General features: G+C 40.4%; 2 protein-coding genes across 2 annotated transcripts; one reads left to right on the top strand and one right to left on the bottom strand.

Annotated features, from left to right (window-relative positions):
• Window positions 1–7516: 7516 nt before the first annotated feature.
• asb13b (ankyrin repeat and SOCS box containing 13b) lies at window positions 7517–13946 on the top strand. The gene is made up of 6 exons (XM_012880326.3): window positions 7517–7769; window positions 9687–9886; window positions 9971–10121; window positions 10940–11074; window positions 12732–12923; window positions 13016–13946. Exons 1-6 carry the CDS (start codon window positions 7727–7729, stop codon window positions 13162–13164), a joined length of 870 nt encoding a protein of 289 aa, XP_012735780.1. The 5' UTR covers window positions 7517–7726; the 3' UTR covers window positions 13165–13946.
• Window positions 13947–17940: 3994 nt separating this feature from the next.
• LOC105938624 (neuroepithelial cell-transforming gene 1 protein) lies at window positions 17941–28987 on the bottom strand. Its single transcript, XM_012880437.3, has 12 exons — window positions 28688–28987; window positions 26909–26975; window positions 25563–25622; window positions 24131–24238; window positions 23876–24043; window positions 23734–23796; window positions 23549–23645; window positions 23385–23461; window positions 23029–23286; window positions 21100–21270; window positions 20827–21013; window positions 17941–18826 (listed from the first exon to the last, which is right to left on the bottom strand). Exons 1-12 carry the CDS (start codon window positions 28831–28833, stop codon window positions 18504–18506), a joined length of 1725 nt encoding a protein of 574 aa, XP_012735891.2. The 5' UTR covers window positions 28834–28987; the 3' UTR covers window positions 17941–18503.
• Between the last annotated feature and the right edge of the window lie 24343 nt (window positions 28988–53330).

Genomic DNA, 53330 nt, shown 5'->3' with positions numbered 1-53330 from the left:
ACTGCTCCAGAGCAAAAACAACCAATCAGAGTTGGCTCTGATTGGTTAATTAGTAGTAATCTCAAATACCTCTTGTTCCGCTAAACTTTCTTTTGCTCCATCATGATACACTGAAATCGGGGACAGCTTCTGCTGGGGACAGGTCATCCAAAACGAGGACTGTCCCCGGAAAAACAGGGAGGTCTGGTCACCCTAATTTGAGCTCAATATCACTTTTTTGTGAAATTGTGGAGACTCTTCTTTATAGAACAAGGACGAGGGACTTGTAAGGTGTGCTTGTTCAAATTTTCTGGCTAAATCCACGGTTTTCTTAAAGCTCCCTACTGCAGCTTTAACTGGTGCCATTCTGTGTGTTATTTACAATGCCTTGTAAGTGAAAACATTACGTTGGGGGGTCACGCCTATGGGTGTACTCTGCATTAGCCTGTTTGCCTTTACCATGGACACTCATCTATATTGAAGAGGACGAGGATTTCACCAGACCGGGAACTGTGCAGGGATCAGTTGGCCATCGTGTTGCCGTCAAGCCAAAGGCAGAGCCATCCACTGGAAATCCAGGCTTATAGCCAAGAGTTGCGATATGCCCCCCATCCCCAAAGTGACGGGTTAGTGGAGCTCAGTTATCAGGCTTTTGCAGAGCAATCACACCAAACCTCCAGAGCAACTGGGATTCACTGGTACATGTAACGTCGGGTTATAACCAGTGGTGTTGCACTAGATGGGTCATAACCTGTAAAGACGACAGAAGAAGAATAAAAGTTGTCTTGTAGTATCCTGATCACTGTATCCTTTAATACAGAGTATAGAGGAAAATTACATGGTGTCAGAAGTTGAGAATCCATGACAGACAGACAGAGTTTAGTGGCACAGACAATTAGTCGGATTGAGGACAGGTGACCTATGGAGAAGAGGAAGCAGCGAGTCGGTGAATGCTAACAGGTGAGCGGCAAGCTAAACACATTCAACATGGACCACATATTCACCATCACACCACCAGGACCGTTCGACTTTGAGCCAAGTTCATCGCCCGCATGGATAAAGAGGTTTGAACGCTTCCGACTCACGTCTGGACTAAAAGACAAAGACCAGGTGAACTCTCTCATCTACACAGTGGGGGATAGGGCTGAAGACTTCCTCTCGTCACTGCGGTTGGCAGAAGATAAACAAAATATTTATGATGAAGTAAAACAGGCTTTTGATCAACACTTTGTGGGAGGGCACAGTATAATTTTTGAATGAGCCAAGTTTAATAAAAGATGTCAGGAAGTTGTGAATCTGCAGAGAATTTCATCACCTCAGTACATAAGTCAGCCTTCTAGGTGAAGAGATGATCCGAGATAGGATTGTGGTCGGGGTACGTGATTGCAAAACTGTCTGAAAGACTACAGCTCAATCCAAATCTGGATTTAGCTATAGCCATGTTTCAAGTGAGGCAGTATGAGCAGGTGAAAAAGCAACAAGCGGTCACCAACAGGCAGTTCACCGAGGAACTTGGATGCAGTGTCCCATTACGGTAGAAGACCAGCTAATGGGAAGAAGTCTACTCAACATGTAAGTCATTTTCAGTCTTAGTCTAAATCAACCAAGTCAAGTCAAGTGCAGCAAAACATTCATGGACTGAATGCCCAGCAAATGATGTTGAATGTAGAAAAAGTCAAACGAAAGGACACTTTGGGGCTGTATGCAGATCAGCTCAAAAATTAGAATCCATTGAAGAAGATGAGGCGGCAGCTTACCTGGGCACTGTTGATCATCACCAGTCATCTACATGGACTGAAATACTTACCATAAATGGTGGTCAGGTGTGTTTTAAAGTGGACTCTGGTGCGTCTGTGACTGCAATTCCAGAATCAGTGTACACAATGGACAGGTAGTTCAGTCACAGCTACACACAGGCCAATGCTGGGCACAGCCAACCAACCCTTGGCTGTTAAAGGGCAAGTGCATGCTGTCATTCAGAGAGGGGATTGGAACCTTGAGGAAGAGGTGTTCATAGTGAAGGACCTGACCACACCTTTAATAGTAATAGTAATATAGTAATAGTAATAGTAATATCATCTTTATTGTCATTGAAACATACATTACAACAAAATTTGTTCTCTGCTTTTAACCCATCACCCTTGGGGAGCAGTGGGCTGCCATGTGTGGCGCCCGGGAAGCGTTCTGGGGTTAAGGGTCTTGCTCAGGGACTCAGAGTGCTGGCACTGGGGATCAAACCGGGTACTTGCATCCTTCTCTGAGTGCAAGCGCGCTGCTCTAACCACTAGGCCACCACTCCCCTTTATTGGGCCTCCCTGCCATTCGCAGACAGCATATGAGCCCCCAGCTCCACAGCATTGACAACACAGAGTTACTATTCCAATCCACCTACCCAAATGTTTTTAAAGGGTTAGGTCAGGGGCCTGCAACCTTTACAGTCTAAAGAACCATTTTGCCTACAGTCCACTTGAATTAAACTCGTTCAGAGCCATAAACGTTGCCTGGCCTTTTGAAAAAAGACAAGTTATAACTTTTGATAAAGATCTACTGTAGGAAATATGTTGTCATCATTAAAGAAACTCCCTTTTATGTCTATTTTGTGGTTTAAAAAAAGTGGATGGATGGGATGTTGATATTAATGGAAAATGATTTGAAAAAATCATAGTTTCCAACATAATGAAAAAATATTAATTTAAAATTAAATTTTACTGGCTCTTTTAGAATCATTCTGTTGTGAGAATTAAAAGCAATTATTCCAAGAAAAAAATGATAAAACCTGCATTTATTATCATTATTACATTTAAAAACCATAATAAAAATATAATTATAATTTTACATTATAATTATATACTATAAAATATAACTTTGGCCCAAAGTTATTAAGAGCCACTGTGGAAGGTCCAAAGAGCCACAGGTTGCAGACCCCTGGGTTAGGTAAACTAAAAGGGGGATATAAAATTAAACTGGAAGAAGATGCAGCCCTCTCTGTCCCCAGATGGCCGGGGAGGAAGAGGGAAGTCTGGGCCTCCCTACTGAAGCACTAACCCCGCACCCTAACTAAGTGCTATTCCATCCAGCACCTATGTGTAACTGTATTTGATGGTAAAAACTAAAACTGTGAAGGGGGCTTTAAAGAACAAATACTGACATTTCATTAAACAAACATTGTTTTGATTATGCTATGTCTCTTGAACAATTTTGTGTAGACTTAGAGAAAAAACATGACTGTACTCTTGGTTTTAACTTAGTTACATTTACATATTGAAGAAGACACCAGAACTTGGACAAAGAATGAAAAGCTGGGTCTGGTTTCCGTAAAGGGAAAGTTTCGTTTCAAAATAATTCTACTTGAAACTGAAAGCCGAACGTCTTTGCGGTGAAAAACTGCTGAAGGTGGATTCCACAGAAGAGGATCACAACTTTTTTCAAAGGAAACGTTAAAAAAAGGGTTTTCTCACATATTTGACGTTTGCTCACACATTTGACATGCTCACATATATCACATTGTTGAAATTAGATTTTAGAGCTGTTGCAAGAATTAAAAAAAAATCTTGTGAAAAACAACATCCTCTTCACTGTATGTAAAGGAATATGCCCAAAAACTGTGCTTTGTTTTTATCTTTAGGCTTGAATTGCCGAAGGACACAATGAAACCATAACAATATTAACACCAATGTCACAGAGTTATCTAACATTAGCTTTTAGGATGATTATCTGCAAATACATGACAAGGGATGGACAAGTTTTGTAAACAAGACCCACAACTAAGAATTACATCATTCTCAAGATATTCTAACAAAAAATGGACTGATTTCTGTCGTTTTACAAAGTGTAAATATAAATCCAAGTCCTTTTGTATTGAACTGACATGTCCAGTTTTGGGTAAAAAAGTCATTGAAAAATGGAACAAAAATATGTTGCTGAACTGTCTATTTAATCAAATAATTAAAAAATGTTGACAAACACATTAACGTCCTAAATAAATGAGCGTGCACATGCATGATTTCCCCATGACTGTAACATTACGGAAAATGAATGATTATACATGAATAAGAACTGCGTAAAAGGTACCAAGGTCATTTATTTTGTCATTAAAACCCTGCCTTATCTGCACACTTGATCTCAGAGCATCTTTTGATACTGCCAACCACAAATTGTACCAAACAAGTCGAATGTTCTGGCGGATTTTCCGTTAGCCTCGCATTAGATATGTTTTCTCATTCTCTGACTGACTGGAAATTCTCCATTTGGACAGGTGTGTTCTTGTTTGACCGGTCTGCATTAACATGACCAAGGCCCAGATGGCCAGGCTACTCTGTCAGCTTTTAACAAAACGAACATATCATCATAGCACTCGAACCCAAGCTCAGAATCTGTTGGTTGCAATCTGTGGCTAAAAGACAAAGGGAGCGATCCAAAGCTTGTTAGCCTCCAAACGCAACATCATAATGTATTCATATTGACCTGTGGAGATCTCAGCTAAGCTTTTAATTTTCCAACTGCTTTTCTTTGCAAATATTGGTGATGGATTCAGGTCCTGTGCCCATAAGCCATCAGCAATGGAGAACATTGACTTCTCATGTTTGCCCATTGTTCCTGACCAGCATGTAACAAGTAAAACTGCCTTCAACAATGGAAGGCATGGGATATTTTGCAGAGAAAATATCAACAAACTCTTTGATCTTCATTATTTTCATCGCCATTCCAGTTCTTTTTGGTACATCTACTTATTCGCGGACCAGCAATAATAAATCCTCAAGATGCCCCTGGTTGAGAAGAAGAGAAGCTTCAGGGAAGAAGGTATAAAACTAATGAGAGACTAAGCAAAAAACAAGTATACCTCATTACAGAGGAATGAAAGAGATCACAAAGTCTGAAGTGTAGAAGAGCAGGAGAATCAGAAGCCTGGACAGAGACAGCAAGCTGAATGGTTCATCTCAAGAGGAGATTCAGCATTCTCACACCACAACACTAAACCTCACAGTAGTAACCCAACCCATGGCCTTTCCACTTCCCCTGTCACATATCTATATACTTTCTCTGCATTTTTGTCACAAGCTGTTGTTCAGCCAACCACACCACAATAGTACACATTTACCTCCTTTGGACCAATGGGATTCCCTCTATTTTTTTTAAAGAAGGAAGTAATATTCTGTGGACTTGACCAATTAAAAACGCATTTCCTTATTTACATTTACTTTTAAATACTGCTGCACGAAAGTCAGTATTTTATGTTGTGTTGTCTCAGAAAGAAGGTAGATTTATATTCCATATCCTCATCGGGTCTTTAGAAAAGAGGACTAATAAAAAAAAACAAAAATATCTTGATGTCAACATTCAAACTATTTAAGACCTCTACCTAAAATTTTGTCTCAATACTCGATTTAACACCTAAATTTTGATTAAATTTTTTCCTTTTTTTTAGCATTAAGAACTGCTGTCTTAATGCCAAAGAGAACCCAACAGATTTTACTTTCACAAGTGGAGCATTTCTGCTTTTGCCATAGTGCTCCGCTTGATTTATATATACAAAAAGCTGTATTGGATTTTATTCTGGGACTATTTCATGTTCAATGGACACAAAAACGGGAAAGTAGAGATCATCTAAGAATCCCAGAAATCCTACTTATTGCTGGCCCAGTGTTGGGTCGATGGTTCTGGTACTTCTGAAAAAGGTGTTTGTTAAATGCAAGAAGTCATCAGCTGTTTTCTTTGTTGAGCCTTCACTGGGTCAGTCCATTGTAAGCAACTGACAAAATCCTGCTCAGTTGAGCAAGAAACTGTAACCCAAAGACTTGCATCATCTTGAAATAGAAGAAGCCCACCTCCATGGATTTTTATAGAACAATTATCATTTTGGAGCAGGTTGGAGGTATGGTTTAACTACAAGTCAGATGTTGTATATGTTTGTAATGGTTTTAGAGCTGCTGGCGACAAATGTATTGAGATTATGTTGGTTGTGTAGCTGTTAGAGGAAGTGAGCTCAAGTGCCTTGTGTAAATATGGGCTGGGGTTTACCAGTCCCAAAATACCAAAACCTCTGCTTCCTGTATACACTGCAAAAACTATACTAAAAATAAGTCAAATTTTCTTAAACTGATTGTAGTTGTCCTCGATTTGAGCACACAAATAAGATGATTTGCCAATGGAATAAGAATAAGTGTCTGTTTGGAAATGTGGGTTGATCCCACTTGATATTGTCACAATATCAATCAGAAATCTTGCAGTTACATGTCTGGGTTATATTGTACAAACCTACACAATAGAAAATGAACACAAACTACTATCAGTCATGGATTTGCCTCCCTAGAACCTGGAACTCCACATTTTCATGCAGTTGTGTGGAATCATCTTCACAGCTTTGGAGTGTCCCCCAAGAATCTTACTTCTAGCACTTAGCTGCTCCCACAAATGCATTTTCTTTACAAAAGTGGTACCACCTCGAAGGAAATTAACAGGCTTTAATTGGTAATGCCAAGAAGCATCATTGAAACAGAGAAAATCGACTAGACAAAAACGTCCTTTCTTTATTCCGTGAGTTTATACACTCCTAAAAACCTGGGAGTAGTGATGGACTCAGACCTGAACCTCCAAAAGCATCTAAAGACAGTTACAAGGTCGGCTTTCTATCACCTGAAAAACATTTCTAGGATTAAAGGACTAATGTCTCAGCAGGATCTGGAAAAACTAATCCATGTGTTTATTTTTAGTTGAATTGATTACTGCAACGGTGTTTTCACAGGTCTGCCTAAAAAGTGGATCAGACAGCTGCAGCTGATCCAGAACGCTGCTGCCCGCGTCCTCACTAAGACTAAGAAAGTGGAGCACATAACCCCAGTTCTAAAGTCCTTACACTGGCTCCCTGTATCTCAGAGAATAGATTTTAAAATACTTCTGTTAGTCTATAAATCCCTAAATGGCTTAGCACCTAAATACATCACAGACTTGTTATCAGTGTATCAACTTTCCAGACCATTAAGGTCTTCTGGCTCCTGCCTACTCTGCATACCTAGAACCAGAACCAAACACGGAGAAGCAGCATTTAGTTCCTATGCTCCACTTATCTGGAACAAACTTCCAGAAAATTGTAAAGGTGCGGAAAGCCTGAGTTCCTTTAAATCAACATTAAAAACACATTTGTTTAAGATTGCCTTCAACTGTTCTAGTTAACTGAATCACCACTTTTTTTGTTATTTTTTCTATCTACATTTTATTCCTACTTGCTTTTATTCTGTTTTATTTTGCTATATTTTAATCATGTAAAGCACTTTGCATTGTCTTTGTACTGAATTGTGCTATACAAATAAATTTGCCTTGCCTTGCCTTGCCTAAAAAAAATCAAAAAAAAAACAAAGTGGATCCCATAATTGTTGCATAACTATTTCCATTTCCATTACCTCGTTTGATTCAGTTGTTTTAACTACTTCACATATTCTAAGCCAATTAATAAACCCTCAGATGATACATATCAGTCCACAGGACTGTCTGTTTATGTAAGGGCTCAATCGCTGGGTCCTCCGCGCCTACAAATCCCAGAATCCCCGGGCACTGTTTTCTAACCTGCGCCGTGGCTGCACTCTCTCTCTCTCTCTCTCTCTCTCTGCTGGGCTGCTAGCTGTAATTTATAATAATGCATCGCTTTATCCAGGGTCCTTTTAATGCCTCTCTTCAAAATGAAGAAGACGCTCGGCTGAACCTACGCTGAGGCCAGGTCGGGTCGGCAGGAGGACTACAGCGGGAACATGAAATGGAGATAACCCGGGCCAGACCGTCGTTGTATGGAGAAATCGGTAAGGAGCTTACAGCGTGTGTGACTAACCCGAGATACCAGTTTATAAAAAGATTCGCCTAATGATTTGGCGAGATTGGCGGTAACCGTTTTAATGTGGCTTTCACTTAATTGGCCTGAGTGAGCCTTTGAAATATAGCCGTAGTAGGGGAACCTTGATTCTTCAAAGTGTTGACAAATGGACAGCATGGCAGCCAGTTGAGGCTGGTTAGGTATGGCCAATGTTATAAAACAAGTAGATCATAATACAGGTTTATGAATCCTATTAAGAATATAAGAATATTACATTAGATTGATCAGCAATGCCGGATTGCTATTAGGATCTCCATTAGATGTGTAATATAATGGTGTAATTTATTATGGTGGTTATTGCGACACAGTGGGTGCATACAGAAATGTTCAGCTGCATGTGTGCTTCAAACTTACATCTGATCCTCATAAATTCAGCATTCGGAGAAAAAAAAGTCTCTAAAATGTGACGTTTGTAAAGATGTAAGGTAAAGATGCTCAAGTACTTCAGTGAGTCGTAGCCTGTGGCAGTGACTGAAATGGGGTGGCAGTTGCCCAGGGTGGCATTAGAAAGGCCCGGGGGACGAGCGGCATAGTTACACGTGTCTTAAACAATTTGTCCGTAGCTTTTAAGCATTTGCCGTCATGGAGGAGCCTGTGTGCTGAATATAGGAGGACTAGGTTATGGGAGTTGTACGGAAATACACTGAACTCTATATCCTGCACTGCAAAAACAGAACTTACAAATAAGTAAAAAATGTCTTGAAATGAGTGTATTTGTCTTTGATTGGAGCAGGTAAATAAGATTATCTGCCAATGGAAAGAGTCATTTTACCCCTCAAATAAGATAATTAGATTTATTGCACTTGAAATAAGTTGATGGAGATGAGTTCTTCCTATTTTAAGTGCAAAAATCTTACGCCATTGGCAGATTATCTTATTTACCTACTCAAATAAAGTACAACTGTACTCATTTCAAGAAAATGTTAACTTATTTTTAGTTAAGTTTAGTCTGTTTTTGCAGAATCACAGATGAGTTCCTGCATTTTGGTGGGTTGGGGGTTGCAGCAGAAGAAGGAGCTGGTCCAGGGCACCATTCATGCATGATCTTCCACTGTTCTTAAGGTGTGATAGTTCCCTCTGCCCAGCCAACTTGACTAAATGGGCTCTTGATGGGCTGTGCTCAGGCCAGGGCTCACGGTAGGCTTCTTGTATCGAATCCGTTTTGGTTGGACTAAATACAACCCATGCTTGGCTAAACCAATTTGACTCCCTAATGTAAGTCTAATAGGTATGGGAAGAATCTGATCAATTTACCAATTTCTAGGACACCTCTATGGCCCCACTTTTTACACTGAGATGCCCTGCATTATAACAATGGAGATTGTTGCATTCAGGTCAGTCCCAGAAAGGGCCAATTTTTCAGTCCATTTCCTACCAAAAGTGCAAATTAATGAGCCAGGAGAGGGGTCCTGCAGTGTTGCAAGCAATTTTGTTTAGAAAATAAAACGAGCTACTTGGGTAAAAGTTGCACATTATATAATAAGAGAGTTATTTGAAGTTTTGTTAGTCGGAAAAGTGACTAACAAGGCCATGATGGAAGCTTGTCTTTGCACTACGCATCGGATTTAGATGCATAAAATAATCATCCAGAGCTTGATGTGGTGCATGCGTGCATGGCAATGTGGTGCTTTATCTAAACATATCAGTATACCCTCAGCAAAAGATAGATTTATCCTAAATATTGTTGAATTTCATCCTCAAGGGTACCAATAGGTGTGGAGGACAATATACACGTGTACCTGACCGATCAACAAACACAGCTGAAGACTGATCGCGGCCCCGCTCCTCCCAGACGGCATAATCTCGAGGTGGTCAGACTTGTTCTGCTTTTTTTTTGTGCCGGCAGCTCATGGCCTTGGATTCTGGACAGACCGGTCAGCGGTGCATGAGGCCGCTGCGCAGGGCCGAGCCCTGCAGCTGCAGCAGCTGATCGAGGCGGGGGCAGCCGTGAACGTGGTGGCCGTGGACTCAATAACCCCGCTGCACGAGGCGTGCATACAGGGTCAGACCCAGTGCGTCAGGCTGCTGCTGGACGCCGGCGCACAGGTGAGGTGGTCTCAGTGTATTGATGTAGTCCTGAAAGTAGCTTTTCTAACATGTTTACCTGGCTTTTTTGGCGGCGCCCTGCAGGTGGACGCACGGAACATTGATGGGAGCACCCCACTGTGTGACGCCTGTGCGGCCGGTAGCCTGGATTGTGTCAAGCTGCTGCTGGAGTATGGAGCCACCGTCAATCCCCCACTGTTCACCTTCTCTCCCCTTCATGAGGCGTGCATGGGAGGTACGGGGTTATGCAAACATCTTTGCATGTCAGCAGGATATGCAATCTCGAGATAGATTATCAGGCTCGCAGATCCCTCGGGGGCTTCTTTTGAAAATGCTCTTTGACTTTTCAGAGTGTGGTTTCCAGATAGTGTTCTTTACAGAAGAAGAAACGGAAGATGATGAATGGTTAAAACCGTCTTAAACTAAAAAAGAAAAAAATAATAAGATGAAAAGGACTCAGGCCTTCTAGACATTTTCTCTGGTAGTTTCTGTAAAAAAAAAAAAAAAAAAGTTAATTTTCTCCTGTACAGCTGATATATATGTAAGAAAAAAAGCTGTAAAACAAATAATTTCTTACAGAAGCATTTTCGTATGCTAAAAAATATAGCGAAAAATCCTTTAATTTGTAAATATCTGCTTTACTTAATCGCTTAAGTTTTTTTTTTTTTTTTTTTATACATTGTACTTTTTCCTTTCTAGTAAATCAGACTGTCCAGGATTTGTTACATTTAGAAATGTTGTATATATTTACAACTTCCAGTGTCTCTGAGGTGTAGAGATGAGGCATGTTGTCGTTCGCCACTCAAAATCGGAAAGACCAGAGAACATGCTCTTTAAGTAAGGCCTGATCTTTGGCTGTTGGTCAAAACAACTAGAGCTGTGATGAAGTCTGAACAAGAACCTAAGTTTATATTTCCACTATTATCAGCACAAATAACTCAGGAACACGAGCGAGCTCTTTAGCCGTCTTAAGCTAGCGGGAATCAACTGTTAAAGTCATAAAGTGTTCCACAGCATATCCATGTCATAATGGCACCTTGTCTTTCGTATCAGGTAACTCAGACTGTGTTCAGCTGATGATTGACCGAGGAGCCTTCATGGAGGCTCACGACTGCCACTATGGAACGCCGCTTCACGTAGCCTGCGCCAGGCAACACTTCGACTGCGCCAAAGTGCTCCTCATTGCAGGTGAGCCAGCCTCCTCCCCCAACCCTCTGCAATTACCTAATTGTCGCAATAACTGGACTTTTTCCCCGTTTTGCGACATCACAGCGACGAACGTCCGCAGCTCGTGATTGTGCAAGGCAAAGAAAAGGATGGGTTGTGCAATTATTAACATGTAAAACGTGGGATGAATTCTTTCTCCGTGCGTCAGGACTTTGTTGAATCACATTCTGCGAGTCTTTACGGGTACATCTCTGTACTTTGACTCAGCCATCCTAGCAAATCAATACGCTTTCATCTAAGCCCTTCTGCTGTGTCTCCCATGGCAGGTTTAGGGTTGTTGTCTAGCTAGAAAGTGGACCGCCGCCTCTGTTTTTAGGTCTGTTTGTTTTCAGGATGGCCCCGTGTTGACCTCCATCCATCTTCCCACCAGCTTTGACCAACTTTCCTGTCCCTGCCGAAGGAAAGGACCCGCGCGGCGTTGCGTTGCCTTCACAGTGTTTCAGTATGGAGGCGGTGTGCTCAGGATGATGTGCAGTGGTAGTGTTTCCACAACGCAGAGTTGTAACTCTAGGTCAGCAAGTTCAGTTTGTGTCTTATTTGAACAGAGCACCTTCTTCCACTTGTTTCTACTTGAGTGGTGGCTGACTGCATGAAACAGACTTCAGGGCGTCCTTTCAGCAGTGGCTTTCTTTTTTTGTTTGATAAAGGCCCAATGTGTGGGACTAATAGTTGTCCCATTGTCAGAAGCTTGGAATATGAGCTGCTTTAAGCGTCTCCACAACTTCAGTCCTGACCGGTCCGCTGTGATCCATGGTTTTACGATGCCGTTTGTTCACTAATGTGCGCGAAAAACACCTTAAGGCAATTGGTTGTATTTGATTTTATTTCGGGATATCAAAGTAACAGGGGCTCAATACAAATGTCCGCCACACTTTTCAGATTTGTGTTTGTGAAACGAGTTGTAAACCATCTATCGTTTTCCTTTTTAGTTTACAACCATGTGACTATTGCATGAAATCCCTGTAAAATCCATTGAAGTTTGTGGGTATAACGACTTGGTGGGACTTCTCCTGCCAAGCTCTGTGTGACCGGCATACAAACATAAACGCCTTAAGGCCCATTCATACCCTACGTTTGGCCTACACGTCCGTATTTCTGTCCGTACGTTCTATCCGTTGACTCCTTCATACCTCCGTCCGTTGAGGTGCGCAATAACCAATATTTCCTGTAGTTTGCAGTGCTGGGCGCTCCCTAATTGCGGGCCACTTGGACTTTACGACATCCCCTGTCATGTCCCGATTTCCTGAAATCTATTCATAAATTTTTGTTTGTCCCTGTGCCCCGGACACGACACATCATCAAGATTAGTTGCGGACAATCTCCGAAAGTCGTTCCTCAAATCCCGCCATTGTTTAAAGCCCAGAATTCTAACCTCCTTCGTGATTTTGTTGACATTTTGTACTACAAACTCAATAGCGCCCCCACCTCTTCCGGTGGTATTGATCCGTTTCGTCCGTAATCGTAAGCTCCCAATTTTCGTGTCAAAATACGGACGAAATCGACGGTTAGAACGTATGAAACACTCCACACGTATCCGTCTTTTACGTGAGGTATGAATGGGCCTTTAGACAAAAACAACATAATTTGATGAAATCTCCCTGTTTTTTTTTTTTCTAAGGGGCAAACGTGAACGCTTCCAAGCTCCACGAGACGGCTCTTCATCACGCGGCTAAAACCAAGAACGCCGATCTGATAGAGCTGCTGGTCGAGTTCGGGGGGAACGTTTTTGCTCGAGACAACCTCAGCAAGAAGCCCATCCACTACGCCAGCGTGGGATCTCCCTCCTACCTCTGCCTCGACTTCTATGAAAGTACGAGTTCTCACACGAACCGGTCCTTCCTCTAACCGGGGCCAGGGCTTCGGCAAATATCAAACATCTGGTGTTTGTGTTTCTTTCCTCAGAGACTCCCCTCAGCCTGCAGCAGCTCAGCAGAGTGGCTTTGAGGAGGGCGCTCGGCACAAGAGCGCGCAGAGTCATTTCGGAGCTGCGCTTGCCCAAGAGCATCATAAGGTTCCTCTCGTACCTGAAGCCTCTTGTCGTTCAACTCTGACCAAGTTTGACAGGCTTGAGTTAAAGATGCTGCATGGGTTTCTTCAGGCAGCAGCATGGTAGGACGCTGAGAGTTTAAAAAAAAAAACTAGGCAGATGTATTTCTTTTCTGATTAGTTTTTGTTTTTACGGCTATAAAAGGCAGAGCGGCTCAATCTAGAGACTCAACGCCGATGTATCAAACAAAGGTCTTTCTTTCTTCCTTTCGGCCGGTTCAGATTTCTTTCTTCAGGAATGTGTGCGAAATTACACAAGAGGTCCATGCACCTGTTACGACAGGCTGCGTTCTGACTACAAAGCCGTTGCTGTTACCTGGAATCAGGTTTTACGTGTTTCTTGGAAGTGCATCTAACCGGCATAATTAGTTTGAATCACCGCAGCAGGAACTTTGGCGCGCCTCTAGTCGTTTAGGTCTGCTTCTATCATGGATCTGAAGTACATTAGGGTGATGTTAGCTTGGTGGTCATGGATATTTTTATAGAGACAGTGAAGCAAACCAGTGAATGTAGAGCGGATCTCTAGGGAAACAATAAAAAAAGCACTACAGAGTCTGATGTAGAGGCCTCCCAAACAAACAGAAAATTAAGATTTAATACAGCGGTATAAATATGAAGCTTTTTTTCAATTCTGCAAGCTGCATCAAAGACTTCATAATTAGTATTGTATAATTGTATGTACATGTACATATTCTGTAACTATTTATTTTTTATGTAAATATGTAAATATTACAGGTGGTTATACCTCTATGAAGTTGATGGAAATAAAAAGACCGAAATCAGTCGATGAGGAGCGATCTTGGTCTTTCTTTTTTTGCCATACAAGTATGTAAAGATTTAGTATGCAATACTGATGAAACTTTTGTTTTAAATATTGTTCTTCTTGCGGAGTTCTCATTTGTCCAGGCTCAGTGGGTTTGTTTTTGATCCATCCACATACAAGCTATTTTTCCCAAGCAACATGACAGGAACTGGGATCTTGGTTTCAAGAAAAGGAACCATTCAAGCTGAAGCACCAGTACAGAACACCGTTCATGCCACTGCATGAACAGAAACCTCTGATAGAGTCTGTAGGAAGACCATCGACGTGACTGTGGGTGTTGTTTGTTAGCATAATGTTCCTTTACTTTTTACCCATCCTCTTTCACAAGAAAACATTTGCTGATGTTTGCAAATGCGATGATGAGATGAACTCAGCAGCCATTCTCTCCAGAGATTCCCTGCTCATTAGGCCACAGAAGTTAGCTGCAGCATTGGCAGGTTTCACTCAGTGCCTGGGACAAACGAATGAAAGATTGGATGTCGGTACTTTGACTGGCACAATAGATTGTGTCCTCTGCATACTGTTTCAACATTTACCCTATGCACTAGAGCTCAACTATTTCAAATAAAACAAACTGATTATATGTAGAAAAGTGAGACTTTCAGCTGCTTCTGTTCACAGCTGTATTGTTTTACCTAAGCCACTCCGTGGCTCGCTAGTAAAAAGTCTTCTGGGAACACGTGTTGCATTCCATTTGCACTCAGAACTCGGAAATCCTGACTTCCGATCGGGGAAAAAAAAAAATCTACTTTAATGGCTTCTTATAGTCGGGCTTTCCCCTCGGAAGGTCGGAGAAATCTTTTAAGGCCGATTGTTGGGTCAGACATAGCAGCTCCTCGCCTCAACAGGAAGCTGTGATGAAAACATCTTTGTCTTACAAGACACGGGTGTAAGAGTGCGTCTAAAATACATGTTACACGTAGCGGCTGCAACTCTGAGCCGAACAGATTAAAAGTGGTGTTTGCATGTGGAAAGTACAGCGTAAAGGACATTTATAAGAGGTACCACAGCTTTCCTGGCCGTCCCCATCTTGGAATCCTAACATTTTTTTTTTTTTTCATTTTGGACATTTCCGATTGTTAACTGGCACTCTGTCCTGTTTACTCTGGTGTACCCCATTCAAAGCTGCTATTTTTGATTTCCGAGGGACATGTCAGAACCAGAGCAGGAACCACAATGAAGCTTTACCCAAATGCTCCCAAAATGTTCAGATTTTCAATTGTGATTTTTGTCTCCAGCAGTCCTTCACTGCTGCTGAAGTAGCTCTAGCTCACAACAGACCACATTTAAATTCCTTAAAGTCTCCAAGTTACTGTTGTCAGACATTTCTCTTGATTCAGCATATACATCACTTTATAAACTCACCCTGGAGATGGAAGCCATCTATACTTTCATCTCGTGACTCTTGTGTTATTCACTGGTGTCTGAATGTACATTTTACAACTTTACAATTCTGTTTGCTTAAGAAATATGCACATTGTTTTAACACACAAACGACTAAATGAATATATCTATCCCAAACTACACGCCCAAACATAGCTGAGAAGAAGTTGTAAAAATGATGATATAGTAGATAAGTCATATAATGGAACATGATTTTGGTAGGGCCACAGTTATAAACCCTCACACCGTAACTTTACTACAAAGATACACATCAGCCATTCTGTGGGATGAAGACTAGATTCTGGCAATAACAAGAAAACATGAAACATGAGCTTGACACTGCTCTACTCACTTTGTATACAATCTGCCTGAGCTGCACTAAAGCATGATCGAACATGAAAAACATTTGTGTCACTGTGTCAAGCCTAATAAATGCTTGACTTGGTTTGGAGCGACGCTGCCAGAAAACTACTGTGATATAAGTCGGCTCAATCCCAGTTTCTGCATCTGAAGTCAGTGTTTTACGTATTATGTGAAACAGCAGACATACACGTGGAAAAGAAAAAACATTTAATACTTGAAACTTTTTTCTAGAAACAAAGGTGTTGGTACAAAGAGGTTTGACAGAAAAAATGGCCTATTTTACCAGGGAGCAGAGGAAAATCAACTATATTCATCATAGAAGTGGATTGTTGTGTATAAATGACAAAAGAGGTGAGTCAAGAGTTTGGGGGAAAAACATCCCCTCAGGGTATTTGACTGTCAGAATATAAATAATTAACCATAGTCCTGAACAGGTGCCAGAAAAAGCTGCTAAAGTGTGATGAATAAATGTCATAGGGCTCCTGTTTTATATAAATATACAATACTTTCCCAACGTTCTCAGGCAGAGATTTCTACTGTGGTCAGAACCGCAGAACAAACAGATGGGTGAGCACATGGACGGGTAGATGATGGGCAAACAAATGGATGGAGGATTAATGAATGGACCAATAGATGAATTATCTACCAACTGATTACTGAACAAATGGATGGAGGAACTGATAGAAAGACATATGGAGGTGTGATGGGTGGATGCAAGTTTTAGAGTAGGGTAAGGAAGAGTCTGGAATAAATCTTTATCCAGCCCAGGAAAATAACCAGACTGAGTAAAATCCTCTAAGCTAGATGAGGAAATCTCAAAGAAACAGCCAAACAAGGAGAAATAACACGACAATTGATCTTCATCTGAATGTCTTTTAAAGAATTATGCTCTGTACCCTGCATGTTTATGTGTGATTGGAGTTTGAAATACATAAGGGAACTAAAAGTAAGTAACATTTTCTGGAAATGAGTGTATTTTTCCTTGATTTGAGCAGCTAAAAAAGAATATTTGCCAATGGAATAAGAGTTTTGCACTAAGAAAATGTCATCACCAATATCTTATTTCAAGTGCAGGATATCTAATTATCTTATTTTAGAGATAAAAATACTCATTCCACTGGCAAATACTATTATTTAGCTGCTCAAATCAAGGGAAAATAGTAAAATTTTGAGAAAAATTCACTTACTTTTAGTTCCCTTTTTGCAGTGCAAATGAAAGCAAATCAGTGACACCAAAACTAGATTATTAGCTGTTCAGGTGATGGTAAAGCGATTCAGAGGTCTGCCTGTGCTTTCTAAGGTCCGAGTTGGTCATTTGATGCTCCTTCGAGCAGCAGCTGTTTGTCACCTGGGGAGAGGGACAAGATGACAGGGACCAAGATCATCAGCACACCATCTCCTCTGTTGACACACTGAGCAGACCTGTAAACAGCACATCCGTTTACGGTCAAATGAGCTTTGAGGAAGAGGGTTTTAGGCAGACTGTCGCTTAAAGCTACAGCCAGCTACACGTAGAGCAGTTGGCACTTTGCAAAAGGTTTCCCAATGCTTTCAGGAGCCAAACCAAAGTGACAAGTTTGGTGTTGAAAGATATGGTGGGATTAGTGAGAAAGTTATTGGAGAAGTTCTGTGATGAAGCAACCCGTCTGCAGAAATAACTCCATTTCCTCTGAGCTCAAAAGTGGACAGACGAGGAAGTCGTTTGAGTGAAGCCTTTGTTTCTCCTTTGGGCAGGCGTCCGCCCGCTCACAAATTACTTCTTCCTCATGTTGCTTCGCTGTCTTTCAGCTGATGTAATTCGCCAGTAATACCTAAGAAGTTTTTTTTTTTTTTGCTTCAATGCAAACAAGGATGAGTATGACCTTTAAACGGGTCAATGATCTGTTTTACAATTCAAACAACCCGGTACCACATATACTCCCCTACTATTTACCTACAAGTGAATGTTCTTCTGCTGGTGTCTCAAGCTGACAAGATCCTGCGGTGACTTCTATCTTCAGGCTTTAAAAAACCCACCAAACTCAAACTCAGTTTTATCAAGCTGTTGTCCGCCACTGCAGAGAGCATAGAAAGCAGGAGCTTAACTTGCATGGGATATATTTTTTAATTAGTCGATCATACACAAAACAGAAAATATCGTCCATATTTTCGGCTGTTATTATGCCTTTGCCCTTTGTACAACACTATGCTGTAAAAATGCTTCTGTTTGTTCTACAAATACCATGTTTGAAAAAAAAAAAAAAACCCTCAGTAGTAGGAAGTGGCTAAAGGGGCCAAAGTACAGCTGGAATGTGAATGTGTTGAAGGGCAAACATCTCCCAGCCAATAAAACCCAGGACTAAGAGCAAATGTTTTTGTCCTTTAACTCAGATTTACTAAGATTACAAACACACACACACACACATATATATCTTATTCTGTTTTCCAAGTAATGTTCATATCTTATCGTTGGTGGATAGTGACATCTTGAGATATGTGAGGAGCTCAGCTGGTACGTCGGTTTACGGATCCCTTTATCTTGGAGCGAACAACTCATCGGGCAGCTTCGCACATGATAGCTGAGACATTTTACACACATTGACCACAGAAAGAAACCGCACAGACAGAAGTGGTATAAAACTTTAAACACAATCAAGAGGCACGGCTTCGCCGATTCTTTTTTTTTTTTTTTGTAAACTAAATTCACGTTTTTAAAAAAAGACAAACAACAAATTTGGACGGGGTTTTCAGTGCAGCAAAGCTAGACGCAAACTTGACTGACAGGACACATGCTGTCTACACTCCAGTTTCCTTCCTCCTTTGTGATCCTTGTGACTTCTGCTCCATCCTGCTTTTGGAGAGCGTCTGACGCCTGAGCTTAGGGCCAGGAGCAGGGGGACAGTTCTCGTCTGACTCTTCATCACAGATGTTGGCTGATGAGATGGGAGAGGGGAGGATGGACTCCTCCTGCTGGACTCTGGTTGGAGCCCCCTGCTGTTGGGTGATGGCGGTGCGCAGACAGTTGAGCCACTGCTGCTTGTGGTAAACGTCGCTGACGTGCAGGGTGTGGGACTGGCCGTGGGACGGGTCCATGGAGCTCACGCGGAAAACATTCTTAGCTACAGAGGCACAAGAATAAAACATGAAAAAGGTTTAAGAAATATAAATCCTCAGAATCCTGCATTTTAAGCCCCACAGCTCCATCTTTTTTTTTAGAGAGTATCTACATACAGTACCCCAACTCATAAATTCAGCTCAAGACCAACATGACATTTCCTTTGCATTATCAATATTTTTCCACTGTTTTGTTTGCTCAATTGGATCTCATGTGTTCAAATGAACCATTCATGTGAATCATTGATTTTCTGTGAGCAATGATTGGTCCACAGCTATCACGTGATTTAGCAGGGCCACACATCTCTCCTGCAGAGTTTTACAGCCGTCTCTGCTACCATAAAAGTTCACATAGCTGATGTGTGTAAAGAAAAAAAAAACAAAAAAAAAAAAAACCAGAAGAAAACCATAATCACTTCGTTCTGCAACAAAAGGAGGATAAGATTTAAAGGGCAAAGGTCAGCCTCACACCCTTTTAAAGGCCAAAGGTCAGCCTCACACCCTCACACCCAAAAGTACCCACACCCTTTTACAGTTGTCCACATTTTGTCACAGCCACATGTAATAGTGCTATATATATATATATATATATATATATATATATATATATATATATATATATATATATATATATATACACACACACACACACACACACACACACACACACATCTGTCCATAGGAACATTTGAATCCCTGCCATTCTGAAAGTTTATTTAGAGGCAGAGTGTTTGTACACATGCAGTTTGTTGTTCTGTTTCAAAGAACACAGCACCTACTAGTGGTGTGGCCGGGAAATTACACCAACAGTAGCAAAAAGGCCAGACTGAAATTCTACAAACCTTGGAACAATGACCAGTGAATTACATGGACCATAACCCTACTGAGTGTCTGTTGTAAGTTTTTAAATAGTGGCTGAATAATCATTAGTTAGGCTTTAGGTCAGCTTTTAATAAGTAGTAATGCATTGCTAAAAAATATATGCAAATATTGTTAATAAAAAGAAAAAGCAACAGTAAATTAACACCAATACAACGACTTTCAGCCATAACTGTACATAGAGTTGCACAATATATTAAAGTGCAACTGTCACCACTGGCAGGGTGTTCAGTATTGAAACGCTTGAACGTAATGTTTGTTTATATATCAAGTATTATGCACTTCACGCTGTTTGCATGTTGATGATATATTTCACCAGGTGGATGGACTCCAACTGCCTTCACTTCCCAAACCTGATGCACGTTTTTGGTAAATTAGATGTTAAAACTCAGTGTTGTGGACATTGTGTAATGGTAAAGCTAGAAAAGTGATATTCATTGTTATTGCAGTTGTCAGCAACAGTATCGCAATTTTATATTGTCATGATATTGTCCAAATAGGACAAACCACCCTTAACCAGTTTAAGGTTAAATTATAAAATAACTCAAGTTAGTTAGATACTTAGAAGCACCTGAGAGATGCAGAATGAAGAATAAATTCAAGGATTATAACTGACTTTTGTTCAATTTGTCTTTGTCTTGTGCAACAGTAAGTCTGTGAGTGAAGCAAACATATGATTTAAAGTGAACCTAATTTCCCTTTGAAGCCCAATCCCTAAATCATCCCTCCCACTCACAGCTTAGAGATGTTAACAAAAACTGTAAATCTAAAGATTATGCATCTCTTTATTTCAAAGAATGGATTAATTTTTTAATAGATGCTGGGGTCATGAAAGATTTCCCAGAACCTACAATGACGTCTTCGATTAATTCCCAACAAACCTAAAACAACCTAAGGTAGCTCAACTATTCTCATATTTACTCTGTTCTTCAGTGTTCTCTCAAAATAGGTTAACATTTCTCTAGCATATGATGAATGGCACATGTTAAACATTCGATACAAAGAGATTGGACACTGAGGGATGTGTAGAGGATCTTTCACAGCGTAAAGTTATGTATAAAAACGATGAGCTGAGGGAAAATGTACAACCCATAATAACCCTTATCAGCTTCACGGCCCAGCTAACCTTTCTCTCCGTTAGTGAAAGCCCCTCTGAAGGACCCCCCTAAGCGGATCTCTCCGTCCTGGATGTCCTCCAGGACCAGGTCTCGGACTGGGATGGGCTGCCGATACACCTGGAAGCAGCTCCTGTCGTTGCGCGTCACTGGCCGGGTCAGAACCAGCAGCTCAGCGAAGAGGAACACGTGTAGCCTCTGAAACGCCACGGTATTGGAGAGGTAAACATAGATCCTACAGAGAGAGAGGAGAGGTAACGAGGAGGGCGGGAACCTGTACTCACCGAACCGCTCTTGGTCCGAAGCTCGCCGTGACAGAGGAGGCTCTTACACTCATCTATGAGAGGGTCCCGCTGCTTTTCATCCAGGAAGTCCAGTTTGTCTATGTAATACTGGCATTCAGACTCCCCTTTTCTCACGTTGATATCAGACAAAATGTCCTGGATTATTGTGATCTGCATCATAAAAAGGAGGAACCAGCATCAGCACCAAGAAGTAAAATACAGCTTCTGTCAAACGTTACACACATTTATGGGATTATTGTCCAAAACACCCAGTGGTGTCCGAGTGTCAACCATCCAACAGCTGACGTTTGATGAAGAAATCAGAGGTAGGCCTTCATCATAACTATATTCTCCTCGTGTGATGGACCGGGAACGGTGAGCGAAGCAGACCCTCAGCATGATGCCACCGTCGCTTTACCAACCTTGATGGTCAGTAACATGTTTCTAGGTTAAAACCTTGACTCATCCAAACCTTCTCCCTGTCAGCTTTTTGCTGAAGCTGCATGTGGCCAGCAGGAAATTTAATGCGTAGGGCTGGACGATAATTCAATAACTATATATATTGATTGACAGATGTATATCGATGATAGAAAAAAGGGTCAATAATAAGTTCAATAGAATAAGTTTTCCTTCCTTTTGCATTCTAGACATGTAGATTAATCATTACAGTCATTACATCCTCCCAACCAATCACAAACACAGACCCAGGAACTAAGCCCCGCCCCCTTCAAAGAGTTCAACGAGCACGCGTTCGTTTGTAAAAACTTGGTTGAATAAAGGGTTGCGTTTTAATTCAGCGCTTGTGTGTTCTTTATCTACATATAGGTTGCTAAGCAAGAGCATAAAATGGGCAGAGCTGCACCTGAAATGTTTTGAATTTGTCGATTTCGATTAATATGATTTCAATTTTATCAATATGCTTTTTTTTTCCCGATATCATCCAGCCCTACTTGTGCGTGAAGATGTTGTTTTTATTTAGCAGGTGCTTCTTATCTCAGCCCATAGAGATATAAAATCACTGAAAACACTGCTTTGCAGCATCCTTTTAGCAGTTCATGATAGAGTCTAACTTGCTGGGCTGTTCCCAAACACTCAACCAAATTTCTTTAATCTGAAACTGATGGTGTGGGGCCAAAGGCTGGAACTTGGATACAGCTGGACGCTCCAACAAGACAACAACCCTAAAAATACATTTTAAAACTGGTTTTGAAAGACTTACAAAAATGGCCTCCCCTAAGCTCTGACCTTAACACAATAAAAGAAAATGTGGATTATGCTTAAAAACAGGATTCATTTGATTTAAATTAAGTTAAATTCTGCCAGGAGGATTAGTGATCAATTATCCAACACTGCAAAAACGGAACTAAAAATAAGTAAAACTTTCTTAAAATAAGTGTATTTGTCCTTGATTTGAGCAGGTAAATAAGATGATTTGCCAGCGGAATGAGTATTTTGACCCCTAAAAAAAGGAGATTGGATAAACTGCACTTGAAATAAAATGATGGAGATGAGTTGTTCCTATTTTAAGTGCACAAATCTCATTCCATTGGCAGATAAGCTTATTTACCTGATCCAATCAAGGAAAAATACACTTATTTCAAGAAAATTTTACTTACTTTTAGTTACCTTTTTGCAGTGAAGAAGTTTCTCGATGGCTACAAACAGCATGCGGTCGAGGTGAACCTTCTTTATGGATGCTGACCAAAACTTTGTAGATAACTGAGCCTTCATGTGTAACTTTGACCACATTAGAAGAAATCTATGCACCGAACTCCTGTTTCTAACAAAAAGAGTCCCTGCATGTTTGCTGAATGTAAATTTCTAACCACAACTCTAAATCAAAGTGTGCTGCTAATCATGAAATCTTAGAAATGTACACATCCGATTTGACAGAAGCTCGAATCAAATGTAAAACAAACGACAACACACCGCTCTCTCCAGACTGGCTACGTCGGGGTGATCGGGAGGAGTGTGTCTGAGGATCTCCCTCAACAGCAGCGGGTATTTGACCAGACGTGAACGCGGGATGTCCAGAAAGCTCCACAGGTCCAGCTTCCTGCTGAAAGGCGACTCCAGGCAGCGCTGCAGGAAGTCCTGCACCCGCTTGTCCTGCTTCTTCTGGTCCAGCAGAGCTTTGGCTGCAAGCTGGTTGCTGCAGTAGTTTTTGTAGGCATTCAGGCCAGGCAGCTAAAAACAAACAAGGATAATTGAAGTTTTTAATGCACTGAGACGGAGCCGGGGTAAATAATAACTTATCTCACATCAAGCCGCTCTTGCATACGTACCCAGTCGACTACTATCTGGCCGATCTGAGCGACTGTTCCATCGGGGCCTGTTTCCTCTGTGAGCTTCATGAGTAAGTCTGCAGACGAGACAGAGACCACATGATCAGGAAGTGGCTGGGAGCACGCGGCCCTTTAAGGGGACAGGCTGGGCGGCGGCAGCTCACACTCATGCAGGGGGATGTATGCGTCCAGGTCCCCAAAGATGTGAGCCAGTTCCTCCTGGGTCATGATGGAGAGCTTGAGCATGGGATCGTGGTACGCCTAAATGTGGGAGACGCCGCAGCGGGGATTGTTAAAACGGATCGGACGTTTAGCTTCTTTTGTCTTAATTTGCGGGAAGTTTCCCAACCTTTCGTGCCAGCTGCAGATCCTCGATGAGGTCCTGCTCACCCCTGAAAAGCTCGTAAATCGCCTGCAGGACAAATATTATTTACATTACTCCGTTTGTTTGGCTTTCTGCAGCTGGATCTCAGAATATAAAGTCACACCACCTCTTGTCTTTTGATCTCCTTGGCAGAGAAAGCGCTCTTCTGATGCACGTCTAGCGTCTCCGACCACAGCGTGCTGTTCCTGCGTTTGGTGGGGGTCGGACCTGGGGCCTTGCTGGCCGCTCTGAGCGTCGTCCCCGGGGACTTCCCATCGCCACGTAAAGTCATTGACTGAGGAAAATAAATTCATACACCTTTAAAAACAGGAGAATTGTGTCCCATTTCATTTGGTAAATGCTAGAATGTGTCCAGGTTCACCTGTATGGACTGTCCGAAGCGCCGTACTGCTCCATTTTTCGACGGAGACATCAGGTTGACGAGGGATGAAACTTTGGCCAGAGATCGCACTCGCTTATTATTGGGCTCCTGAAAAATATTCGCTTTAGCTCCACTGAATGAATACATAAAAATGATAAAGTCATTCAATCATTCTGAATTGTTTCAGCCACTTTTAAGTGTATTACACTTAATTATATTGTATTAATGCTGAGGAAAACCTGTTGGCCACCACTTTACAATGAGGCTCCCCTTATAGAAGGCTGATAAATAGTTTATAGATATTTTACTATTTAATCTGCAAACACTTTATAACTCATTGATAGGTGTTTATTGTGCATTAAGGGCGAGCAAGAGACAAAAATTATTTTTGTAAAGTTATTGTGAAGTGGTACCACCTGCTAAAATTGATATTTCTGAGAATTAATAGTTCCTCCAAAAATACCTATAAAGGTAAAATATACAACCTCAAACCAAATATTTTAGTCCAGCATGGAAAAGATATAAGGAAAAGATCAACCTTCCATAATAATCTTTGTTTTAAAAAAAAAAAAATCTGTATACAATATTTACCTAGTATGGTTTTGTTAGCTAAACTTCCTATATATAAGTAGTCCCATTTAATTTAATTTTGCAAAAAAGGAAAAAGCATGTAATCCCCCCTGCCAGCGCCACCTGCTGGTTGGTGGTGTTTACTGGATTCAGACATTTTTAAAAAAGGAGACATACTGTAAAGTTGATTTAACAGTTTATTTACAAACAGGGGCCCAATAAAGTATTTATTTTCTTGGCACTTTATCATACATGTTTCTCCAAAACAGCAGAATAATTATAAGGTACTGATGCTGCTGCTTTCAAACACCAGATTTGAAGACTCTCCTTTTCTCGGGTGGGTTTGCACTTGAACCAAAAGTTGTAAAAAATTATACCATCAACTGTCTCTAAAATTCCTGTGTACAGGGTATTTCAAGCTATTGACCTATAAATGCGTTTAAATAATATCTCTACACAACGTTTGAACCCATTTACTTGCCACACCAATGTGATCTTTAGTGTGGACCTGCTATGTAACAGAATAATAAACTCTTGTTTGGAGCACTTGTCCATTTGTTTGCATTTATTCAGAAAAAGTAAGCTGATAGTTTTAAAACGAAGGTAATAGTACCTTTCTTAATAATGTAGTTTATCTAAAGCTAAAGTTTTAAACAGATTTTGCTAGTGTTGAGGGTTTTCTCTTGATGTTTTCCTCACACAGAGTGGGTCTGCCATTCTAAGTTGTAGCAGGATAAGCCAGAGCTCACACACAGGAGAACAATCCTCGTTGTCTGCGGCGAGTATCTGAGTCATGCCGAGGGATTATTCATTCAGCGGCCACTCTGTAGCTCTGCAACGGACACAGAGGGCGATCACTCACCTTAAGGTCAAAGCTGGAGAGACTGACGGTGTCATCCTCCTTTTCTTTGCGCTTTCTTTTCTGAAGGAGAAAAAAACAAAAAGGTTACTGCTTATTTTCAGCCATTTGATTAAAGCTTCAAAGAGCAAGTTACACACAAACTTCAGAGTCTTGCAAAAGGACGCAGAAAACTTTTTGCGCAAACTTCCAACGTACGTTGTTGGGATTTTATGTCAGAGGCCAACACAAAGTAGCACAGAAATGTGAAACAGAGGGAAATATTTTCAGTATTTTTAACAAGAAAAGTCTAATTGCTGAATGAATTTTCCAGCAATTAGCAATTTTGTCTGGTGAAGGTAGGGCTGAGCTGCAAACAGATCAAGAAAGTTAGGTCGTCCAGATAAACTGAGAGGCCAAGGAAAGAGAGCAATAATCAGAGTTGCAGCCATGATGCCTATTAACTCCGGGGGAGGTGCAGAGAGAGGAGCTGCACAACTCAGATGGGAGATTAGTCAGCACTACATCGAGTTGGCCTTCGTAGAACAATGGCAAGAAACCCTAGGAAGTCTCGACTTGGGTAAACCAGAAGCCATGCATGGGACCCAGACGACATAGGGAGAAGGTGCTCTGGTCGGACGAAACCAAAACGAAACGTTCTGATCTACAAGCAGATCACTATGTGCAGCTAAAACTGACAGCTTGAAAACAGCATAGCAGCGGCAGCATCATGCTGCGGGGATGGAAGAAGCAGTAAGAGACTGGAGACGGAGGTGGGCGTTCAGAATCAAGTTGGGAATCATTGGCAAGGCTTGAAAACAAAAAAGAACGGCCATTTATTTCAGGCTCTAGACCTGCAGCTGCCATTGCAACAAACTGTGATTCTACAATTTAGCGACTCAGGGAGGATGAAAACAAATACCCACCGTATTTGTTTTAAATTTGTGACGCACGTACCATTTTTCTTCCAGTTTACATGTGCGTGCTACCTCGCCTTTGTCTTTAATATGAAATCCAATGAATACATCAAAGTTTTTTGGCTGTCGTAACAAAAGCTCAAGAGGTGTAAAGGCATTGTGAATACAATTGTACAGCCCTAAATACCACTTGACATTTAAAAACAGGAAATTCTGGGACATAGTTCAAATAGTCTGTAGACAGTTTCTGTCTCAAAACTTTATTTACGTCTCTATTCGTCTTTTAAGTTGCTGTCTGCTGGTTAGAAAACGCTTGTAACTCTCAACTATTTTATTTCGAGGTTAAATTAGGATTAAAAGAACCAAGTCGATTGATAGCTGCTTTTATTTAAACGGTAACCATCATTAAGGACCACAGTTCCTAAAAGCAGCAGTCCTGTCACATGAACTCACTAGACTGAAGTCCCACGGCGTCCCTGGAGTGAGGAAGGTGAACGAGCTGCCTCTCTGCAGGGGCGGTCTGCAACACAACACACAAATCTTTTGCAAACATTTCACAATGGAAACAGGAGAACATCAGCAGATCCGAACCTGTCCTGGTAAACTGCCTTATAAATTTGCCAAGCCAAATTTATCTCAAAAGAAGAGGGAGGGACACACCCTATATTCAAACTCCCCTAGGGTTTACTGCAGCTATAGTAAAGGGGAGGTTGTTTTCTGGACGTTTTCCACCCAGATTTGTCAAGATGGACGTGAAATATGACAGATGCTGTCAGATGACTGAACGGCGTTAATGTTTAAAGCCTTATAAGACGCTGTTCAGCTCTGTGACTCTACAGTGAGAAACAGTCTGTGAAACTGTCCAAACTGAAGCTACAGAGTGTCATGACTCTCAGAGGGTGCCTTCAAGGCCAGCTGTACAAACTGATCCAGTCTGGTGCTCATCAGAGGAGCATGTTTTGATAATGCTGAACACTATTTTTGCTTTTTTGTGCAACTTTTCATTCTTATTTGATTCATTTTATTACACATTCTAATCTTGTGATCTCCCACCCCCAATGTTTTATTATAGCTTATATTATAGCTTATATATATATGCAACCTCTATTGTTGTGCTAATAAAAACAAACTTTGACCTGATTTTTCACATTGCTGAAAGTCTTTCAGGCACTACATGGAATGCAGCTGGGGGAAAAAAATCCTACTGCGCTTTTTGCATTTTTGAAAGTCTGCAAGAACAAATACAGACGGGATGGGTGAGCTATTTTTTATTACAGTATAACAGATCAGGTGTAGAGAGGATGAAGCTGTTGATCACTGTTAAAAATGTACTTCATTTACACATATTATTTGGAGATAAAGTGATGAGGTTCTTCCCGGCTGATTTCCATTTATGATTTTCTTTGACCTGATGATTTGGATTTTGACTGATTCAAACTATTATTATTATTTTTTTGCTGTATTTTGGGTTTTTATTTGTTTCCTACGGTCTATAACGCATACAACAGAGGTAGTAGTTTTAAACACAACATTGTTTTTAATATAAAAACAAATGACAATTTTTTTTCTTTCATTTATGCATCAAAAGATGTCCCTAAAGAATTAAACTCAAACAGGTGTGTGGAAGCAGGTTTCTGTACATTTTGATGCAGAATATGAATGTAGGGGTGAAACAAAAATCGGATTTTCACGTTTTGGACCTGCCAGTCACCTGCAAATTAAGGGAAAATTGTTTAAATAATTGGAGCATCTCCTATAATTACAACTTTGATAGGTTTCACATGAACAAAATTAATCTATTCTATGTCTGGCTATCAAAATTAAGTAAATATTTGAAGATTTTCTGATCAAAAGCAGTTCCTGGAAACTAAATCCCTTAGTTAAGGAATTATAACATAACTGTTTACTTATTTACAATGCTCTGACATATTAACAAACAATAATCAGCAAATTAAATGTATTCTTTCTTTGTTCTAAGTCAATAATGAACCACTAGCAAAAAAAATGATTTTTTATTCACTAACATTTTCTACAAAACACTGCTGGTAAATGAATGGCACGTCAGAAGATCTACGAGGTGCACCTGAAGGCACCATTTGCCAGTTACCAGCCCTGCCCGTCGCAGTCGACGAGCTGAGGGTTTTATCTTCTAATAACCGCATTGTTACTGACGCCTGGTATTGATTAGTGCCATCAAACGACTAGAGGTCCATTTTATATGCAGATACGTACTTCTTTGAGTTGTTCCTGCGCAGTCTTTTCGGGGACGGCTCTGCAGCGCTAATGACACTCGTAGTAGACGTCCTCGATGAAATCCTCCGTAGTTTCTGCTTCGGGTTTTCCACCGTCCTTCCACTAAATTCCTCGTTTTCTTCCATTGTGCGAGTCGACGCGTTTTAAAATATCCTCTACCGATGTGTATTAATGACTAAACGGTGAGAAAAACGCAAGTTCGGGACTTAAAAAGTGCCTTTAAACATACAAAGAAAACACGGAATCAATGACAACACACACACAAGACGGCGGAAGTTTGAATATGGCGGATTATTGGAAACGGACCAATGAGGAGAAGTCTCGAAGTGTTGCCCCCCCCCCCACTGAGGGGGAGGAGCCAATATTGAACAGCGCCAGGCGACAGTAAAAAAATAATAAAATAGAATATAATAAAATAATAATAATAATAATAATAATAATAATAATAATAATAATAATAATAATAATAATAATAATAATGAAACAGTCAAAAACTACTGGGATGTATAAAAAAACGAAAAGAAAGGGCTGTAATCTGTCCCACGTGAAACTTTGTGTATAAAATCTACATTAAGTAGATTTTTAACATAATCCAAAACAAGAAGTAACAAAACTATTCTGTCATCCTTTACCAATTTATATTCTTTTAATGAGCAAGCCTTTCTTGTATTCTTGTAAAGTAGTCTTAGCCTAAATGTCTTCTAACTTCCTGAATGTCTTGGGATGTTTCTTTTTTCACAGATTGTTGAGCCGCCTTAGTCTGACATATGAATTTTTAAAGCCTTATCAGACTCCTAAACTCTAGGGTTGAATACTGTCTGTTAATCGTCCGCACATAAAATGTAAATTTAGCACAAATAAGGTCATTCCTGCAGAGCCATTAGCTTAAAATGTGGCACATAATAGATACTCTGCAGATACACCTGCTATGTCTGTTAGATCACCCCCCCCCCCCCCCCCCCCACACACACACACACACACACACATACACACCCATTCCAGTCGGGTAGAGCTTATCTGCGTTTTATATATATATATATATATATATATATATATATATATATATATATATATATATATATATATATATATATATATATTTTTTTTTTTTTTTTTTTTTTTTTTTTTTTTTTTTTTTTACTGATACCTTTCCTTTTCCCCTCCATTTTTCAGTTTCCTAATTTCTTAAGGACATAGTCTGTCTGTCACACAGTAAGAGTTTGGAGTCAAGCTTTGAAACTCTTTCAGAAAGTCTGGAAAAACTACTGATCAAAAACGAGGCAGATATTTACTGTCTGATATGAGACTTTACCTTTTTGGGATTTTGGTATCTCACAAAAAGGAACCCCCACATTTTTTGTAAATGTTTTTACGTTTACAAATGGTGGTAAGAGGGTGTCAGCGTCCACAGTAAAATTAGTCCTGCTCTAATTTAGGCTGAAAGGCCACTCTGACAAGAAGAAATGCATCCAAAAGATGCACAAAAACCTAGATTAATGCACAGGGGCTAATACTTTATTAAGTTTTGGACACATGTCTTGCAGTTCAGTGAAACTAAAATTGAATCGTCTGATTATAATAGACATTGTTATATTTAGAGAATAAGGGAAGAACCATATAAGGCTGAGGACACCCTCCAAATTATGAAGTACAGGGGAGTTTTTTGTTTGTGTTTGTGACGCAGAAGGTACTGGTGCATGTCACAAAACAGACGAGATCATAAAAAGCAAACATTGTGCAGAAATATTGAAGCAACATCTCAAGACATGCAGCCAAGAAGCCAAAGCTTAGGTGCAAATGGATCTTCCAGACGGAATATAACCAACAAATTGTAGTCACAAAGTGGATTAAGATAAAAAGTTTGTTGATCATTGCACACTGCTGTCAGCATTACAGTGAAAACGTGTTGACTCTCGGATCGACAAATGAAAGGAAGAAAGAAAAAATAATAATAAAGTAAGTAAAATAAGTCATAGGGGTTCCCAAACTTTTCCACCTGCGACCCCCAAAATAACAGTGCCAGTGACTGGTTACCCCCATTTGGCAGGTGGGATGTTTTTTTTTTCTTTTTTTGGGGAGGAAATTACGAGAATAAAGAAGTATTTCTTTGAGAACTCTTACAAAAAAGCATTACAATGAGGAATGTTTACCATCTTGTAGGGTTATACTTTGTATTGGTTTCACAAATAAGGAAATCCTAAATATTTTTAGCACATCAGCATCAAGTTATCTCGTGGCCTACCAAGAGATGTCTCGCTAACCCCAGGGGGTTCCCAACCCCCGCTTTGGGAACCCCTGGATTAAGCACCAATAAGTGTAGGTATAAAGCAGTTTGAGTTACTGAAGAGACTGCATCGATGTGACGAATTTGAAATTGTGGATGAGAAAATGAACTATTGAAAAAGTTATAAACAGGAACAAACGAGGGTCAAACAGGCCGACAGAATTCATGTTTTAGAGTTGCCATCACAAAGCCGTGATCCAAATCCTCGAGAACGTCTTTGGGCAGAGGTGAGAAGGTGTGTTTGAGCAAGGCAAGCCTGACTCCGTTGCTCCAGTTCTGTCAGCAGGAATGCAGCTAAATTCTGGCAAAAATATTGTGGGGAAGCTTGTGGAAGGTGAGATAAAAACACAATTCTTTTATCACAGCTATAATATTTGTTTTTAGCTTTGCTTAGAACATTCTCATAGACTAAATTGAACCATTGTGCTGAACAACATTCTTCGGGCATTTCAACTGTCTGTTAAAGTGTCCTTGTTTGAAATGGGTGGAGTGTTGTGAAACATGGGCTGTGATTGCTCCAAATATGATGCTTTTCTCCGAATCAGTGTAATGACTTTATTCAGCATGGAAACTCACAATAAGTGGCATTAGTCTTTCTTTAAATGAAAGACTAATGCTACTTTCACCTAAACAACCAACGCATATGTATTTCATACACTTAAGCACTTTTGATTCCTCCCATTCTTTCCTTCTGGGGAAAGAAACTACAGAAAGTCGTGTTAATGTGATTAAACAGGATATTAGGACAGTCTGGGATTTGTCTTTCCGGTCCTACAGATACAACATTATCTCACCGGGAGCTGCTACCATACCTGCCATCATTGCTGTGTCATAAAGTCAAGCTGGAGGAAATATCTGACAGGGATTCGGGTTACATGTAGAAACAGCATGCAGCTTTTGCGATATAAGAGCCGAGAGGGAGAACAGTATTTGAGCTGGTATAGGAAACATTCAAACGTGGAGTAATTGATGTAAGATTTTTCTCTTAGCACCTTTAATACCAAATTCCTTTTTGCTACACAAAGAAAAATAGCACAAGGAAAATAACCAGGTCACCACGCAAATACTTGAAAAAAAAAAGTACTTTATTAATGTTTTTCCAAAGACAAAGTTTCAAAAACTAAAATCTTTGTTTGCTGTGTAAGGGACAGGGGACCTCCCCAAGGTATATCCCGCTGTCAATTGACCAGACCATCCTGTAACCTCTGTACAGGATTATCCAGTCTATATTTATTTAAAAAAAACTCTATGAATTGAGTTTGATGTACATTTTGTTGAAGACAGGACTAAATTATTGGGCAATGGAGTGAATTTATAAAGGACTTTGCTAGTCATACTGACCACAGTAGAGCCACATTCAACTCAAACCCTTGAACACATACAGATACACAGGCAATCTAGTATGGGAACGCCTTGTCCAGGGGCACACTTACAGCCTAAATCATGTAATACCCACACTCTCCTTTACACTGATTTTAAAACAGTTTTTTTTTTGTTTTATTGTACCTTAAAATTAAGTATAATTTACAACAACAAAACACACTTTCTTGTCTGAAATACTGAACAACTAGGAAAGAAGTGTTTCTATCAGGCATATGTATTACTGTTAGCAGCAGAGACAATGGGATTCAGAGTATTCTTGTCTAAGGGTAATTTAGTAAAAAAAAAAAAGACACATAAGACCTTTCTTGGTTTATGTGTGATGGAAAATCAGTTAAGACAAAGAGAAATCAAGAGCGAAATGTTTCAGACACAAGCAACAATTTGCCAGTGAGCAAATAAGATGAGGCAGAATTTATGCAAAAGAAAATGATAAATTTGGGGGCTAGAAGTGACAAAGAATGAGGACATAGTTATAAATAAAACAGAAAGTAGAGAAAACCTGAAGACATGGAAACAGTCTCCAAACGCTCTTTACAATGGACGATTTAGAAAAAAAAACAACTAAACGGCACAAAAACCACAGAACAAAATCAAACCCAACAAAACCTACAAACCACAAGGAGAAAAAAGCTGTTAGTGGAGCGACAAAGCATAGTCAGAACTGACAAATGTTAGTTACTTTTAGCTTAGTCATGTACAGAGTGTGTACATGCTGGTAGTCCACCTCCCAGAACACTGATTTCATGTGGTGCTAGAGACTGGGTACAAACATCTACGCTACCAAATGAAATCAGCCTCTGAGTGCAGATAGTTGGACCACAAGCTTGAAATCTATAGCTTGTAACTCCTACAAAGAGAAACAGATTCTTGACACCCTTGTAGCTCATCCAGGTGTACAGGAACACTGAAACCCTCTTCCACCTGGAAGGCGCTCGTTCTGCTGATGAACGCCAGGGGGAGCCCTAGAGCAGCAAGCCGCGGTCACACCAGAGCCAGGTGGTGTGGTGTCAGAGTGCGTCCTGGTGCTCCACCTGACTGGAGGAGCAAAAACACACAAAAGAGACCACATTTCAACCAGCCTCGTGTCCATATACAAGTCCAAGATCATTCATTTGTGCTTTCATTTTAAATCAAGAGGATAACAAATCATCGCAGATGGCATTTACAGGGATTGCACATACAAAGCAGAACAATCATTTTCTATGAGTGGAGGGGGATTTTACAATCTTGGTTTTGATTTGCTGAGGCGGCTTTCTTTTGGTGCTCAACCACAGATTACCACCAGCGGGTTTTGCTTGCCCTCCTCCACGGCAGCAAATTCACACGAGTGGGGAAAGCATCAGGTGTGTATAGGTGACAAACACACACACCAACTGAGCAACAACTGAACGAGATGCAGGGTTGGATAGGCTTTTCAGGCACTTGCTGTTGTGGCTGGCTGGGTTTGTGAGATTCCAAAGAAGACACACTGTCGCCGTCAACTATAATACTTAAGGAAAAAGATATTTGAGAGAAAAAATATGCATATGTTTGTGGTAAAATAAAGTAAAACAGAGATATAGAAAGCCTGTTTTCAATGTTTTTACCAGAAAAGGAGATGCTTTATGCTCTATTGGGTGTACGCCTTGGCAATGTCATTTGAAATCAAGTTGGAAACCAGCGGGATTTGCAAATTTGTTGTGCTCATGGACCAGGTTAATTAAGATAACAATGTCAGCTGATTACGGTAAAGCTATGTACAGAAGCCTTATAATAAATGTTTGCATGCAGACTCCTCAATCCAAAGGTGTCCCTCTGAGCCTCACTGCTCTGATCAGGGTTTGTTCCAATCTCTTTACATTTTACAATCCTTGCCCTTACATCTACAGCTGAACCCAAAACAGTTCATGCCCCAGGCAGGTTTAGATTCAAGTTGTTTTCGTTCAACGAAGAAACTGTTTTTTCATAGGAAATTACACATCCATAACTAAAAAATAAACAAATAAATAAATAATATTAATAATAATACAATGTGTTTTTTCCTTGCACTTTATTTATAAATGCATCGCAACAATCAACCTCTTCTTATTTCTTCTGGTATTATGCCAAATTATCTTTGGTGAGTGTAATACATTTGAAGGCCTCCTTGCCATCACCCTAATCTTCAGATTCGAGTGACACTTGAATCAAGAACTCTGGTTGGGACACTGCAAAATGTTACTTCCAATCAGAAGAAATATGTGGGTCAAATTACAAGATTGCTTTAAATCTAAATCTGCCAAAGGTGTGGATTATTTTGAGGCTTTAAAGTATTTTTCTGTTACTATTTCTTGTCTTATTCAGATCAGTCCATGCTGTAAAAGGCACATTCTCCTGTCTTTCTCATTTTCAAGAGTTGTGAAGAGACTTAAGAAAGTAATGGTTTACTACTTTAAAGCTTCTCGATTAACTTTAAAAAACAAAAACATTTTATAGGATCCGATGGCCTATTCAGATAATTATCACCGCTGATTATTAATTCTTAAAACATTTTACCAGAGTAAATAAATGAACTCACACTACAGGCTGGATTTTTCTCAAATTATTAGTGTGAGATAATAAAACTGCACATAAAATCTCAGTTAATTTCAAGGCTTTTTAACACATTCCCCCAGGGGAGGCGATTAATGTGAAGAGCAAAATAGTGACGTTGCATTCAGTTTACAAGTGTCTGTGTTACAAATGATATGCGCCATAAACAGACCAACGTGTGAATAAACTGCTAAGGCAAATAAAACCCAGTCATGTCTTAGACACACCGGCCATGTTAGGTTGTGACATCAGAGTTGTTGAGAATTTCCAGCCAGTTTAGTTATTAAACTCATTGCAACTTAAACTCACAGACCGTCACATCTGACGCGGTCCTGTTTAAACGGCAGATGAAAATAGGTTGAAGGTTTTGTCTTGTGAAAAGCTCTTTTTCCATCCGTCATGAGATTCTTTCAGTTTTCTTGCTTCAGTGCAAGATATTACTGATTAATTAAACGTTCTATATCATGCTTTTTTTTTAAAGCCTTCCAAAGTCAACTCAAGGCATATATATGATGAAATATTATCGTTAGTGCCGCAGAGTATTCATTTGTTATGAAATATTAGTGGTTTTCTGGTGCTATTTTTTAACCTGACAGAAGGACGCTTGCCTTCACTGTGACTCCGTCTCTCCCCTTCTCTCAACTTTGGGCAGAAGAGATGGCGCTCTGCCTGACATCAGCGCTGCTGGGCGTGTTGTTCACTGGGCAGGGGCGCCGTGGTCAAGGTAGCCAGGTACTTCTAAGGAGACCTGTAATGATGAAGCACTCGTTTTCCAGGACCGGGAAGGGAATGCTGGCTGCTCAGGGAGCCGAATTCATGAGGATTACTCAGACATGCATGAATCAAGCAAAATACCCCTTTGGGCAAGGTTTTGATGGAGGGATAGCATCATAGCAGTTGAAAAAAGTTGATTTTGCATGATATAGATGCTTTAAATCAAAAAGCAGAGACACATATCTTGTTTCAGTGGTCTTTCAAAGGATTGGCCTCAGCACTGCGTCATAAAGTACCTCGATGGATGCGGAAAGGAAAGTGAATTTTACCCACTAGGCATTGATTAGTGCTAACATAAAAAGTGAAAGCCAAAGGTAAAGGAGGGTCATGGGAGCAGATGGAAGTCAGTGCTCTGATGGTCATCGGCCTGCCTCTCATCTGTGCGATGTATTTCCCTCGGTGTCATTAGCCATCCCGACAGTTGAAAGCAGGAGTGAGTCAGCTGGTCATCATCCGGTCATCATCCGGACAGGAAGAGAAGAGGTCACCGGAGCCTCGCGCAGATGGAGATGAGCATGAAGCGCTTCCTGGAGGGGGTGGGCCTCCATTCACCGCTCTTTAGAGCAAAGTGTGGATCAGGGAGAGAGAACCACTAAATGTTCGCTCGCCGTCTTGTGAGTTCATAAATGTTTTTGAGTATCCATCTTGGAAGTCCATTAATCCATTCAGTCAGTCACTGTGATGGCTAGCCGACACATTAAAATAATAATACGTTTTCCCTTCAGCTTAATATCGTGCAGTGGTCTTTTGAACACATACTAATTGTTCGTAATAAGTTCAACGTTAAATCATCAAAGCAAACATTGTTTCCTAAACCAATATAATCACGCTAAACTGTAGTTTCAGCTTTATTCTTATTTGTCCCTTTCCCCACAGCTGACTAGTTTTCCTTATCTTATTTATTTTATGTATTTTATTGCTTAACGGTTTAGTTGAATGTTACTATACTGATGAAAGAGTGAGTTGATTGAAGTATTTTGATTTGAAGTTGGGAATTTTGTTAATAAATTCTTGCATTTGCACTGCAAAAACAGACTAAACTTAACTAAAAATAAGTTAAAATGTTCTTGAAATGAGTATATTTGTACTTTATTTGAGTAGGTAAATAAGATAATCTGCCAATGGCATACAATTTTTGCATTTAAAATAGGAAGAACTCATCTCCATCAACTTATTTCAAGTGCATTATATCTAATTATCTTATTTGAGGGGTAAAATTACTCTTTCCATTGGCAGATAATCTTATTTACCTGCTCCAGTCAAAGACAAATACCGGTACACTAATTTCAAGACATTTTTTTACTTATTTTTAGTTCTGTTTTTGCAGTGTGGAGGGAAGTTGTTTGCATTTAATCTGCACATGTCTAAGACTTGCTATCTAATAATCCCAGTGCATGAATTTGCTCCTTCACCTGTTGTTCTATAATACCTCTCCTCGCCGGGCGGGTAGTCATAAAACAATAACTGACATAGACTTAGTGCAGTCTGGTTGCTATTTCCTCATAATCCGGTGGTTCCCCGGTTAGGTAATTTTCATTAAAATGACTAACTTTGTTAATAATTGCCTTTAGGACTTATTAATAGTTGTTCATAGCCAAACCAATGCTATTGTTGCACAACACCGCCTACCCTAGAAGCACGTGGAAGGACATGACGAATGTACAAAACGAAGTGCTGACTGTCTTCAAGATCCGTGACTGCCTGATGCTTTGAATAACGCCCGTGTCCATCTGATCCACCAAGTAATCAACATCCACTCACACAATGAGATGACTTTGAGCAACTGGACATTTTAATGACCACCATGCAGAAAACAGATAGGAAAGGGACAATGCGGCTGGTTTTTATTTTAGTCTTCAGTGGGTTCTTTCATAGCCCCGCAAACTCTTTTGGGAAATGTTTTAACACTTTCTACAACGCGCCTATAAAGAAAAACGTGCTCGAGCCTTCTGGTAAAATAGTGGTGGTTTGTAAAACTCTGTAAAGAATCTGACAATTGGGCATTTCGTTCCCAAGTATTGAGCGGTATTCACCAGCTTGGTAGCGCTCCACAATAAGGACTGTAAAAACGTTTATCTTCAGCTGAACAACAGGACTGGGTCAGCCTTTCTTTGAAAACGCTACATTTAGGGAAGTTTAATGACTTAATTAAAAGCAGATTTTGGGGCACCAAAGACTCCTTGTACGTAAAAGCCAATGGGTAAATCTGGGCCTATTTACCACGAGGTTAAAGAGAATGCCAACAACAGGGTTATTAATTGTTGGACCTAACAATTTCAGTTGTGAGAAGATGCAAATGTGTTGGTAACACTTAAAAAAAAAAGTCTCCACCTGCATCAACCACCTATGCTGAAGGGCCAATTATGTATCATATTAATCATGCTTGAATTGCTCTTAGGTGCCACATAAATTCAGTCCAGCGGCAGCAAATGGTCTTAGGCTGCATTTTAGACACCCTCTGGTTAAAGTTTTGCAGTAGCACTTATAAACGGATGTTTGCGGTGCAATGGTAATAATTGCAGAACTGAAGTGAAGAGCAGTCTGACCTGTTAGTCCTTGGGCTCTAGATGGATGACAGGCCCTGAATCCTGTACGGACCTGTTTTTCTTTCTGTTTGCTTTTTGTTGTGGGCACGCAATGTAATCAACTGAATCCTTGATGTGAGCCAAAACCAGACATTCAAGACATTTAATAACTATTGAGGCAAGAGTCCTGGAATACTTTTAGACTAGTTAAATTAGACAGGCACTTCAGGTTGGAACAAAGAGATGTTGAAGCTTTTCAAAATCTGGAATCATGTCTTGATCAGTGGAGGGTCTCTTAGCTTGAGAGGCCACTTCGTCAGACTCTGGCTGCATCCCAAAAGGTTTAATTGGTAAGGACTCTTTAACCAAAGAGGAAGTGCGTAAGCATTTTCCATGATAAGTGCTATCCGAACAGTGCAGTCAGTAAAGAAGGGGGTGGGAAAAGGAGCCTGTATGCTTCCTACCATAGCTCCTTTAGCATAGGAACCTCGCGATGTCCCTCACTGGAGCTAAGGAGACATAAGGAATCCCAGAATCCATTGCGTGACATGACGTATAAGCACTGCACCCCTCACAGAAATGAACATAAATTACTTTGTAACTTTGTAGTTCTTTTTCAGAAGGCTGCAGGCCTGGATTTGACTGGAATCCTCCATTTCTGTCTTGTAATGACCTATGAGATAAAGGCTGTCCGAAATCGGCACTGCTGTCCAAAGCTCGTTTCCTACCCATGATAGTTGGCCTAATGCAAGGTCAAGGAACAGGAGCCAGGCGCTATAATTAGAACATTTGCAGCCTCTAATTTGTCACTCCATACACTGCCACCTACTGGGCAGCAGCATAAACTCAGAAAACCATTAGTTAAACTGTCAAGAAATGTTGAATACCTTGGGAATATTTTGCCATTTTTTCTATAGTGTAAAAATAATAAAAACAATACTGGTACCATCAATTTATAAATGTGGACTAAGACATTAATTGTTAAAATGCTTAAATATTGATTTTTTGTTGTTAAAGTGAACATCACTGGCAAGCTAAGATCTTAATGTTTTAGCATTGTTGAATCTACATTGTTTCAGAAAATTCTTCACCTTCATTAGCTGATATTTTAGAGCTCATGTCAATTGGCTTTAGATAATATCTTGGATTTGTCATATTTTTTTCTTAAAAACCGAGGCATAGCTGGCAAGATGATCAAAACTGTCGCTCTCAACTGGTGAAAAATTAGTTGAAAAACATTAACGGGATTACACCCCTGGTTAGTAAAGAACATGACACCGACACGTACTCGAAACAGTGTTAAATTAAGATGTGTGTCATTTACCCAGAGAGCAACTCTTCCTTGATTTCCTGGACAATCGGTCTAGGGACAAATGAGACATGAAACCACTTGCTCTGTGTTCAACATCAGGAACACACATTCATACATCAATCTCATCTTGGTGATGGTTATACAAGGCGTTGTGCAAAAAGAGACAAAGTAATGCAATTAGTTGTGCTGGGAAATAGAGAAGTCAATTAATTTGATGCAACAAGATGAGAAACATGGGGATTCCATGGGACTGCTAGTAAATCGTTTATTAGTCTTGATCTTAATTGCCTTGTCTGAAACCAGCAATGAGGCAGATAAAGATAGGCTTGTATGACAGAATGTTTTTTTTTTTCTTAAAAGGAGGATTTTTCTGTCGCTATTTATGCCTGCGTTCATGCTGTACAGGCTCCACATGTGTTTACTTGAAACACAAAAACCATCACTGCATTTATAATCACTAGCAGCTCATAGAGATTCTCGTAGCAAATAGTGACGTATCAGCTCCTATCTTTGCAGCAGATCTAAAGAGCTATACAAGTACAGCCAGTTACCATTTTACAACAGATTTGGCTAATTGCTGATAGTTTTTAATGTCGAAAAGTCTTGTTGGGATCAGAAACATTGTCAAGTACAAGCTAGTTAAAAAAACACGATTAAAACTTCTCACTGATAATTTAAAGCTTTCTGATATATATCCAAAACTGACAGTTTAAAATGGTCTGAAGTGAAAGCAAACCTGCAAAGACATAAATTCCCATGTAGAAAAAAAAACACGAAATAAAATTGATAAACTAATACAAAAAATACTAACCTGTTGCCAATGATCCATCACCTGCCAAACTATGCACAGTTCTCTTCCGGATCTTCTCTCCCACGCTGGTCTAGAGCGGATCCTGCTCTGCGCACTGAAAGGTCTTGTAACACGCTTCACGCTTTGTGCCTCGAGCTTGCCTTCGCCAGGATGAGTGTTAACTCAACGCGGCGGCGGGGAGGTTATGAGACAGAGGTGCTCAGCCCGTTCTCCGGTTTCTCTCTCTGCCGTCTACAGTCAGAGTGAGCCTTTCATCTGCCGCTCCGCCACAGTCATTATTGTACCTCTGAGTCACCGTGGGCTCAAGTAAACACACAGAGACGTACAAGTACGAAGATCCAGAGCCCCTTGTTCAGATTCATATCGACGTGCACCATGTGAACAGTCAACATGCAAGGTTTCACTTGCGTTTGAGAGGTGTTCCCATTAGTAAACTACCTAGATTTACGATTGCTCCCATTTACTCTCACACATACACACGGTAGGCTACACACCCTGCATGACAAAGCATCCTTGAGCTTACCGATGCACTCGGGGGATTGCGCATCGTTAACACCTCTCAGGTCATTTATTTGCACCATGACTGCCTTACTGGCTCTGATTAGTACTTTTTTTCTTTAAAGAAAACACAGCTATGGTTTTTGCTAAACTAAACCCCAACAGCAAATATCTGACAGCAGAAAGAGTAGTATGACTTCCTCCCCGAGAGCCGACCACACAAGCTGGGAAATTCCCCTGCCGGGAAGGGAAAAGGAAGGGTGAAATAGTATCCATATGGAGGTGGCAGGTGAAAGGGGCAAGTCACAGCGTAGGAATCTCAGGCTGCATTCCTGCTGATTGACGGGAAACTGAATAATTGTAACCTCTCTGCTGAGGACCAAAGGCGCTGTGTACAATTGTATGGGAGCGTGCACACGCCTCCCCACCCCCCGGCACCAAAAAAACACGTGGTTGTTTTTCCCAGAAATCCACTTCTGTACTGTGAGTCAGCAGACCGAACGATGACTCCTCCATTAATCTGTCCAACGCGGAAGATGGAGAAGGCTGAGTCACGTCGACTTCTCACCCTGACCGCTTCACAGAGTCCCTCCTCATCCTCAGCATCATTTCAAGGAACAGTCCGCAATGCATCCGTTAAAGTCACCTTGCTCTTCCCTTTCACTTCTCATCACAAGCTATAAATCAATGAATGGATTTCCTCCAGCTCACAGCAACGTTCAGTTCCTCTTACTAGCACTAGCGCTAATCCTCTCAAGCTGGTTTGCAGAGGATAATTTTCATGTGAGGAAGAGACTGAACATTTTTCTTCACACGTTATTCCGACACAATCTCTGGTCCTCTATATTTCTCCTCTCATTTTATGAGAAAAACAAGAGCTGTACTGGATCTGCATAGCGCTGATTTTAGTGTCAACTGGCTAGCGGTAAATGGTTAATTTAAACTTACAAAAAGAATCTAAATGTAAATCTACCCCATTTAGCCAAAAGGATAGTTTTAATCTGTAATCCCTGTGTCTCGTGTTGATTGGCATCCAGCTTGCCCAGTAGATTAAAACAACAATATCTGCACGGAGCCTTTTTTCCAGTATGGTGCTGGAAAGGAGGTTCTGACCAACGCCTGAACCTCGGCTTGAACAAGTGCAGTGAGGATTTTGTTCTGGCTGAAAAAGTGAACCAGACCTTTACCCTTTACAAAGGAACATTCTATGAAACAGGTCATTATAAACAGCAGCAGACTGTAGAAACCCAGTGAAATTCAAACGTTAACATGATTAAGACATTTTGTGCTCTTTTACATAAGACAGGTGTTTTAAAACTAGAGGACTGTGGAACGCTGTTTAAACCTTGTGGGGACCTAATTTACCTGTTTTGAGACATGGCTCACACAATTTGACCGCTCTAATGCAAGTGGGGTCTCCAGAAAAGAGGGGGCCAGCAGAGTTTGGTAGACCAATCCACATGTGTTTTGGGGGATCTGGAGAAGAATTATGACTGTGTCCCCTGATACTTTTTAGTCAGTCAGTCAGTCAGTCTACTGACTGACTGACTGGTGTCAAGCTTGTTCCCAATGTGAGTTGGACTGAGTCCCCCTTATCACAATTCATGTTTGGTCATGGACAGGATTGCAGGCTGTAGTCATGAAAAGGCGTGTGCTTTTGCAGATGATTTGGTTCTGTTGAGGTCTTTAAAGGGGACGCATCATGCGAAATTCACTTTTTTAGCCATTAAATAAAGTTTGTTGTGTACTTGGAGTCTCCAGGGATGCAGAAAGTTTTAATGTAGTCTGTCCAGGTACTGCACAGATATCTTAATGTTCTACTTAGGTAATATTTTTCAACCCATTCAGTTTTCTCTATTCTCTGTTACCTTTACTGAACAATCACAGTATTTGCTGCAAAACTACTAAACAAGGTCACAGACTTCCAGCTTCTACCGAATCCACCATTTTTGGTGGATAAGTCAAAAGGTTATGTTGTTATTACATCGTCCCTCATGACAAGACAAAAATTACCAAACAAGGTGGAGCGGAATGCTCTGCTGATTTAAAGAGACAGCACCAAAACGAGTTGCTTTCAGACGCACCTCAGAACAGGGGTAAAAAGGGGGAACGTGGGGGTAAATTAACGTGGAATTCAGAACAAAGCATTGCAGTTCCAATTTATATAGACCACAACTGAATGATCACAATGTGAAAATGAAGAATTGAAAAAATCTGTCCCCTTTAAGCCACTCCCTGTGTCTTCACATCGTATTGGAGCAGTTTGCAGCCAAGTACAATCTGACTAAGTTAAGAATAATCTCTTCTAAGACCCAGTTCATACCTTCCATGCCTCTTCCATCACTCATCACCTCTACTCTCTTATTAGAGTCAACTAGATTTTTCGCATTCTTCTTTGTGCACTCCAGATTTTGGTGTGGTGAGGCCACATAACATTTTTTTATTTTATGATATTCTAACTTTTAGTTTTTCTCATGGGCTAAAAATGCAGGATTTATATCTGCACTTTTCCTAAAGAAAGCTCCAGTTGTTTTGGATTGATGATGCTTCAAACATTGGCTACAGGGCCAGCAGGAGACCGTTGCCATTAACCAGCTTGTGGCTCTTCTATGTTTTACCAAAGGTACAAAAAGTACAAATCATTTCCAGATATTAAAATATCACATTGTCCACATAAGGAAGGTAAAGCACCAAATATATATACCAAAGAGAATCACACCAAGTATAGAGCCCTTTGGGACACCTGTTTTTAAACTTAAGAAGATAGATTTACTATTTCAGCAGTTTGGAAACAAGATAAACAAACATGCCTGTGTAAATTCTCAGTTATCCGCGTAAACAAAGTGGCGGTTTCACAAACAAGACTTGGAGTAAGCCTAATCTAGACTTGTTAAAGTGGGATATTTTGCATAAACATGGCTCACAATTAATTTACTTAGTCCTGGAGTAAACAAAATTAGAACACATGCGTCAAAATTCATAAGCCTCAGTACTAGAACAGCTGGTTGGTCTAATTTTGCTCAGAAAAACCTGGAATAGAGTAGAGGTGCAGCATTTCTGGACCGAATGTTGAGGCCAAATGATGGCTGCAGCTAAAAGAACTTGCTTAAAAAACTATTGCATGTATGAAAAAAAAAATGATTGAAACAAATTGTCGCAAATCATGCAATCATTGAAAGTAAGAGCCATACTGCTTTTGTGGAGCATAAGAAGAGTGATTGGTTTTGCAATTTACAATGAATGAAATGCAGATGAAAATGTAACAAGAGAGGTGTTACCACTGTGAGATTATTTCATTATGATAAATTTTTTACGATTATTTTTATGATTATTATCCGTTATCTTTTCTTGTATCCTTTTATGTTGTTTGATATCCTATTGTGTTATTGCACTGCGTACGAGAGGGTTTTGTTGTAATGCTGACAGGCATTTTTATGCGCAACATTTTACTGAAAGTTGCTTCATAAATAGGTTTTATTTGATGTACAGGCTTCCTCAGATCACAAATAACACTGCAGAGTCTGTGAACTATTATACACACAGTTGCTTTGCTGGCAGCACACAAATCACCGGTTTCACTATGAAAGAATCCACATGCCAGGAATCTTAAAGTGATCAGAACTTGGAGAGGATTGGGTACAGGCCTTCGCCTTTGATTCACAGAGGAAGGTCCAGGCTCAAGCAAAGTAATTATTTCCACCGGATTTTCTTTAAACAGATGAACGAGGTCTCTGAATGTTATTTCATCAAAGAAGTTCAATGTGTTGCTCTTATCCACAAGTGCTCTTCTGGCTGGCCTCCGGAGTGTAGATGGATTTTCATTTAGATATTTTAAATACTCCATGCTGCTAAACCTTCTGTACTCCTTTTCACAAACAATACGGAGCAGATGTTAAACCTGCCTCTTTGAAGGATTCATTTAAGCTTCCATTTAGTCGCAGAGCAGCTCTGATCAACCCTCTTGCAATTGGCTTTGTTTAATACGGAACAGACTTAATGCGTGACTATTTTAAGACGAGGCTGTGCACGGGACTTAGAGTTAAACCAGTTCAAACAGCATCATAGTCTGGGACTGGCTTCATGTTTTGTCTGTGAAACAGGCCAAAAAGATAAAATGAACATTTCAAACACTATAACAAATGTAAATCAATATTTTTTCTCCATGAAAAATTTATAATTGTACAAAAAGCTTTCTATAGGTCAAAGAACACAGCCCTGGCTACTTGACCCTTACGCACAACATTTAATCTATTCTAAGGCTTATCATGTGCCTGCACTTGATGCAGCAGAGGTCAATTTTTTTCATGTTGATTAGTGATCGAATTAGCAACCAGTTTTTCCAACACCTTTGGTACTAAATTGCTAGTATGGCACGGATTCTCTCTGGAAAGTGCATATTTGTGCAAAAAATTTTGTGTATTTAATTTTTGCCAGAATCCTATTTGCTGTACATTTGACTCATTTTAACTAATCCACTTTAACCTTGCCAGCAAGCTTAAAGTCTAAGTTGCACGTAAAACGTAATGTAAAGGAATGTATATTATATGTGAATTATGTGCGAAACTGACAGTTATGTGCGAAATTACTTCCGTTTGGAAGTAATTTCGATAAAACTTGCTGTATATGCAAATGAGCCCGAACATTCCTCAATCGGCCGATCTGGTATGTGACGTCACACACAGAACGAGTACCGTGCATCCGGCTGCTAACACTACGACTTCCTCACTCGTGAAGTGTGAATTGCATAAAACACTTTTGTCACTGCCGGCAATCCAGTCCTTTCGCGTTTCTTTTACGAATTTATCCCATTTCTTTCGGACCTTTTGATCCTTCGGCCAAGTATGTAGCGCTACTTTCTGGCCTGCACTAGACTGCGGTGAAGTTGGTTTGACATTGGACATTCAAGCTCCACGGAGTCAGCGGAGCACTATTGAGAAACAAAAATCAAATCAGATTTGTTGACGGTTTCTAACTGTACTACCGCGTATGGGAGGAGAGAGCAGCTGAGAGACGCTGGCCGAAATCGGAGTCCTTCAACCGGATCAACCGTGAGCTAGATCCCGCTGACTCCGCGGAACTTGAATGTCTAATGTCAAACCAACTTCACCGCGGTCTGGACTACAGCCACCAACTACGCACCTAGAAGGCATTTTATCTTGTAATTAGTTTGGTGATATTTTTATAAGTGATTGCTCAAAGTACACGTGGATCCGCAGATTTGGTGTGTGAAAGAAGATCCCGGAAAGAATGCATATATATCCTGGTTAGCCGTACCGGTTGTACAATGTAAACAATGTGTGTTTCTATGCAAGTTCGATTCACGCGTTCTCTGTGTTCTTGAACTGACGTCACACGTCAGAAATGGCCGATCGAAACGGAGGCAGCACTCAAACGCGAAATACCATAATCGGTGTAAAAATTTGTGCGATATTTTATATTTAAACTTCATTTGAACACTTTTGATACATGAAAATTCAAAGTTTACCCTGTTCTGGAAGTTATTCAACGGTTTTCAGGATATTTTTTCGGTACAAGGCTTAGACTTTAATTCACGTGGTATATATACTGTATATGTTCACAAACATATGAAAATCCATCTTGTACCTCCACGGCTTCAACCGTTTGGGACTGAACCGAAAAAGGTTTGGGCCAATCACGTTGCAGTATTAATGTTTAAGGTGGGGCACACCAGCTGTGATGAAAGCAAGAGCTACGAAGTCCACAATAAACACGGCAGCGCATGAGGACGCAGGCGTAGCTGCTGCTATCACATCTGTTTTGTCAGAATCCACAATTTCATCTTTGAAAGATGAAAAGCAAGAAGTACCTTGACTAGCTTAACTTGTAGTTTTCTCATAGTGTCTGCTGCTTACATTTTATTTTGATACTGTGATTGGCTAAAATCAACTTTTGGTAGGCGGGCACTAGATGTCGCTTCGCCCAATCAGCACGGATAATTCTACTGAATGTCCCTCCTTTCCCCAAACAAATTCGATGGGAGCAGGACCAGATTGATCCTACATTGGGGAACACGGTCATAAGCCTTCTCTAGATCTACTGCAACATACCCTCTGGTCGTCTTTCTTAAAAAGTGAGACCATTACCCCTGTGTGCCACTCCAGTGGTATTGTCCCTGTCCTCCATGCAACATTGAAGAGTGTCAACCATGACGGTCCTACAATGTCCCTAGCCTTCAGAAACTCAGGCTGAATCTCATTCACACCTGGCGCCCTGCAGCCGGGGAGCTGGACATGGTGACCGGGTTGAGGAGATCCTCAAAGTGCTCCTTCCATCACTGGACAATATCCTCAGTCCGGAGCTGCAGTTCTCCTCCCAAAACACACAACTTGGGATGCTCCCTGTTTCCCTTTTCTGCCGAACAGTTTTCCAGAACTTTCTTGAGGCCACCTGAAAGTCTTTCTCCACAGTTTCTCTTAATTTGTCTGAGTTTTAGATTCTGCAACCACCCAAAGTGTAGTCGTTCTGACCGCTCATTACCTGTCAGCGGGCGTCCCTAAGGACAACCAAGTCCTAAAGGCCTCCTTCTTCAGCGTGACGGCTTTCATTACTTCTGGTGTCCACCAGTTGAGTTCAGTTGTGAATTGAAGATCATTCGGACACGTTCTTCAGCCAGATGTTCCCAGTTCACCCTCACTACTTTTTTGGGTTGACCGGTTCTGTCCGGCAGCCTCCCTTACCACCGGATTGATTGACAGCTCTGCCTCTTTCTTCACCAGAGTATCCAATATGTATCTCTGCAGGTCTGATGATACGATTACAAAATGGATCATCAACCTTTGGCCCAAGGTGGCCTGGTAACAAATACACTTATGGACCACTTTGTGGTGGAACATGGTGTTCGTTATGGACATTACGTGCCTTGCACAGAAGTCCAACAACACAACACTGTTCAGGTTCAGATCAGGTAGGCCAATCCTCCCCATCACACCCCTCCAGGTAACACCGTCATTGCCCACATGGGTGATGAAGTCACTCAGGAGCAGCACTGAATCCCCAGATGACACCCTGGAAAGGGTGGACACACAGCCATGAAAAAAAATCTGTGCGTGTGTGTAATTAATCTTTATGTGTTTCATTTTTACGAAACAAATTGATATTTCAATAGTATTATAATTTATTGAACATGACTGAAATTAAAATTTAGCGACAAGAGTTAATCTTTGCTGAGTACTTGAGAGAAGAGGGTAAAGTCCGAGGGGGAAAAATCAAAATGTTGCAAAAGCAGACCCACATGCATGTTTACTGACCTATCATTCAATCTATAAAATGTCTTGCACATGCTCTGTCCATAGCCTGTCTCCTGGCTTATTGTTGAGAAGTCAGAATGAAATATTGTGCTTATCCTTGGCCCCACTGAATAAAACATAAAGAGAAAACACATACATACAAACAGGTAAATTATGTAAGCGACTGAAGTACAGTTTGAACACTTTAAAAGTGTCCTTAGTAACAGTCACCATGGCACCACCACATTATTGGCTGGCTTGCATAACCTCAAACTCACTGAATTAAAAAAGTGAAGCTGAATGCAGGATTGGATCTCATTTACCAAGATTAGATATTGGCTCTCTATATATACAGTCCTGTGAAAAAGTATTTTCCTCTTACAAATATACTCTGATTTAGCTTTTTTAGTCCCACCTAAACGTTTTAAATAATCAACCAAATTTCAATATCAGGCATGAAGTTAACCACCAAATTATTCATACCTCTGGGAGACTCTGGTTTACAATGATCTGTTAATTTACTTGAAGCAAAGTTTTGGAGTAGCTCAACCAGACACCCAAGTTGAATCTGTGGTAGAACTGAAAGATTAGGGTGATGGCAAGGATGCCTTTTGATCTGGAAGACTTGAAGCTCATCACCAAAGATACAAGTTCAAAAAAAGCAGTGGAAATGTTTAAATCATTAATGAGAAGACTATAAATGATTTCTAACATAACATTTTTATCAAAAGGTAAATAAAAAATGTAAAGTTCCAAATAAAGTTAACAGTAGATAATCAGAGTAAATACAAAAAGCATTTTTTTAATTGCAACAATTAGGTATACCATCTTGATGATCCCCAAGAGATTTGGACTGACTTTGGATGATGAGACAAAGGCGCAGCATTTTGGCAGGTTTGTGTCCCATTGCAACGCATCATACCAGCAGTCAAACATGGGAGTGTTACAGCCACAAACTGGCTGTAACAGATGAAACCATGAATTCCGCTCTCCACAGAAAAAACTGAAGTCGCATGTCTGCCCATCTGATACTGTTGCACTTCAGACAACGATCCAGAGTGCACCACCATGTTGTAGCAGCTTAGTCAAAGTATGGTGTTAAATCCAGTTGATATGCTGGGATGACCTAAGACAGGCTGTTATGTCCAAAAAAATTGCTTAATTAAAGCAATTCTGCCTCTTCTCCACCAGAAAGTGGGGCAAAATTAATCCATAGATTAAATCTTTGCACCAAAGAGCAGGGATTTGTCATAGGCTCAATCCGAATACCCTTAATAATAGCTTCTAGCTGCTGCTCCTATCTCCTGTTCCTTCAACTTCCACGGGATCAACAGTAAGAACTCTATCGTGGGGAGGAAAGGAGCTTCGGGCTGCTCTGTCGAATTGGGAAATCCTTTAATTCTGACGTCATTATGTGACGGAAACATAAATGGACGATGCAAGTCGAATCTGGGCCTACAGCCTTCTGAAAATAAACTGCAAAGTACGCACTTTCTTCTCTTCGGACATTTTCGTTGATTTTAATGAGGGGGCTTTGCTGATACATCATGTCACGCAATGGATTATGGGATACCTTAAGGATTGTTAGCATTGGTAAGGGACGTCGTGATGTCCCTAGGCAAAACTATCTGGGGGAGGAAGCATTCAGGCAAATATTCCTACCTCCTCCCTTACTGACTGCTTTATTTGGACAGCACTTATCATGACGACGGCTGACGCACTTCCGCTTTGGCTAAAGAGTCCTTTGAGCCACAATTTTGCTCCTGCTCTCATTCCCCTCTGTCCTCTCTACTTATCTATTGGTTGTCCCACATGCCAATCATTCTGATACGCTCACGTAACGCCAGTATGCGTGCATGTTCCTCGTTAGTTTCCGCTTGCTGGCTGCGCATGCACACTTTTAACGTTTATGTATCCGATTAGCATAGCAGTGAGCTAACCGGTTAGCTTCGATGTTAAACGTTCAGTGTAGCTCCGCTGCGCTCACTGTATACTTTGAGAGTTGCAAAAAGCAAACTGTGTTGATGTTTTTGAGAAGAAGAGGAAGGCCTCAGTCGAAAGAAATTTGGGATTTGGGATATTTTTCACGTGATCCCCCTGAAGAGCAAGGAAAGACGGTCTTATGCATGTGCAGTTATTCAAACTTCTGGAAAAAAAAATCATTAATCATTAAAAGACTGTAGCTTTAAATGAAATCAATAATTGAAGACAACTATTTATTTATCAGGGGTTTCTTAAAAATGCATTTGTTTGATGATCTGAAACATATCAGAAAAGAAGAAATCTTCAAGGCGGCACAACATTTTTTTAACCCCCTGGGATCCATATTCATGGCCCTGTAGCTCTACAGCTCAGCAGTGTTCAAGAACACCACCCCCATTCTGACAGCAGACCGGATAAACAGGTTTGTTTCAACAGAGTGATGGTTCTCAAAGTTTGCAAAATAATCCAGCAATAAATTGTGGTGATGTGAATCCTGACAATACAGCAAGCAGCGGTCTTTATTCAGGTGCAACATGACACATTATGTGGCTTTTCTCAGAACACTGAGGTCCATTTTCTGTGGAGCGAGACACCAAACGAGCACGCCGAGTTCTCTGCTTCATGGTTTTATTAGATTTTTTTATGAGAACACTCCGCTACTTTACATTTATTATCTGAAACACTTCCAGTTAAAAAAGATATGTGTCCTTCTAATATAAATGCTTTATTGTCTTCATTTCTACAGCAAAGCTTACCAGAGAGCAGTAGGATGCAAAACTCTAAAGGCAGAAATGCTCTCTTTTCCCCTTGAGATTTCATAAAGAAGGCACATTTATTGGGAAGCTCGGCTCTGAAAATATACATGCACAGATACTCAGAGTCCAGTGAAACTGGAAAGGCATTTTGTTTTCTGCAAACATGACATTGGCAGCAATTTGTGTGTTTTATTCAACCAGGCCCTTTACACACTTAACATAAATAAAATACAATTCAGTCATCACATGTTTAATAAACAGAGAAGATTTTTTTCTTTTTCTGTATGATTAGCCCTGTTAGTGTTATAGGAATTGCTTTTGTACAAACAATTTTTATTTATTCCCTATAGTCCTCTTTTGGACCATCACCTGATCATTGATCATATTTTGATATCAGACAACGATAACCAGAGTAAATGGGAAAAGCAGTTTTCAAATGATGACTATTTATAAAACTATCTAAACCAACCTGGCTCTACAGACATAGAGGTACCTCTATGTTAATCAAAGAAAAATCGATAATGGTCACTGAAATAACTTGGAAGGGACAAAAGTAGCATTAGAAAACAATTTACTCAGAATTATCCAAATAAAATCAGACATTGCTTTTGACCTGTGGTTCAACAGAATCATAAAAAAGACTAAACTTATGAAACAGACTTGGACAAAAATTATGGTAACCCAAGAAAAGATTGAAAATAATTTGACCATGTTAAATTGAGGTGTGTCCTCTAATTATCATTACAGATGTCCTCATGCTTGTAACCAGTCTGTCTATTTAAAGGGTTACGGGTAGTCACTGTGCTGTTGGGGGACATGGTGAGTACCACACTGAACATGGATCACAGGAAATGAAAGAGAGTTGTCTCAGGAGATTAGAAGGAAACTTATAGACCAGCATGTTAAATTTAAAGGCGATAAGACCGTCTCTAAGCAGCTTCATGTTCCTGACTACAGCGGCATGTATTATACAAAAGTTTAATGTCAACAGGGCAGTGGCTAACCTCCCTGGACATGGCCACAGGAGGAAAATGGATGACAAATTTAAGAGTAAGATCATATGAATGGCAACCAAAGAGCCCAGAACAAGCTCCAAATAAACTAAAGCAAAACTCCAAGGTCGAGGTGCATCAGTGTCAGAGAGCCAGAGTGGAGTTAATGGGAGACACCACTGTTAAAAGCAAACCACAAAAACACAAGACTGGAATTTACCAGCATGCATCTTGACAAGTCACAAAGCTTCTGGGAATGATCTTTAGACAGATGAGACAAAACTGGAACTTTTTGGCAAGGCACATCAGCTCCATGTTCACAGATGCAGAAATAAAGCACAACTAGAAACGAGCTCTGTCCCTACTGTGAAACATGGAGGAGGCTCGCTTGTGTTCTGGGGCTGCTTTGCTGCATCTGCCACTGGGTGTCTCAGATCTCTGCAGGGTTCAATTAAATCTGGAGAGAAACCTGCTGCCTGGTGTCAAAGCGCTTGGTCTCAGTTTTAGTTCATGGGTCCTCCAACAGGTTAATGACCCAAAAACACAGCCAGAACCACCCAAGAACGGCTATTCTGATTAGGGCTCCTATGAGCATTTTATGATTCTGTTGACCCACAATTCAAAAGCAGCATCTGATTCTCATTAGTTTTTAGTCAAATATGTACTACTACTTATTATTACTTTTGTCAGTTTCAAGTTAATTCAGTGACCATTATCGATTTTTCTTTGATTAACAGAGGGGTAACAACAATTTTGTCTATGTCTGTATGTGAAAAATGACATTTTCCACCTTGTCGAATTATAAATAAACTTGGGTTGAAAATTTTATTTGTCAGGTTTAATTTCCATCCAGCCAAGTAAATTGAATAAATAACTAAATAAATCACTTCAACGGAACCTGTCAAACAACAAGAAGTAGGCTAAATAATCTCAAGAAGAAGTAGGCCATGGCCTAGTCCAAAAAATTCAAGAACAGATCAAACACAAAGTCATTAATATCTACAGTATTGGTCTTACAAGGCATTTTTTTTTAATTTAAAGCCATTTCTAAGGCTTTGGGAATCCATTGAGAGTTGTTCAGTCAGGTTTTGGGTTGAGGGGATAGTTACTTTTTTCATTGTTTTGGGTATCTTTGGATAGCATTCTTTTCTTAATAAAAGAAATTATTTGAAAGCATACATCGTAATAACTCAGATTATCTTCCTCTGATTTAAAAAAAAAGATTTGTTGGATGATCTGAAAAACATCCTAATGTGTCAAAAAAGCAAAGTAAGATATCTGTCAGGGCACCAATACTTTTCCATTTTCCAGAATGCTGTTAGCTCAGAGCTGATGATGAGAACCAAACCTTCTTCAGAAAGAGATGGATCAACGTCCACTTAAACGTTCTCACAGACAGACTCAAAATCCAGAGGCCTGACGAAATAACGTGCAGCTATTCATGCAGAACACAGGACAATGTGCGGTTATTTCCAGTAGGTAGAATCTGTACTGAACAAATTCTGAAA

Source organism: Fundulus heteroclitus, chromosome 2 (assembly GCF_011125445.2).
Source record: "Fundulus heteroclitus isolate FHET01 chromosome 2, MU-UCD_Fhet_4.1, whole genome shotgun sequence".
Classification (NCBI taxonomy): domain Eukaryota; kingdom Metazoa; phylum Chordata; class Actinopteri; order Cyprinodontiformes; family Fundulidae; genus Fundulus; species Fundulus heteroclitus.
This window is presented reverse-complemented; position numbering and strand designations above follow the sequence as displayed.

Coding starts and splice junctions, on each gene's coding strand:
- asb13b (XM_012880326.3), top strand. CDS start 7,727: ATGGAGATAACCCGGGCCAGACCGTCGTTGTATGGAGAAATCG. Junction 7,770..9,686: donor GTCGTTGTATGGAGAAATCG/GTAAGGAGCTTA, acceptor TTGTGCCGGCAG/CTCATGGCCTTGGATTCTGG. Junction 12,924..13,015: donor CTGCCTCGACTTCTATGAAA/GTACGAGTTCTC, acceptor TTCTTTCCTCAG/AGACTCCCCTCAGCCTGCAG.
- LOC105938624 (XM_012880437.3), bottom strand. CDS start 28,833: ATGGAAGAAAACGAGGAATTTAGTGGAAGGACGGTGGAAAACCCGAAG. Junction 24,239..25,562: donor TCTCCAGCTTTGACCTTAAG/GTGAGTGATCGC, acceptor AATATTTTTCAG/GAGCCCAATAATAAGCGAGT. Junction 24,044..24,130: donor GCTTCGGACAGTCCATACAG/GTGAACCTGGAC, acceptor TATTTTCCTCAG/TCAATGACTTTACGTGGCGA.